This window comes from Ictidomys tridecemlineatus, chromosome 10, assembly GCF_052094955.1.
Source record: "Ictidomys tridecemlineatus isolate mIctTri1 chromosome 10, mIctTri1.hap1, whole genome shotgun sequence".
NCBI lineage: Eukaryota > Metazoa > Chordata > Mammalia > Rodentia > Sciuridae > Ictidomys > Ictidomys tridecemlineatus.
In genome coordinates this window covers 59,399,375-59,460,322 of record NC_135486.1, presented here as the reverse complement: position 1 = coordinate 59,460,322, position 60,948 = coordinate 59,399,375, and the positions used below count along the sequence as shown (strand labels likewise).

The window sequence follows — 60,948 nt, the reverse complement described above, 5'->3', positions numbered from 1 at the left end:
CCTGTGTCCTGCAGCAGGGCCCCAGGGGAGGTGGCCTTCCTGGTCTCCTGATCTGAAAGCTACTGGGACTACACTTCAGTGTTTCAGCCAAGCTGTGCCCCATATCTGGGCAGACAGTAGTTACCTGACCACCAGCCACCATGCCTGCTCAATGCTAGGCAGGGAGCAGACCGGCTCCCCCACCTCCCCTCCCTGCAGGACAAAGGGCAATAGGTATAGCTCCTTGTCTAAGCTCAGGACATATCCAGTGCACACAGGCTCACAGATCCCTGAAGCTTCCAGGTGGAAGGCAAAGGAATCTTGGCTTGACAGCAGCCTAGAGGGTGGGGAGCACCAAGGGTTTGAGAGGCTGGCTTTGCCTCTCCAGAGTAAAGGAGGCCTAGGAACTGCTGAAGACCTTCCAGGTGGGCTGTGCCCAGGGCCGATATGCTCACAGAGGCGAATAAGGCAGAGGAACAGGCCATTTTGGGGCACCTACTGTGTACTGAGCAAGGTCAGGGGAGCATGGCTCCTGCCTCGAAGGGCTCCTGCATTCTGGAGAAGCTGGAGTGGGCTGCATCCGCTGCCCACAACTCTCCTGCCAGATTTGAGGGCCCAGTGCCTCTGGCTGGCACCCACAGGACTGCAGGATGGAGGTGAGCAGTCCTGTGGATGGGGAGAGCAGATCAAGTCTAACAACTATGCAGGCTTGAGGGCCCCCAGATGTAGGACCTTGGGGTTGTAGCAGGGTCCACTCATGCTCTGAATTAGCCCTTGACACTGCCACTGAGTTTTAAAATGGGCCTGATTCTTTCTCCTCCTCTCCCCCTGCTCCTCCCTAACCTCTCCCTCCCTAATCACAGGATGACCTTTCCCCCCATGCAGGCAGAGCACACACACACCACAGGAATGGGGTAATCCAGACTCTGGGGGTGGCAGCAGAAGACCTCCCAAATTAACAGGTGAATTACAGCTGCAACAGAGACCACATGGAGGGTGGCCTTTGAGCAACCTCTTTAACAGCCCCCTGTTCTTGCTGACGGGCAGAGAAGCACAGCCTCTGGGACAGGAGCCCCCTGTGTACACCTCCTTTCCCTTTTTCTCAAAACCGCATTCTCCTTACTGGATTGGCATCTGGACAAGGACTGAGCTTTCAGCAACAGGGTGTCCATTTGCTCCCCTGAGCTTTCACTTCCTTGTGAATAAAAAGAGAACACTGTTTGTTCCAGCGTGTGGGCTCATCACGGGGTGGCTGCCATTGTCATGCAAGCAGCGAGGCCAAAGCCACTCTGGCTCTCCCCCCACCCCAGTGCCTTCAGAGACGGGGCCAAGCCTGGAGGCGGGGCCAAGCCTGGAGGCGCTGCCCCGCCCAGGGGGGGTGGTCTTTCCCAGGCCTGTGAAGAGGAGAACAGCTCTCGGTCCTTTGCAAGTCAGGCTCTGCTCGCTGCTTGGAAGAGGAAGGCTGCTTGGAAGTATGGAGGACAGAACAGTGGCCCTCAGGGATGTCCCCCGGTAGTCCTGGGACGTGACCTTCTGTGCCAAGGGACTCTCTGGGTGTGGCTGAGGATGGACTTCCCAGATGGGAGCTTATTCTGCAGCCTGCCTTCTGATTCGTGTGTATTATTAGTTCAGGGAGGGTGGGGTCCTAGTAAGGGAGGAGGAGGCTCAGAGTCGAGGGGGAATAGGGGAGCAGAGGTCAGAGTGATATCTTGGCAGGAGGGGCCATGAGCCCGGCAAACAGATGGCCTCTAAGGAACTGGCTTCTTCCCTGGAGCCTCCAGAAGGGACTAAACTGGTGGCCACTTGAGTCGAGACCCAATTCAGAGGTCTGACCCTGAGAGGTGTGGGCTGGTAAGCTTGGTGGTCAGCCACTAGTTGTGGTGATTTGTCACAGTACAAGGGCGCGAGTGGTGTCTCTTGTGGAAAAGGGCCTTTGGCCGACTTCTTCTTGATACTTTCTACAGGGCAACAGACCCTGCAGGGATGGGGTGTGATTTCCTTTGGGCCTATATTACAAATTTGTAATCCCACGGTAGTCAGGTGGATGCTGGTGCTGGGCACCCACCACCTCCCCTTCAGAATTGAAGGTCACCTGTACTGCGCTCTGACGAGGCAGCTGGCCAGCATCAGCCTTTACTATTTGGAGTGTCTCCCTTTCCTGAGTATGGATGACCACAGTGTCCTGCATGTGGACTCTCACGTGTTGCTTTTCCTGTCTGAGCGAGAGCATCTTCGGGAAAGGCTGCATTTGAGGGGCCCACAGCCCCAGAGTGTTCATGAGGGCACAGTCTGTGCACAGGCCCCCAAGCCTGTGGCTCCCTGTGTTCAAACCCTTCCAGGAGAGGCGGCTAGACCTAAGTGGGGTTGAGGAAGCCTCCAACACCTGCTGTGTTCAAGACTGAGCCCCAGATTTCTTCCTCCTCTTCTTTTTCTTTCTTTGGTACCAGGGATTGAATCCAGGGTGCTTAATCACAAGCCACATCCCTAGTCCTTTTTATTTTGCATTTTGAGACAGCGTCTTGCTAAGTTGCTCAGGACATTGCTAATTTGCTGCGACTGGCTTTGAACTTGTGATCCTCCTGCCTTAGCCTCCTGAACTGCTGGGATTATAAGCATGCACCACCACACCCAGCTACAGAGCCTGAATTGTGAGGCCCTCTGCTGACCTGGGACCTGGCAGCTGAGCAGGACAGCAGAGCTGGGCACCCTCCCAGTCCTACCACAGGAATGCTGACATCCACCCGGTCCCACCAGGTGGACCCTGATGCCCACCCAGTCCTGCCATGCAGATGCTGCTGTTTCCTCTCTAAAAACAGTAGCATTTTCTTCTCCATGAACTGGAGAAATGGCTGGAGCTATGTTCTGCATGTTTGGGAGCCAACCCTCTGGGGTTTGACCCCAGCCAGATGCCCTCACCCTAATCATGTCACCTCTCTGTGCCTGTTTTTCCTGCAGGAAGGAATAATGGCTTTACCCATAGGGCATTGCTATGAGGGTGACCAGAGATGTTTGCAAAGTGCTCAGAAGAGGCGGCTTGTCCTGCTGGGTGCCTGCCTGCCCCACTCTGGTACTGGCCTGGAACAGCATGCTGACTGGATCAGCTTCCATTCTCTTCGGTCCTTGGTGGATGGTCGAGTGAATTAACACAAAAATGTGAGGACGATTCAATGAGGGGAAGAACAGCATTCTTATCAAATGGTTCTGGGGAAGCTGGGCATCCCCTGCCAACACACAGAGCTGGAGTCCTCCTTCACCCATGCATACGGTCAGCGAAATGGGTCACAACATTAACACAGCCACCTAGCCACTGAGAGTGAGCCGTGGCCATAAACACAAGCAACAAAAGGAGGAAGAGACCAAGTGAACTTCATCAGAACTAAAACTTCTGTGCTGCAAAGGAGACCATCGAGAAAGTGAGAAGAGGGCCCTCAGGATGGGAGAAATGTTTGCAAATTGTATGTCTGGTAAGAGACTTGTATCCAGAGAAAGTGATTCTTCATTTCCAACATTAAAAACAAACTAATTAGCCGGGTGCATTGATGCACGCCTGTGATCTCAGCAGTTCTGGAGGCTGAGACAGGAGGATTGTGAGTTAAAAGCCAGCCTCAGCAAAAGCAAGGCCCAGCTGAGTTCAACCCCTGGCACCAAAAGAAAAAAAAAGAAAAAGAAAAAAAAAACTAATTAAAAAATGGTGCTCGGCACGGTGGTGCACACCTCAATCCAAGGCAGGAGTTCAAGGCCAGTCTCAGCAATTTAGCAAGGTGCTAAGCAACTTAGCTGTCTCTAAATGAATTATACAAAGGGCTTGGGACGTGGCTCAGTGGTTGCATGCCCCTGGAGTCAATCCCCCATACCAAAATAATATGAAATAAAAATAAATTAATCAATTTAAAATAAATATGGCCTGGGGATGTGGCTCAAGCAGTATCGGCTCACCTGGCATGCATGCAGCCCGGGTTCGATCCTCAGCACCACATATAAACAAAGATGTTGTGTCCGCCGAAAACTAATAAATAAATATTAAAAAACTAAAAAAAAAAAAAAAAAGAAATAAAATAAATAAACAATTAAAGGCCCAAGGATTTGTATGGACTTTTCTCTAAACAGGTGGTGGTGACATGGCTGGTGAGCACCTGAGACTAAACACCCAGTGCAAAAGGACTATGTGGGTGTGGAGAAGTGGAACCTGACATCACCACAGGAATCCTAGACACAGCGTCTAGACCCAGACAACAAAAGCAGCTGGATCCCAGGAAGCAGCTGATGGGGCCTCCAGTCATACCTCACCTCCTCCCCAGCTCTCTCTCTTTTAATGGGCATTTTTGCTTTGAGAGTGGGAGGAAGGCAGGAGGGCTGTGCCTCAGGCCTGGGTCTGTTCCAGGAAACAATGCCAGTAAACCCCCTGCCGTCAGAACTTCAAACTGGCCAGGTGCCCCTGGACTGTTCCCAAACACAGGTGAGTCCTCCTTGCTGTGGAGCCAATCAGGCCACTGCCAGGACCAAAAGGAAACAGGAAACGGTTAGGTATGCTGGCTGCATCTCTAATCCCAGCTTCTCTGGAGGCTAAGGCAGGAGAGTCGCAAGTTCAAAGCTGGCTTTAGCAACTTAGCGAGGCCCTGAGTAACTTAGTGAGACCATGTCTCAAAATAAAAAATAAGAAGGGCTGGGGATGTGGCTCAGTGGTTAAGCACTCCTGAGTTCAATCCAAGTAGATACCAAAAAAAAAAAAAAAAAAAAAAAGTTGCAGGTTGGCTGAAGGAGGAGGGTGGGATGGACAACTGTTGGGCCCTGAGAGCAGCCCCAGGTCTCCACTGGAGAGGCTGGTTCATGACTGTGTGTGTGTTTAGGGGGATAGAACCCTGGGCATTCTACTGCTGAGTCACAACCTTGGAACTTTTTATTTTGTTTTATTTTATTTATTTTTAAAGGTTACAACTAATTGAGGAAATACTTCCTTTTTTATTTTATTTTATTCTTTTAGTTGTTGATAGACCTTTATTTTATTTATTTATATGCGATTCTGAGAGTCGGACCCATTGCCTCACACAGACCAGACAAGTGCACTACCGTTGAGCCCCAGCCCCAGCCCCAATCCCAACTTTTTATTTTTTAATTTGAGACAGGGTCTTGTTAAATTGCTGAGGCTGGCCTCCAGCTTGTGATCCTCCTGCCTCAGCCTCTCAACTTCTTGGGATGACAGGCATGTACCACTGCCATCTGGTTGATTCTCAACTGTCTCAGTGCCCTTCAGAGGCCCACTCTCAGGCTCAGAGCCTTGTGCCTCTCTAATTCCCAGGCCACATCCTCTGCAGTGCACCAGGTCCTCATACCCATTTCTCTCCTCAACAACTGTGAGCAGATTACTTCTGTCTTTGACTAATATTTTTGTTTGACTCACTTAAGTCCCAATTTTCGGTTAGAATTTTCATTTATTGGAATAAACATGCCACAGCTGGGCACAGTGACATGCACCTGTAATCCCAGCGGCTCAAGAGTCTGAAACAGGAGGATCATGAGTTCAAAGCCAGCCTCAGCAAAAGTAAGGTGATAAGCAACTCAGTTTGACCCTGTATATAAATAAAATGCAAAATAGGCTGGGGATGTGGCTCAGTGGTCAAGTGCCACTGAGTTCAATCCCTGGTAACCTCCCCCACCACCAAAAAATTTAATAATAATCATGCCACAGATTTACTTAACTCAGGATTGAGGGGGCCAGTAAGCATACAGAGCTGTTTGTAGGATTGTGGTAGAATGTCGGGGAGACGCTCCTGGGTGCATGTGGGCTTCGCCCTGATATCTTCAGCTGGAAGTGCCTTGGATGTACCTGACTGCCGGGTTTCTGTTCTCACAACTAAAAGGCTCAGGGGTCACTCCAGTCAAACTGGGCTAACTGGGCTGCATGAAATAACCACACAAGAGACACAAATACCTTTTTCTTTGGGGTTGCTGTGACGGCTCCTCTGACCTTAAGGATCCGCAGGAAGAGAGAGAGCGAGATCAAGCGCTGACCCTTTTATTGAGGAGAAGCTAATCAAATGAGGCAAGGGGTCAGGTTTCAGGGGGCTGAGTCTATCTTCATGATGTCCACTGTCAGCAGGTTGACTGACACCTGGGTAGGCCACACCCAAGGGCACAGTAAGAGGAGGGGACACACACAAGGCACTTCTATGGAAGATTCTATCCTAAACAGGGCAAGGGGTTATATTACAAAGGAACAGGTGAGCATAACTTCACCCATGGGGCTGTAGCAAGACACACCCATTTCTGTGACTGAGCGCCTCAGCACCTAGTTGGGGAGTGTAACTCAGTCACCCGTAAGGTTGGCCTCCCACACCTGACCCTGAACATCCCGGCTCAGCAGTAGGCACCCTGCCCAGGGCCACTGTGCCTTGTGCTGGCAGCTGACCAGGAGCAGCTGCTCTCCAGTGCCCTAAGAGCTTCATACTGTACATGGCCAGTCTGGGAAAAGGTGAAAACTGAAAATTTAAAGTACTATTTCTACATGCATATTGCATTCATACTGGTGTAAAGTAAAAAACCCAAGACAAACCACTATAAATTAGAGGTTGAATGCTTCTAGAAACGTCTAGACACCAGTGAAGGGTGCAGTAGGTTGGGGCCCGTGTGCTTGATCTGGCCCTTGATGGCCCTCTGGGCTGGCCCCCACCCACTGCATTTCTGGTAGGTATGAAATGGCAAGCTTCTGCTGAAAACTTTGTAGTGGCTGTAGTTAGGTGCTGTCTGAGGAACAGGAGAAAGGCTATTACCTGGGGCCTGTGAGCAGCAGGGATGCGTATGCAGGCAGGCAGGCAGTGCTTGGTCCTGATTTCTGGAGTGGAGTCTGTAGCTTTTGGCAATTCTCAAAGTTGGGAACCACAGACCTTTCAGTGAGCCTGGAGGTTGAGGCCACGGTGGCCCATGTCCTGCCCTTGGCATGGCTATGCACACTGCAAGCTCTCACCACCCACTGTGCATGGACTCCAGTGCCCCCTGGGACCTGGCAGCCACCTGAGGCCAGGGATGGTGGGGACCTTGGTGCTGCCAGTCCATCCTCATCCTTACAGCCATGCTCACTGGGAAGAGATCCCACACTAGCTGTTCTGTGCAATGACGGGGTTCCAAAGCTGAATATTCCAAATTCACATTGGGGTAGACAACACCCCTCAGGGTTGCAGTCACGCCAGCTACAGGTGGGCAGGGGATGAGGCTCAGAGGCGGCTCCTTCCAACTTTGGCCTGTCCTCGTCCCAGCACCTACAGGATTCACAGACCGTATTGAAGAATGGGAACGCAAACTACTGATTCTTAGTTTTACTCATTCCTTGTTTTACTCATACCCCTTAGTTTTACTCATATCCCTCCTCAACTTAGGAAGAATTTAAATCTGTTTTGGAATTGATTTCCAATTAAAATGTCTAACGTGTTTGCCTCCAATGTGAGTTTCATATTACAAACTCCTGCAATTTTTTTAATATTTATTTTTTAGTTTTAGGTGGACACAATATCTTTATTTTATTTTTATGTGGTGCTGAGGATGGAACCCAATGTCCTGCGCATGCCAGGTGAGTGCGCTACCACTTGAGCCACATCTCCAGCCCTTCTGCAAGTTTCATTGAGTTAAAAATTGCAAATGCCAATCTTTTTTTTTTTTTTTAAGAGAGAGAGAGAGAGAGAAAGAGAGAAATTTTAATATTTATTTATTTTTTTAGTTTTCAGCGGACAACATCTTTGTTTGTATGTGGTGCTGAGGATCGAACCCGGGCCGCACGCATGCCAGGCGAGCGTGCTACCGCTTGAGCCACATCCCCAGCCCGCAAATGCCAATCTTTTATGTTCATTCTGGAGAGTTAACAGTTTTCAAGCAGTTAAAAAAATTATTTAAAACCTTCTAAAAATAGAAATAATACAAAAAATAGAATCATTAGGAGAGGAAATCAAGCAAGAAAAGGTAAGAGTAGAAGATAGAGCAGAGTTGTGCATACAAACAGGCCACACTCCGCCTTATACATTCTGCAGCCGAAGCAGAAGGAAAATAGTTTTCAGTGTCCACCAGTAAGAAAGAAAGTCAGTTTGTCAACAGAGGGCTGCATCCAGTGTTCCCTGAGAGCTTCACCATCTGGGCAGGTGTGGCTGGTCCTGGCTGGAGCACTTCCAGCCTCATGCATTGCAGGCAGGAAAGAAGGGTCAGTTGAACAGCTTGTGTTGCAGTTGAAGGTCTTCAACATTCATCTTCTTGGTTTCTCTAGTCCCAGGCGAGCTCCTTCCGGATCAGCTGTGGCTCCCTGGCAGATATGGACCAGGAATCCCCGAGAGCTCAGCACTCAGGTAGGCCTGCCTGGATGCAGACCCTCTGTTCAGGTCTGGCTTCTCTCTCTGCAGGCCCACAAAGGTGCTCCATGCTTGTGATTGTGCCCTCACTTGAGAACTGTGTTGGTCAGCCCCAACTAGGGGATAGGGGTTGTGGTGGTCCCAGCATGTGATTGCAGACCTCAGAGACTGCTGACTCCCTGGTTGGACCTGGGAGAATGATGATGCTGTCCGCAGAAACTGGGACAGCAGAAGGGCTGGGGTGCGGGGAGGAAGAGGTGGCTCTGACGCATGAGCAGGAGAGGTTGACGAGCTAAGCTGGAGAACCCATGGCCAGTGGGCTGGAAGGGTGGGGAGACCAGCAAGGGGCTGGACATTGAGCAGACTCCTGGTCCCAAGCAGGGATGGTGAGTGAAGAGAGGTGAGAGAGTTTAAAGAGGGGAACGTGCAGGAATTCCAGGGCGCTGGAAAGCCTACCACAGAGGAAGGGGTTGGGACAGTCCAGTGTGCTGAGAGAAAGCACTTATGGGCACATCACAGAGATCCATCTGGCTAAATCCAGCTGACCAGTGGCTCCCAGGTTCTCTGGAAGGGCTGAAGCAGCAGGCTTGGAGCTCTGAGAGGAAGTTCTGGCTCCAGGGGGCACCTCTGCTCTGAGGCTGCAGCACTTTGTACTTTGGTCTTTGTACTGCAGCTGCTGCTGTAGGGACTCAGCTGTGGTGTCCTCCTCTTACAGGGAGCTACTCCTGGCCCTGGCTGACCGGGATCCAGGCAAGGGCCAGGAGCTGCTGCGGAGCAGAGGTTGGATCTCAGCACTGCGCCCAGGCTGCAGGGGAGGCTGGGGAAATGTTCTAGCACCTACATGGGGGGAGGGTTCGTGAAGAGGGTGGAGTAGACAGGGGCTCCTGGGGATGTCTGTGTTGGGGGGACTGAAAGGAGAGACCGAGACAGGGACAGACATGCAGAGAGAAGCAGGGAGGTGTCTCTGGATGTAACAGCGGTTCACTTGATGCTTTGACTATATCTCTTGTGGCTTTGAAATTTACATGTGTTTTTTTTTTTTCTTTTCCCCAAACAACTTCTCCTCGATCTCTTCTCTGATCTTTGTTTCCTTGACCTCCTCCCTGATCTTCATTTCCCTGATCTTCATTTCCCTGATCTTTTCCCTAATCTCTCCTCTGTAATCTTATTTTCTCTGAATCACCTCTTTAAAAGCCCCCTGTTCCTGCTGATGGGCAGAAGCATAGCCTTTGGGACAGGAGTCCCCTCTGTTTCTCCTTTGCTAGCAAAGTAATAAACCTTTTTCCTTTTTCTCAAAACTGTGTCCTTGTTATTGGATCAGCGTTGGGGACAAGGATTGAACTTCTGGCAACGTGGAGGGACTCTGGGAGGGCTGATGGAGGGAGCAGAGTGGGAGGGACCAGGAGAGGTGGGAGCAGAGCTTGCCACATGGAGAAGAGCTTTCTGAGAAGGAGAGAAATGGGGGTGGAGGAAGCTCATGGACTGTGGCCTCACTGACTTAGGACAAGTCCTGCAGACAGGATGGGGTGATACCCAGGAGGAGAGGCAGTGCTGGAGGCATAGGGAGGAGGGCTCTTGGAGGTGGGAGCCTAGGATGGTGCATAGAGGGTGAACTCTCACTGCTCATGTCTGGCCCACTGTGGTCAGGCCTAGTCACCAGCAGTTTTCCCATTTTATTTTCTTTTTTTTTTCACAACTGGGGATTGAACCTGGGGTGCTCTATCACTGGGCTACATCCCCAGCCCTTTTTATTTTTGAGACCAGGTTTTACTAAATTGCTGAGGCTGGCTTCCAATTTGTGATTTTCCTGCATCGACCTTCCAAGTCACTGGGATTACAGGTGTGCGCCCCCATGACTGGCCAGCAGGTTTTCTTATGTTGAATCTATATGCCTGTGTAGCAAATATCAATTGTTTTTCTTTTCCTTAGGGAGTCCTGCTGAGAGCCATAGCCAAGTAGGAATGACGCATGGCAATTTCCTTGTCAGCCTACCCCATGTTGCTTAGAGGGAGGACTCTCCATTGTGGAAATGGGCTTGCCTTGGACCCAGGTCATTTGCAGTGACATTGCATGAAAGGTGACCTTGCTCAAGGACCAGGGCGGATCCGGGTTCAGGATGGATCTGGGTTTAGGGCGATCTGGGTTTAGGGTGGTTCCAGGTTTAAGGTGTATCCTGCTGGGAATAGGGCGTATCCTGTTGCCTCCAGGTGCCCACTCCTTGAGTTCCCGTTGAGTTCTTGAAGGATTCAGAGGGTATTTGGGATGCAGAGCCTGGTGGAGGTGTGGATTTTTCCCCAGAACATGAGTGTAGAGTGCCGGTGACAGTTTGGGAATAAAGAGTTGCTGTTTGAATCTACAAGGTGTGAGTGGCTCGTGATTTTGTGCCCAGCCAGACTGCGGCAGAGTCCAGCATCAGAACTTCCTTCCCAGGGTAGCCTCCCAGGCTGCTCTCATTGAAGTCTCTATTATGGTTTAGATGTGAGGAATCCCCCTAAAGCTCATATGTGAGGTAATGCAATAGGTTTAAAGGAGAAATGAGAGATTATGAGAGCCTTAACCCAATCAGTGAATTAGTCCCCTGATGGGATGAACTAAAGTGGTAGCTGAAGGTGGGTAGGGTGTGGCTGGAGGAGGTGGGACTCTGGGGGTGTGCCTTTGAGTTATATATTGTCTATCTGGAGTGTGGAGTTTCCCTATTTCCTGATCGTCATGTGAGCTGATTCCCTCCACCACACTCTTTCATCATTATGTTCAGCCTCACCTTGAGCCCTGAGGAATAGAACCTGCTGTCCATGGACTGAGACCTCTGAAGCCCTAAGCCCCTAAATAAACTCTTCCTCCTCTAGGATTGTTCTGGTCAGATCTTTCAGTCCCAGCAGTGAGAAAGCTGACTAAAACAATATCCCTCCCCCATGCTTGAGGGAGCAGATCTTCTTTCACCTGTTCTGCTGGGACCTGCTTTGAGTCTTTGGTGGGTGTCTGTCCATTTCCCACTGACTCCATGTCTTCTGTGAGCCCCTGAGGTCAGTTTTCTCTTGCTTACCCCAGTTCCCAGCCAGTGACATCTGCCTTACTTACAGCTGGTCATCTCTGCTCATGGGTCCTAATCTCACACATAGAACAGACTGAACTTCTTCCACACTGGTGCTTGTGCAGCGCTGCATGAGTGGGTTCTAGAGCACTTCACATCCCTCATAGAGGACACAATTTCATAGATAACTCTCAGATCACAGCAAATTTCTTTCTTTGCTTCCTTCTTTCTCTCCCCTGCTCCCTTCCTTCCCTCTCTCTCTTTTAAGGGGTACCAGGGATTGAAATCAGGGGCACTTGACCACTGAGCCATATCCCCATTCCTATTTCATGTTTTATTTAGAGACAGAGTCTCACTGTGTTGCTTAGTGCCTCTCTATTGCTGAGGCTGGCTTTGAACTCTCCATCCTCCTGCCTCAGCCTCCCGAGCCGCTGGGATTACAGGTGTGCGCCACTGTACCCAGCTAGATTTCTTAGTAGTTGTGTCCTGCTTAAGGTCAACTATATCCCAGGAGCCCTACCCCCAAGAACTATCAAATCCCATCTTTCTCATTCTTCTTAATTAAACACTAAGACAAATATATTGATGGATATTTGTCATTTGCATGCTGTCTTCTCTGTTCCATATGGGTCTCGTTGGACTGTCAGTTCTTGCCTTCCACCTTAGCACCATCTACAGGGATGGGCACATGGCCTGGGCATAGCTGACCTTTCCACTCAGGTACCTGCCACCACCTGAGCGTGGACTGGGTAACTTTCCTCTGTAAGTGGAAGTTCTCTTGCTGATGGTCCTTAGTTGAGACAACATCATTTGGGGCTGCAAGTGGCTCTTTCTCCATCTGTGGGAGGAAATCCATTTCTAGACTAAGAGGGAAGCCCTTAACAGGAAAGCAGAGTTCAAAGACAGAAGGAAGCCAAGTCCTAATGTTATTGAAACCCTGTATCTAACTACCTGAGCCAGTAGGTGACCTCCCAAGCTGGTATAAATTGTTTGTCACTTCTAATGGAAAGTCTTGATGTAATAACACCTTTAAAAGAACAAAAACAAAACATTTAATTATGGAAAATAGGGACAAATTTTACAAAATAAGATTATTTCTAATTCCATTTCTGAGTTATTAAAAAACTGGTATCATGGGGCTGGGGTTGTAGCCCAATAGTAGAGCACTTGCCTTGCACAAATGAGGAACTGGGTTCAATCCTCAGCACCACAAAAAAATAAATAAATAAAATAAAGATAATATTGTGTCTATCTATAGCTAAAACAATATTTAGAAAAAAACTGGTATCACACTAGGTGTGGGTGTGACTGTGTTGCAGACTGAACATGGCTGCTAGCTGGCTTAGCACGGGGCCTCTCTGCAGCCTGAGTTGGCATTCACAGCTTGAGTTTTAGCTAGCATCTTAGGATGGGGCAGCAGATGTCCCGGATCTTCTGAGGCCGCTCCAGCTGTCTGTACATGATCCAGGCAGCCTAGATTGTCTGCTCCACCTGCCATGCAGTGGCCACCTGAGTCTTTCCAGCACTAGTGGTGGGACTGCCCAGCTCACCCCAGAATCCCAACAAGTCTTAAGTCATAGTTGCTCTAACCACTAAGTTTTGCAGAGTTATACAGCGAAAGGTCAACTGTGTAACTGCATGTCACCATTTCTTCCTTGCTATTAAATATCTACTAAGGTTCTTTTGGTTGCCTAAGCATAAGGGGAATGAATTAGAATGTCCCAGAGATGTGTCAAGGGGCAGAAGGTGACATTACTAAGAGGAGAGGTGAACTTTGGTGGGGACTACAGAGCAGCAGATGGTGGGTTCCTTCTGGAAGCTGCACTGAACGTAGAACTTCAAGTTCTCAGGAGGAACAGTCAAACCATCTCATTGGGGCCAGTGTCCTCTCAGAGTCTTCAATCTGAGATGAGGGATGGGAGGGCACAGACACAAGGAAAACGCAGTGAAGCCAGGAAATCCCAGTGCGGGAGCTGGATCTGGGTGGCTCATACACAGACAGGCCTGCTTTTGCTTGTTAATTATGTTGCAATTTCCCAGAAGGTCTTTCCTTTCAAGGCTTTCTGCGCTACTGTATCGGGCCTCTTTCTATAAAAGCAGGAAAGAGGAGAGGGCCTTTGGAAACTCTAAGTTCTGCAGGGCAACATTTCTGCACACTGTAACCACAGGCAACGGGCTTCTGGGTGCAAATGCATTCCTGAGCGGGATGGTGTTGTTGTCTAAGTTGCTCAGGTTAACCTGGAACTTTTGATCTTCCTGCCTCAGTCTCCCCAGTCAATGAGATTACAAAGTATGCCATTGTGTGCCTAGCACTACGCGGCTTTTAATCAATTAATGAATACTGGTGTGTTAAAGATAAGAAGAGGCTTGTATTGAAAGAAAGGTTGAAAGTCAGAGCAACAGATACTGTGAACCAGGAGGAAGCAAGGTGACAGGCATGTAAATGGGCCGTTGAGCGTGGCGGCGGTAGTTTGGCCCGGGCTGACCGCTCCCCTCGGCGGACTAACTCTGGGTCTGGGCCTCCGAGGCAGCGCTGGGACGCAGAGTGCGGGCAGGTGGGCCTGGGCTGGCGGGCGGCGCCCACGGCGCTGGCGGGGGCCGGGTAGGAGCGCGGGGAGGCGTCTGCTCTAGGCTGGGGCGGCGCCTTGGCGTAGCAGCCGCGGGGCCGCCGATTGCCCGCCGTCGGCGACATCTTGTCAGGAAGCGAGGGACTACAGCCGCGCTTTAGCTGCTGCGCCACGCGCGCCACGGCAGCAAGAGGTAAGGCCGCTGGCCGCCCACACCTGCGCCTGGAGGGTGCTCGGCCCGCTCTCGCTCCGGCTCAACCCCGGCCTCCGCTTTCCGCCTGCGGAGCCGCCCCCGGTGACGGGCCGCTGGGTCCCCTCTTGGAAGCCCGAGTGGCCCCGCCCCCGCTCCTGGACCAGTAGGGCCACCCCCACCCCGCCCCGACTCCGCCCATCCCCCCGCGACCCGGAGGGCGGTGACGCCTCCCGGAGCCCCCGTCCCGACTCCGCCCAGCCCCCGCGACCCCGAGGGCGGCAACACCGCCCCCGCCCCGCCCCCGCCCCGTCCGGGCGGGGCTCCGGATTTGAAACGCGCGGCGGGCCGGCCCGGCCGGGGCGGCTTCTGTTGTGTGGGCCCCTTAAGCAGCGGCGCGGAGCGGGCCGGCGGCGGATCCCAGCACCATGTCACCGGGCAGCGGGTTGAAGAGCGAGTACATGAAGCGCTACCGGGAGCCGCGCTGGGACGAGTACGCGCCGTGCTACCGGGAGCTGCTGCGCTACCGCCTGGGCCGCCGGCTGCTGGAGCAGGCGCACGCGCCCTGGCTCTGGGACGCCTGGGGCCCGGACTGCGCCTCGGACGACTCGGCCTCGTCGGCAGCGTCGGGCCCCGCGCCCCGGTGCGCGCTTGCGGACCCCGAGGAGGCCTCGGAGGTCTCGGAGCCCGCGGAGGCCTCGGCGCGTGAGGAGCCCGAGCGGCCTGCTGGGGAGCGGGGCGCGGAGGCCGGGGACGAGCAGGACGCGGCGCAGCCAGGTACCGGGCCGAGGGGCGCGCGAGGGGCCGCGCCGGGGTGGGACGCTCGGCGTCGAGCTGCCTAGTATGTTTTTTGCAGCGTTTGGGGCGAAAGCTTCCTGTTTTGTTTTGTTTTCGGTGACGTGCGGTGAACCTGCCAACCTCCACGGAGTTTGGAGGGCGTTGGCTCCGCCTCCGCCCTTCCGCCCTGCATTTCCTTAATTAGATGGCTCTGGGTCAACCCAGCCTTGTGGCCTCTAAGCACAGGGGGACGAGGTCTCCTCGTCGGCGGCAGCTCCCTCGGCGAGCCCCTGACTCCGTCTGTTTCTTGCTGTCTCTCGCGACGGGAGGCGCTTTCATCACGCTCCCAAAGGTGCCCCGAGAGGTTAGGAGACCCGGACTATGCCTGGTCATAATGAGGCCCGTGCTTTCCAAACAAATTCTCCGACCTCTCCGCCAGGTCTCTAAGGAATGCGGTGCGCTTGGGTGCTCTCTGGTACTGCCCACGCGTGACAGTGCTGCCCCGTGCCTGCCGCCGTGCGCAGGCGGCGGCTCGCTTTGGCCACCGCATAGGCCCTGGCCCTGCCGCTGCCGGGTGCAGAGCCTTCGGTGTGCGCTGGAGTCCTGGGGGGTGCTGGTACCCAGCGCAGAGGTAAAGCCTTCGCACAGCTGGGTGACTCGAGCTCCTGCAGCACTGACCAGGCGCCACCCCGAGGTCTCCAGGTTTTAAGGAGGATCTAGTGAGAAAAATAAACACTGAGAAATTTAGTCACTGTTCTAGGAATATGTACTTTCAAAACAACTGTAAGACGTCTGAGAAATTCCACTCAGTCCCATTACTTTGCTCAGCTCCTCTCAGTTCATCCAAGCAGAGCTACCTTCCTGGTATCATGTCACGTGAATCCCAGCCATTCCTGGTGCTCAGGGCTCATTACTGGAATTTAGAGTAACAGAAGATGTGTGTAGGGGGGAATGGATGTCCCAGTGATGCCTTCTAAGGTGAGGTACATGCAGTATCAGTGCTGTCCAGTGGACTTATGGTGTGGTTGTGTGCCTGTGTTTGCCTGCCCAGGAGTGCCCTGTCTTCAGGATCACTGTGGTTGCCTTGGGAGATCCTGACTCCTGGAGGTTCTGAAATTCTTGGTTAAAACGTGTGGTTTTGCATCTGGGAGGAGGGGGATGCCTTCTACATTCAGGATGGGCTGTTGCCGGCTCTTTGGCTTCGCAATTCCTTGCCAGAGTTGTTCTCCATTCCTGCGTTGGGAAGATTAGAAATGTCTTCAGTGAGTACTTTTACGCGCTAGAGTGATGGCCAGACTACGCTTGGAGTGCTGCAAAGCACAAACATCTCCCTGAAGCCATTCAGGTACACAGGATCTGCAGCTCTGCATGGCTATTACAGAAATACAGCCATCCCCAGCCTCACACACCCCAGCTTCCTGGTGGCTGACTGCTTACCACTCTGGCTTTCCTTTGGTCTTGTCTCTTTTCCAGACAGGGTCTCCTTATGCTGTCTAGGCTGTTTTTAAACTCTTGGGTCCCAGGCGTTGTGCCTCAGCCTCCTGAGTAGCTGGAGCTACAGGCATGTACCACTGTACCCAGCTGTGTATTCTCTCTCTCTCTCTCTCTCTCTCTCTCTCTCTCTCTCTCAGGGCCTTGTGCATGCGAGGCAAGCACTCTGCTAACTGAGTTGTGTGCCTAGCCACCTAGCTGTGTGTTTATGGACAGATCTTTTTTTTTTTTTTTTTTCAAGGTTTAATGTGGCCTCTTGACTTTCACTCTTCTCAGTGCTGCTTTCAGCTGTACACATAGAGAGTAGCCTCCTCCTTCCCAACAGCCATGGGCTTCTGCTGGTCTCACTGGTGGTGACCGTGATGTTGGGCCTGTGGAAATGGTTGCCCAGGCTGCTTCTTGGGCTCCTTTTTCTTTCTTTCAAGTGGAGCTTCATCTGAGCCACTGTCCTGCTCTTCCTTCTTCCCTTGGGGCCTCTGACCGCCTTCTGTCTGGCCTGCCTGGCTGCCTCTGGGTCCTCTGGCCGGTGGCCGTCACCTCAGGCTCTTCCTGGCCTTCCTTGCTCCGGCTCTTCCTGGCCTTCCTTGAGAGGCAGCCACTGCAGTTTGGCTGTCATGCTTTTTTCTTGGTTTACCCCTCACTGTCTGGGGAAGGGTAAGGGAGGTGAGTGTTGGGGTCTGTGTCCGAGATGGCTTTATCCCACCCTCACTGGTGAGACTTGGCTTGTCTGGCATTCTAGGTGAGTCAGGGTCTCCAGGAAGTCAGAAGGTGTTTCTCCATTGCCCTGTGATTGCTGACTCCCCGGCCTCCTGGCTGAGGTCCTTGGCCTCTGAAAGGGACCCCGTCTATTCTTGTCCATTGAGCTGGGCACCTGAAGGGCTGTTACAGTGACATGCATGTTTTTCCATTCCTGGAAGTTTTCTTGAAGTATTTTGTCGTTTCTGTACATATTTGTTTTTCCCTGTCTTTCTTGTTGCTTCATCTTGCAGTGCTGGGGATGCAGTTCTGGGCCTTGCATGTTAGGCAAGTGCTCTACCACTAAGCGGCACATACAGCTCATTCTTTCCTTTCTAGTTTTTTAAAACTGATACATATAACAAAAATTGTACAGCTATATATAGTGTTCCATGTGACATTTCCATTCACATATACACATGTAAGGTTTAAATCAGGTTAAGCATATCTAGCTTATCAAACATTGATCATTTCTTTATGATGAAAACACTCAGAATCCTTCCCTCTGTTTTTTTAAATACACAGTACTTGTTGTCCCCTGGAGTCACCTGACCATGCAGTAGGCTCCAGAACTCCTTGTTCCCATGCAATGTAACTTAGTGCCTATTGTTCAGCTTCTCTGTCCTCCCTGCAGCTGCTCTCCCAGCCCCTGGTCTACTCAGCTCCTCTGAAATCAGCTTTTTAGATTTCACCTATGAGAGGGCTCAGGCAGCCTTTATCTTTCTGTACCACCTCCAGTTCCACCCATGCTGTTGCACGTGACAGGAGTCGTCCCTTGCCTTGACTGAGCAACGCTGCTTCATGAGTGTGCATCATATTCTCTTCAGCTGTTCCTCTGTCGGGACACAGGTTGTTCCTGTTTCTTGGCATCCCAGATGCAGACGTCTCTTGGATATGCTGGCTTCTCTTCCCTTGGATGTGCATCCATGAGTGACATTGCTGGATCGTATGGTAGTTCTATTTCTAATTTTTGGAGGCACTTCCACACTGTCTTCCAGAATGGCTGCGCTAATGTACATCCCTACTGGCAGCAGGCAGGGATTCCCTTCTCTGCATCCTTGCTGACTCTAGTTCCCTCTTGTCTTTTTATATTAGCATTCTTACTGGAGTGAGGAGGCATTGTGGTTTTGGTTTGCATTTTCTGATGGCTAGTGACGTTGAGCTCTTTTTTTTTTTAATGTCTTCTTTTGAGAAATGTTTGTTTAGGTCTGTTGCCCATTTTTAAATTGGATTATATGTGGGTTTTTGCTATTCAGTTTTGGAGTTCTTATATATTCTGGATATGAATCTCAGATATAGTTTGTGTTTTCCTTTCTGTATTCCTTGACTAGATGTTAGTCTTTGTGAATTTATCCTCCACTTGTAAAATTTTACTTTCCTACTTTTCATCTTTCTTTCTGTTCTGTTTTCTGGGTAACATTCAGCTGTATCTTCCAACTCTTACTGCATTTTTCATTTGTGGGTCCTATTTTTTTTTAACTTAAGATTCAGTGAATCATTTTCTGGGCCTGCCTGCCTCCCAGCCTGTCTCTCTCTTACCCCCACCCCTTCCCCGCCTCCCTCCCTTTCTTTTTTTCTCCCTCCCTGCCTCCCTTCCTGCCCTCCCTCCCAGCCTCCCTGCCTCCTTCCCTCCCTGCCTGCCTCCCAGCCTGCCTCCCTCCCTTTCTCCCAGCCTCCCTCCCTCCCTCTCTATCTCCCTTTCTGCCTCCCAGCCTCCTAGCCTCTCTCCCTTCCTGCCCTGCCTCCCAGCCTCTCTCTCTCCCTCCCAGCCTCCTTCCCTCCCTCTGCCCTTCCCACTCTTTTTATTCCTTTCTGAAAATAAAGTCTCTGGTTTTTATTGGGGCACATATTGTCTTATCTTGCTGAAGACATTACTAGATTCTGTGTGCTTTCTTCTCTGTGCTGCATTAGCATAGTCCATTTCCCCATCCTCTGTTTTTGTTTTGGCTTGTAATACTGAATTGCATGGTTAGAAGCTTTTTTTCAAGTGTGTGGTGATTCTCAGGTCCTTATTTTGCTTAAGAGATGGGTCAGGAAGGCTCTTTGGAAGTTCCCTGCATGTATATGGGAGGTGGGAGTGCTGAGTGTGGGACCCCTAGAGCAACTAGACTGTCTCCAGTTTCTTATTTATTGAACCCAGAAGTTACCACTGAGCCACATCCCTGGTCCTGTTTTTATCTTATTTTGAGACAGGGCCCAACATGCCTGCCTCTGCCTCCTGAGTGGCTGGGATGACAGGCGTGTGCCACCTTGACTGGCTTACACTGAATCGATTTTTTAGCAAGAGGGTAGGTGATGTGATTTTAAAGTGTGTTTGAAATAAGAAAAGCCGTCCTGCCCGCCTCCTGCCCTGCTCACCCAGCTCTTCCTGGCTCCCTTGCAGCTTCATCCCCTCCCCGTTTAGACTTCCTTGGTGGCTTTGGTTTTAGACTTTGTAAACATTCAAATTTCATAGGGTGAAGTCTGGCTCCTGGTTGGACTCTGCCTCCCTCACTCCTTTTGGAGGAGGATGTTCTAGGATCCCATGGGGAGCTTGTGCCTGCCTCTTATCTGGTTGGGGCCTTTCAGCGGGGGAGTTCAGTTCAGTGATGTTTCTGACTGGTTTTGTGTGTGTGGTACTGAGTATTGAACCCAGGGGTGCTCTCCCACTGAGCTATAGCCCAGCCTCCCCACCCTGTTGTGTTTTTAGATAGGGTCTCCCTAAGTTGCCCAGGCTGGCCTCAAACTTGCAATCCTCCTGCCGCAGCCTCTCAGTCATTGGGATCACAGGCACGTGCCATCATTTCTGGTCCTAGTACTGGTCCTGCTCTATTTGTTTTTGGTTGTTGTTTGTTTGTTAGTTTTTCTATAATTCTTGGCTGAATGGCATATTTCCTGGATCAAACCTATAACATTTTTCTTTTAAAATTGGAATTTTTGGTTTGTTTTCTGGGAGAACTCCTAAATTTTATCTTCCAAGCTCTGTATTAAAATTTTCCATTGTACCATTCCAATTTTAAAATCTAAGAGATAAGAGATCACTGTTTAGGTCCTAAGTGTTTTAATGTTTTTCTTCCACTTTTTGAATCTTGTCTCCCCCTTGTCTTGGGGGCAGCTCAAGTGCTTGCTCTGCCCCTCTGCTCATATGAGGTATGCCCAGAACCTGTTTCCCAAGAGATGGATCCTGTAGTCAGATGAGGACCCAGGTGTTCCTTCCTCCAGGGCACTGGGAACACTGTCATTATTCCCCTGGGATCTCTTAAATGACCTTCCCCAGATGGCGAGTGCCCCTTGCCTCAGGGGAATAAGCCTGGAGGAGGGTTCCCGGTCTCTGCCCTCCTCACTGAGAGGCTTTCTTCTAACTCTGTTTTCTGGAAGGTGTCACCCATGACTTTCCCTGTATGTGGGTGGACCTGGGAGTCGGAGCCTGAGCCCAGATCTCAGGCCTCTGTGCTTCCTGCCATCCAGCAACCCACATGTCTCCCTGGTAGAAGGGAAACAACCAGTTCTGTAGCTGGATTGCTCTGAGCCAGAGTGGCTTAGACTAGGCTCCTTATAGTGCTGAGGTTTCTGTGGCCTCAGTCCCTCACCGCCCCCATCTTGGGATGCCTTCTTTGACTTCAGCCTCTGCCTAGCTGGAGCCGCTGGTTCCACCCAGTGCGGGACCTCTCCCTGAGCTGGCCCTCCTGGCCACCTGTGCTGGCCTCCCAGGGCAGTGCCGAGACGAGCTGGCAGAGGCTCTGCTGCCCTTTGTGATCCACCAGACAGCACCTCTCTGACCTTTTCAGGCCCCAGGAGTTACACAAGTCTGCTTAGGCCCAATGGGAAGGTGCAGGCATAGCCCTTGCATTCTCAGAGCTGCTTGTGGGGCTGGGTGCTGACTGGTCGGTGCTGGACCTTTGGCGGGACAGCCTTCTCAGGACCTGCTGTCTCCTGGCTCTTGTCCTGGGTGTCTGTTCCTCAGGCAGTTGGGATGGCTCAGCCAGGTTGTGTCCTCGGCCCCTTTCCCACTGGTTCTGCTGGCAGCTTGTGCTGAGGTCCTCACTTCCCTTATCCTTTGCCTTTTTGCTTTTGACTTGTCCTCGACCTCCCTCCCCCATTGGGCTGGTCAGGGAGAGGCTACTTGCACATGTTTTCAGTGCTCATTTGACTTGGACCCCCCCCTTGATTTATTTGCATTTTTTCTTTCTTTCTCTCCGTTGGGCTACCATGGTTTGTGAATTCTTTTAGTTTTTCCCCAAACTAGTCCATGGCTCTGTGGGTTCTCTTCTTGCGGCTCCTATTACTTGGCAGTCTCTGCTCCTTGCTGCCATTTCCTTCCGGCTTGTTCTGCTCATTCTTATTTGTGAGGTGGGTGCTCGGATGCTTTCCCTGCCTTTCTTTCTTGATGTGATCGTTTTAAAGTTGTACATTTCCTGATTATGGCTTCAGCTACATCCTGCATTTTTGTCATGCTGTATTTTGACTCAGTTAAACACATTTTCTAATTTAGATATGATTCTTAAAAATAGTCACAAAAATTGATGAAGTTTTACACGTATGTATAGAACACAGGCAAGGAAATATATTTATCTTAAAAAAACTTATATTACAGAAACCTACTACAGACATGCTAAGTGAGGGCACTATTTTTTATTTTGAGACAGGATCTAGCCAAGTTGAACTGATGTCCCTCCCGCCTCAGCCTCCTGAGTAGCTGGGATTATAGGTGTGACCATCACACCTGGCTAATGAGGACACTTGGGGAAAATTCCCAATAAGATCAGAAAAAGAAAAGGGTGTCTTTTGTCCCTGTTGCTTTAGAACTTTTATTTCTGTGTGTGGTAGGACAGGCAGAACATGCAATTCCCCATCCTTCAGGGTGCCCGGCTCCTGACTGAACACCTTCTGGGTTTCTGTGGCCACAGTGTGCCATGGTTACTTAGGAGTGTTCTTATGTATAAAAATGGGAGAGATTTTTTTTTAAAGTTTTTTAAAGTCAAGCTTAATTACCTTGTGGTTTAATAATACATTGTATATAATTTCAGTTTTGTAGATGTATGAAGATTTGACTTATGTCTCTGGATGGCTAAAGTCCTGCACGTGTCCACATTGTCCTGATGAGAACACATGTGCTGCCACTGTTGGGCCTGCACACTGCACCTAGTGGGTCGGATTCATTAATTTCGGTCAAATGGTTTTAAACAGACTGTTCAGTAAGACTTCTGTGATGAGGGAGCATGTCCCTTGCTGACTAATACGTTACTGACACTTAAACTGTTACCAGTGTAACTGAGGAATGGAATCTCATTTTATTTACTTTAAACAGGTGCTGAGTAGCCCTCTGTGGTTAGCAACTAAGCACTGCACAGCACTGTTATAAATCGAGGCAGAATTTGTTTGAACGTCCATCAGTTGCCTGTATAGAGGTGTAGCTGGTGGGGAATGTTGTTTTTGTTTGTCTGAAATGTCTTTATTTTAAACTTTTTTCTTTAAAATAGGATTTTATTTTATTTCACACATGTGAGGCAAGCACTCTACCACTGAGTCACAACCCCAGCCCTTCAAATAGGATTTAAAAAACACATATGTAATTATCCTGTACCAGGCACTATTTTAAGAGTTTTTAACTATTAAAATTACAGTGATAAGTTCTTATTTTTCCATCTTTGCCTTCTGCTACAGATGATCCCCTGCTGTGTCTTCCTGTCTAGGTGCAGAGGGCAAAGACGTAGTTATTTCGTGGTCGGTAGATGGTGGTTCCAGAATCTCAGGCTCTTCCAGCTGGCCAGCCTTCTCTGCCTTCTGTGTGTGCCTGTTGTCCTTGATGCACTGGGAGTTGAGTTGAAGGCATTTGTAGGGCTTCTTCGGGGCTGAGGTCTGCAGAGCACGATTGGTCTTGTGCTGGGTATCTGTGGACAGGGTTCTCCTGGGATCATATATTTTGGCCATTTTATGTCCTTGGGGTGGGGGGTGTTGGCCAGGGCCACCCTGGCTGCTCACCAGGATGGTGGCACCTGCCTTGCTGGATCCTGGGCCTGCCCTGCTCTGCCACCCCTCATCCTTCACATGGGGACAGCCAGACCGCCTAGCATGGCCCCTGCTCTTCCCTTCACACCATCTCCCTGTGACATGTGGCACCCTTTATGGCTCTTTCCTTTCTGAAACTCCTTCTTTAGCTTCCCTTCTGGTGGTCTTTTTCAACTTTTCAGCTGTCCTTCCTTTGTCCTGCTCTTGAACTCCCTTTCTCTGCCTGCTCATTAGATAGCTGCACCCCAAGGCCTGGATCTGCCCTTCTCCTCACTTCTTGGTGACCCAGGCCACGCCAGAGCTCCCACTCACCACACTCATATCCATCGCCATTGTCTCTCCTGCGCTCAGGCTGGGGTCCAGCAGGCTGTTTCTGCTGCTAGGCACCCCTTCTCATCCTTGGGTGGTCCTCGCAGGGTGGCGTGACCACCTGCCCAGAACACCTGGCTTGGTGTACCCCACTGAGCTGGGTCACAGGGCCCAGGTGAGTCAGCATCTGTCAGCTTGGGGGCCTGCTCTGATCCCTGCTGGCTGACCACCCTGGGGCCACCCTGGGTTGCTTGCCACTTTTCCTGGCTCGCCCTCTGCTCTTAGCTGACCTAACGTGTTTGTGCTACATGCCTCATTCCTAAAGTGTAGGTAAGACCACACTATTCCTCAGCTTGAAATTCCTCAGTGATTCTCCATTTGCAGGATAAAATTAAAACTCCTGAGTTTTGCATGGAGAGTCTGTATTCCTCCGCTGCCTGCGGCCTCCTCCCTAGGTTCTCTGTGGACTTAGCATGTTGAAGTGCCTGTCATCCCTCTTCCCAGTTCCCTGGTGCCCTTTCCTGTGCTGTGTCTCCTGGCACTCCGCTCCTGTTCTCTGCCTGGCTAGCTCTAGCTTGTCTTCTATTCCAGGTCACTCTTGCTTCTGGGGGCAGGCTTCTGGGGTGAGCTGGGTCCCATGAGGAAGAAGGGGTACTCATTAGCATGTCAGGTCCCACCCACCCCGCGCCCTCCTAGATCCTGAGGTGCCCCTTCCCAGTGAGCGCATTTGGGCTGCTATCAGGTGGAGCCTGGTGTCCCACCTCCTCCCTGCACTCCACTGCGGGGCTTGAAGAGACAGGCACACCCTGGGCCCCAGGATGGGACATGCGTCACCTGCCCCTCAGGGTTTGTAAGGAGTAGGGCCAGTGGTGGCGCCAGTCAGCACATGCCGGAGTGGCAGGTGGCCCGCAGATGTTTTCATTGGACTGCTGTGCCTGGACTGCCCACACAGGGTCCACTCTGCCCCAAGAGAATAAAGAAGGAGGTCACAGTGCAGTCTGGACTGTGAGGGGATCAGGCCCCCATGGCAGGCTTACGGCTGGCACTGAGAGGCAAGTTCTGTGGCTTGCCTGGAGGGAGGAGACCACTAATGCCTGGACCCAGGATTACCTTGAGGCAGGAGGCAAACAGGCAGAGCCTTTTATTATGAAGGAGGGATTTACAAAAAATAATGGTAAAATCCTAAAAGGTAACTAGGAGAAATCAGAGCTGTTTTGAAGGTGTCTGCACTTTTTTGGGGGGGGGTGGGTACCAGGGATTGAACTTAGAGACACTCAACCACTGAGCCACATACCCAGTCCTATTTTGTATTTTATTTAGAGACAGGGTCTCACTGAGTTACTTAACGCCTTTCTTTTGTTGAGGCTGGCTTTGTATTCGAGATCCTCCAGCCTCAGCCTCCCGAGCAGCTTAGTCTGGGCAGCCACATCCACCATTTCCTAGTTCTGCTGCAGAATTTAGGGCTGTGTAGACCTCAGAGCTGACCCCAGCTGTTGGGGAGCCCCTCAGAGCAGTTTACATGGTTTGCTGTTCATACTGGGAATACAGAGCTGTCACCCAGGTGAGGAGCCATGAAGACTGCTTCCTATTGGGACAGGGGCCTTCATGTTGGGGTGGCCAGCCAGTTCCTAAGAGCAGGTGAGCAGCATTTCCATGACCATGAATATTAAAAAGAAATAGCCAGTAATCCCAGCTTCTTAGGAGACAAGGCAGAGAATTTCAATTGAAGGCCAGCCTGAGCAATTTAGGACCCTGTCTCAAAATAAAACAAAGGTGGGGTGCATCTCAGTGGTAGAGTGCTAGCCTAGCATATGCAAGGTCCTGGTTCAGACCCCAGTACTACAAAAGAGATGCAATCCTGCAGCTCTAGTAATTAAAAACCAACATTCTGTGGCTGTCCAAGTTGACTGTCAGCCTCCCTGAGGCAGTGCCTTCGGGGCCTGGAGTGGGTGGAAGAGGCCCATGCCCCGGCACTCCACCTGTCAGGGCCAGGGGATGCCACACCACAGAAGGCAGGGCCCGCTTGCTCTGGAATAGGACGGTTCAGTGTGGGACATTTGTTGTTTTAAAATGGGATAAAGGTCCTATGTAGATGTCTCTGCTTTTGTGCTAGTGAAACTTGGGAGTTGAGCCCTTGGTTAAAGTGTCGCTGGCTTGAAGAAATATGATGCTGCAACCCAAACAGTAACTGCACCAGTAAGCATGGTTCAAGGTATTTTTCTCTTGTTTTGTCCCTTTTCTCAAAGCACTGCCAGTGAAAGATGTAGAAGAAAAATCCGAACAACAAACCAGAGTGAAGGAGACGGACAGGTTACCTGCTGGTGTCAAACCCCGACAGCAACCAAGTGCCTTATTTGCTAGAGGAAGTAGGAAAGCGGTCAGAAGCCCCCAAAGATCGTCCAGTAAAATAAAAGAAAACAAGCACCCATTTGCTCTTTACGGCTGGGGAGAGAGACAGACAGACACCGGAAGCCAGAAGACCCACAACGTCTGTGCCTCTGCCTCGGTGCATGAGGTGCGGGCCTGCCTTTCTGTTCTCCCCTGGAAACCACTGGGATGCACTGGGCCTGCAAGGTCCTGGGGTGGGGTGGAGGTCAGGGAAGCCCAGAATCAGGGATGGTTACCAGCAGGAGGCTCTGGATGTCGCTACTCGGGCAGTAAGGGTTTGTGCTGGGTGTTGGCTGGCACCTGAGGGGTTTACTGACACACACCAGGGGAGAGTGGGACTGGCTGTGTGGCTATAGAGCAGAGAGGAGTGCAGCAGGACTGGTCTTGCTGCTACCCTTGTGAAGGCTGTTCTCTTTGGCTTCAACAAGCTGGTGTCCAGGGCTGCTTGGTGGCCTGCTTCCCAGATGTCTTCCAGGCCCCTCTCCTTCTTGTCCAGGAGGGATGCATTTTCTCCCAGGGGCTCTGGTCCTCCAGTGAGGCCCTGTCTGAGCTCTGTCAGGACCTGAAGCATCTCATGGTGAGTCCCTTGGCAGCACTGATGCTGTGACAGCTGGAGCAGGGTGGCTCAGGAGAGGGACAGGAGCTGCCTGCTGGTGGCCATTCCACATGGCTTCCCTGAACTCTGAGCCCAGCAGATGCTGGCATTGGGAATGAAATTTGAGGCCACTGGGCTGTTTTTCCAAGGACCTCAGTCCCTGGGGCTGATTTTAACAGGCTTTGCCGTTGAAGGGTGACGCCTGGTGAAAGCCCTGGGCGTTTCCAGGTGCTGGTTTAGAAGGTGGGCCCCTCCCAGCAGGTGCAGAGCTGACCCTGCTGCTCCCCAGATCTACTCAGGGTTTAGTCTTCTGTTGCCCAGCATCGTGTCACAGGCGTCTGGTGTTCGTGTTCCTGGGGGAACTCAGGTGTGCAGAAGGCCCGTTGGCAGGCGTTCTTGACGATGAGCGCAGAGCGAACTCACTTCTGTGTTTCTCCTCCCTAGATTCACGAGTCGGCGCTACGTGCCAGGAGCAGAAGGCAGGAGGAGAAGAGGAAGCTGGCTGCTCAGCGGCAGCGTGCGCACTCGGTGGAGGTGCAGAGAGGCAGGACAGCGAGGGCCCCCTCTGCAGAGAGCCCCTGGGTGACGGAGTACATGCGCTGCTTCTCAGCAAGGGCCTAGAGCTCCCCAGGGGCCAGTCTGTCTGTGATCTGGACCTGGCCGAGACCTGGACCACGCAGGGCCTCTCGGAGAACAGCCAAAGGCTGTCCTGTTGTGAATCTCATCACCTACGTCAGCAGTAGGGCAGAAAGCTGAAGCCATAGACACTTGGTTACCTGTGAAGATGAGCCCCAGGCCCCTGGTATTCTTGTTAGAGTTGTGTCTGAGCATCTTACCTTTGAGGTACTGACACCAGATGCCTTTAAACAACTATGGGGCTTCCATCCCCCTCTGGGTGGCACAGGTGGGATGTGTCACTCACCCTAGGGGCCTCCAACTCACACTTATGAGTCCCCTGTCCTGCACGAGATTTGTGTTTACTGACACATGTGGTTTCCTTTGTGAGAGAATACCCAGCAAGTATCACTCCCTGTGACCTCAGGCCCAGTTCTCCCCAGGATCTAACGTCCATCTCTGGTGAAGCAGGGTGCTCGTGTTTGAGCTCACACCAACCTTCACATGGGTTGTGTGTTCAAGGATTGGGCTGGCGAGGCCTGGCTTCTCTGGATGGTCTCCTGGGCGCTCCCTCAGCAGTTTAATAGCCACACACATTCCAGGAGAGACAGCGCGGTCACTGTGTCTAGGTGTGATGCAGTTGTTGTGAGCCAGTTCACCTGTCTTTAACTATAGCATTTCTCTTCAGAACACATAAGGTACAGCCAGCCACAGTTACAGGCTGTGGACTCTAGCCTCTTCTGCAGCAGCTGGCAGGACATGTAGAACGTATGCCCTGGAATCACATGGAATGAACTGAGACACTCTCAGAGACACTGCCCTCCTGCCTTCTCCACTCTTCCTTCTACAGAACTTGGTCTTGGCGGTGTGTGGTGTTCCTGCTTCAGGTTGAACCGACCCTGTTTGGTTCCTGGCCAACAGATCTTACCTGTACCTTACAGGAGCTTGGGGGCCTGAGCGCATGCAGCTGTGTCTCAGCAGGGCTGGTCCTTTTGTGCATTTGCCTCTAGGGTGGAAAACGGTCTTCACACTCATTTCTCAGGTGCTGGTGGGTCTCCCTGCTGACGAGGCGTGTCCAGGAAGGATGAGGGCAGGTACTCTAGGAGAACGAGCAGGTCCTGCAGCTTAGCCCCTGCGGGTCGGGTGTGAGTGGAAAGTTGGTGTTGGTCTTGAGGCTTGGTATGCCTGGGTTTTCACTCAGGATCTCTCAAGTCTGCTGGCTCTTAGCACACAGACTGGTCTCACTTCACATAAATTCACCATCTTGTCACTGTGTTGAGCCGTGAAAGTGCCTCTTAGAGCCTCCTGAGTGCTGTGGTCCTGAGGTGAGTCCTATATGGAGAGTGTGCCTTGTCGTGGAGGAGTGTGCTTACCAAGAAGAAGTTCTACATGGTGTCTGACATCCTGGCTATGAGTTCCAGTGAACTTTGGATTAACCAGCCACACATCTTCAAACACTGTGGGAACCTGTGGGTCATAGGACCCTGGCATGTGACGGTGTGGCTCAGATGGTTTCACCCACTGGCTGAGCATCATGTTGCATCTGACTGTTGAAAAGTCAGCCGGGCATGGCACCTGGCACCTCACTCCTCCAGCCTGTGTCTCCCGGATATCTAGGAAACACTTGTCTGTGTGCTTTCTGTCTCCAGGCAGAAGGGAGCCTGGAAGGCAGATCAGCAAGTCCCCCTTCTTTATAAGTGAAGATGGATGGACAAGGTAGTTAAGGGACTTCTGATGAGCATGAACAACCAATGGCTGAGTGTAGTAGCTGTGGTCCCTCCTGTCTGAGCCCTCGATGGTCGAGATCCTCCTCTTCCCTTTTTTTTCCTCAAGGGCACAGTTACCTTTTGAGCCTATGAATTTGTAAAAGTTGTGACAATGTGACATTCCTACTTCTTTTACTGGGAACAGATGTGGTGCTGATCATGTTCCTAATTCTTAGGACATGTTGCAAGACAGGGAGATAATGTAAAGCTGCCTTCAGGTTGGAAAAGTAGAACTGGTTGAGAATCCAGTGTTATTTAAATGCTACATAAAGTCTTTTAAAATTTTGGCTTTAAGTTCGTATTAAAACAATTTGCCATAAACCAACTTGTTTTTTGTTTTTTTTTTTTTTTACTTTTATACTGAAGCTAGTCATTGAATATTGGAGCAATAACATCCAGCCCTCTGCTGGACCAACACATCCTTGGGCATCTGACTGCCCTGCCCTGATTGGAGCTGTCTGGCTCCTGGTGGTGCCCTGTTGGTGCACCTGACCCAGTTCCTGAGCATCTTTGTGTAGCTCCAGTGATGACTGGGTCATGCTCTGGGGGAGGTCAGCACATACCCACCCCAGAGACCAGTGGTCAGTACCTCCAGTGTCAAGCAAGTCCCAGGCCTGAGTTCATGGGATAGAGCTTGTGAGGCTGCAGGGAAGAATGCCAGCCTGGGCTGTCAGCTAGCGGAAGCTGTGACTGCTAAATCTGCAGTTAGGAACAGCCTTGGCAATGGTACCTTAGCTGTAACTGTGGAGTTGGAGATCGGGGCACTTAAGACACCTAAAAATGTCAGCAGTGAAGGGGAGGGTGGAGCACACTAGAGCGGTTTCCTGGTGGCTGACACTTCAGTGTGGAGTAGCAACACTGGACTGCTGCCGATGGCCTGACCACAGAGTAGTTTGGCTTTCAAAGGCTAATACCTGACCATAGAAAGTCCTCGCTCTGGAGTCTGGTCAGTGAGCATGAAAAATGGCCCTGAAAATATGACCTGGTCAAGCAGAAGTTTTGCACCGGGGGTGGGTTTTGTGTGCTAGAGTGACTAGTTACCAGGAGTGAGTATGCCCAACACCTGGCCTGCAACCAGGGTAGTGCTGGCCCAACCTTGCCCCTTCAAGAGCCTTCTCTTGGGATGCAGGTGCTGGGTGCTCTCCTCGCATCTTTCCCCTTAGCATGGCTGGTCTGAGAGCCCTTGTGTTGGCAAGCACTGGGTTCACTTCAGACTTCTGCAGATCACAGGCAGCCCTGGACTGCGGCCCGGGCAGCGAGGACTTGTCTTTCCTAAGAAATGTGGTTTCAGCTCACATTTCATATAGCATTTATCTGAGCCTTCTTGTTTCTGAGCAGTTTTGGTTGGTGCGCTTGTGGCTGGAAGAGCAAGCACTGTGCTGGTGCCTGCATCCTCCATGGATGTCCAGCAGATGCACTGGGGTCCAGGAGAGCTGTGTGCTGAACACAGGCTCGGTCGCCCTGGTGTCTGGAAGTCAAGAAAGTGTCAGTGCCGCAGAGTGCCCACGATGTGGGGTGGGAATGGGACTCCCTGCAGAGCTCTAGACACAGCTCCGTCTTGGGGGAGCCAGGTGGCCTGTGCGAGCTCGGCCTGGGAGCCCTCTGCAGGTGCATGCACATGCTGTGACTTTGCACTAATATGTGTTATTGCTATACACACCCTGCAGTGTTTTCCACTTTTGTCTTTTAGCAAAGTCTCTGGTTCCAGATGAGATGGGCAAGCACGTTTTGTGTCACTGCACATAGCTGTGGAACACTGACCAGGTACATCTCAAGTCAGGGAGGACAGCCTGAAGAGCCACCTTCCCCTGGTGTTCCACCCTGAGCTTACATAGCCTTATTCTCCTGTCCTCCTGACCTGAGCTCCTCATGGCCAAGCACAGAAGGAGCATGATGTGCAGACCCAACAGCTGCCACTCAGAGGCAGGAGATGGACATCTGCAGCTTATAGAGTGGGGACGGCCCCCTTTTTGTTTGGTTCTTCATTTTTCATGCTGAAGATCCTAGGAGACACTGTTTGGCAGCAGGAGCCTGAAGAAGTCATGGGGTTGGGGAGACCCAATATCTCTCCTCATTGGAGCTGAGGCACCACCAGCCTGAGGCTGGGTGGAATGGCTCTCTTCCCTATTGAGGGGCAACCCAGGTCCAGCAGTGGGCAGTTCTAGGCTGCAGGATCAGGAAAGGAACAAGCCAGTGCTGAGGAGAGAGGCAAGGAGAGCTGGGGAAGGACTCTGCTTTTTTTTTTTTTTTTTGTAGCACTAGGGAGGGTGGAGGTTCCAGGGTGCTCTACCAGAGCTACATCTCCAGCCCTTCAGTTTTAATTTCGATTCAGGGTCTCACTATGTCACCCAGGTTGGCCTTGAACTTGAGGTCCTGTTGCCTCAGCCTCCAGAGTCAGTGGGATTATAGGTGTGCAGCCCCTCACCCTGTTCTCAGAGTTACTTAGGAGCTCCTGGGCCGCTGGCCCACTCACCTTGTGCACAACACTCATCTGTGGAGCTGACCCTAAGCAGCAAGCCAAAGATGGCTAGGAACTGAGCCCATGGCAACCTCTTCCCAGGCCAGATCCGCCCAGGTGGGTCCACATCCTACTATCAGGCATGGGAATTGACAATAGGGAAGCAGATTGGAACTTGGGGTCTGAACTTCACCATATCAAAAACATCGAATTAAACAGGATACAAATCAGCCACCAAAGAGGGATTCTCACCACTACCACTCCCCTCCATGCCCACTGTGTGCTTCCACCAGCCTCTAGAAACCCTCTAGAGGAGCTCCTCTGTCCCTCCTTTGGCCCCCAGTGGGGGCCAGATGGCAGCTCTAAGCGCTTCTGTGGCATCCCTTGCCTGTGGCTTGGCAGCATGTCTATGTCTGCAGTCCCCCACCTTCCCATTTCCTGGGCCTTTCCTTTTTGTAGTGTGGGGACAACCCAGGGCACCTTGTCCCTGAGCGACACCCTCCTCTGTTTTTTGAGACAGGATCTGGCTAGTTGCTGAGGCCACAGGCTGTGTCACTGCACCAAGCAGTTAGTTATTTACTTTTATGTGGCTCTCAGGATGAGCTTGTCAAATTCTGTTTCAAAATTCCATTTAGAAGTGTTATTAACCTTCACTGAATTGACAGAGAGACACTAGCCCTGCTTAGATGCCATCAGTGCAGGTAGACAAACAGCAGAGCCAAATGTGTCCTCCATCATAAAATACAGGCCTCAAAGTACAGTCCAGACCACAGAGACAAGCTGAATGAGATCCACCTCATGTCCCCGTGCTGATAAATCCAGCAGCTGTGCCTGGCTGAGGGGACAGGCTGGTCCTGGGGCCCTGCTGGGGCATGGCTGCCCAGGGCCAGGGGACAGCCCTCCAGGAACCACCAACCACATGCTGGGATGGCCCCAGGACTTCAAAAGAGAAAACCAACTGTAATGGCAAGATGAGAAAAAGACATCACCTTCTTTGTCTTCCAAGTTTCCAATGGCAAGGGACTTCTTAAGATGGAAACGAACCATTTTCCAGAGAAGTCTGGAATGCCTCCAATGTTTCCAACTAACATAGCATATGAAGCAGGTGAAGTTGGAAGGGTAAATTGGAGTCCTGTAGACAGCTATGTGACTGAGCAGCTTGCTCTGCTGCTTTATCCCCACAGGTGGATATCGAAGATCTCCATGATGAAACATGGAGGAAGACCAGTGCGCCAAAAGGAGAACCAAAGCTTCCCTGACCGTCTCTTTGTGCCCTCTGGCGCCTTGGGCCCAGGTTGTCAAGTCCAGTGTTCTTGATAAAGTCCCCAGAAATTCTAAGATAGATCAGGAAAGAGTTGCCTGACAACTGGCATACAATCATTAAAAGCTCACAGGCAACTCGAGGCCCCTCTAACTGTTCCCCCTCCAAAAAAGAAAAGCCCAGAGATGCTGAACGTGAGCTCCCACCCAGCCGACCCAGCGCACCCATCATTCCTGTCTGAGTTCACCACTGACCTGCTGGGCACTGGGTTCTTCCCCTGGGGGTCTTCTAGAAGCCACAGCCATGTCTCCAGCTGTGACATCCTGCTCTCACAAGAGAGCCAGGCTGCAGAAGGACTGTGACCACCAGTGTAAGCGATGCTATAGCCTTGCTCTTGCAAGACTGGAAACTGCCAATCCAGAATCTACATGCGCTTCCTTGAAGATGTGGTGACCAGGCGTCCTCCAGGGCAGGAGCCTCAGGAAGGGCACTGGGTCTGCTCCCCAGCAGACCCCTCCTCTGCCACTGCTTTAAGGATTGCAAACAGCCCAGCGTTTGTCCTAAACCCTGTTGTGAATGCGACAGGCTCCTCCCCTCCCATGAAGAGCTGACCCTGAGGGCAGTGGATGACACCATTCCAGTGTGAGACACTGGAGCATGGTCCAGTTTGAGAATTTACTTCAGAATCATTTTTCAAAGTAAAATGTTCAAGGAATTGAGGGAAAAAACCCAAAATATCTAAAACAGATACATACTGATTTTTTAGTCAAATAACTTCCCAGAGTTTGTGTCTCTGTGCTTATTTATTGATTAAAAGAGAATAAGCACTGGGAAGCTTCTAAATTAAAGTTAAATTTCTGGTCCATAGTTAAAAAGTCCCAGTGGAAAGGCACATATGGTAAGAATGCTTCTTATTTTTGCACCAGGGACTGAACTTGGGTGCTCTACCACTGAGCCATATCCCTTGCACTTTTTATTTTTTACTGAGATGAGTTCTTGGCCTTAAACTGTGATCCTCCTGCCTCAGCCTCCTGGGTAGCAGGATCAGAGGTATGTATACCATACCCAGTGTGAAGAATGTTTTTTTAACCTCTCTGACTTAAATAATACCTATTTCAACCTTAGAGAAAGGTCTTTATCTATTTTTTGCATTGGCATTTTTAAGAATGAGGACAGTCTCGGTGACATAATAGGTGTCCCCGCCTCACACTTGCCAGGCCTTGCTGGATCAACTCCAGGCCAGCCTGGTAACCACAGCATGCATCAAGCCACCAGCAAAGATTCAGAAGGCTTTCTTAATAAGTATGACCCTTATGACATGAACTAGAGTCTGTGGGTCTCCAGAAAAGGAACACAACATGCAGGTGGGAGGGGGCATATCCATGGCCCATTGACGCGGGTGGCCAAGCAGGAGGGCAAAAGTTCAAGGTGAACTTCAGTAACTTACCAGACCCTGTCTCAATAAAAATAAGGGCTGGGGATAAGGCTCAGTGATGGAGTGCCCTGGGTTCGGTCCTCAGTATTGCTAAATAGGCAAATACAATAATTAAAAGTAAATAGCTGGGCGCAGTGGAGCACACCTGTAATCCCAGTGACTTGGGTGGCTGAGGCAGGAGGATCACAATTTCAAAGCCAGTTTAGCAACTTAGCAAGGCCCTAAGCAACTCAGTGAGACCCTGTCTTAAATAAAATATAAAAAAGGGCTGGGGATGTGGCTTAGTGGTCGAGTGCCCCTGAGTTCAATCTCTGGTACCAAAATTAAAAAAAAAAAAAAAAAAGTAAACAATGAGGATGAGGCTGGGCATGTTGGTGCACATCTGTAATCCCAGCTACTTGGGAGGCTGAGGCAGGAGGATTTAAAGTTTGAGCCTGGGAAAACTGTCTCAAAATAAGAAAGGCTGGGATGTGGCTCAGTGGTGGAAGACCTCAGGCTTCAGTATAAAAGAAGTAAAAAAACAAAACACAACACAACACAAAAGATTTGAAGTAGAGGCAGGGTGCCCTGAGGCTGGACTCTAGTGGTCTTCCTGCTAGGAAGGGGCAGCAGGGAGAGCCGGTAGGTTTTGTCTGCTGGGTGGGACACAGACCCTGGCCTGGCCTCAGGGAGGAGCCCTGAAGCCCATGGAGCAGGACAGTGCCAGTTCACCAAACACCAATTTTTTATTTCATTTCGGGTCTCTGGTGAAGGGCGACTGCTCCAGCATCTCCATCCAGTGTGGGGCATGTATGGTGGAGTGTGGTAAGTACGGGTGAATAAGTGGGACCCCGGCTGCAGGTGCCAGGGCCCTTGCATGTTGGTCACAAGTACACCAACACGAATCTCTGTGCCTGTGGTTAATGAAATACCCAACTGCATTTAGAGCACCATTCCTATCCTATCACACCCCAGGAACATGCTGGGGAGACGGACGGGGTCACACAGCACAGTGTGTGTGCTCTCGGGTGGGGAGGGGGAAAAGGAACAGGAAAGTCACATGCGCGTACACATCGGCCGGTGTCGTCCCTCACATCAGGTTTATTACGTGGCTCCTGGGCTGCCTCTGCCAGCTGGAGTAGCGTCCCCATAAGATCCACTTCTGCTCAGAGAAGAGGTGGAAAAGCTGCAGATTCTCCAAGCTTCAGCCACTGTCCCAACACCACGCAGATACCTGAAAAACAGAGCCATTGGGAACATACACACCTACAAACTCAGAAATACACCTGCTGGGTGCTGGAGGAGCTGGGCACACTTCCTCTTGACCAACATTATGTGTACTTGGCAGAGCTGACCGTGGCAGTGGCCAGAGAGGAAGCTTTGAAGTCGGTGGCAACACGCTGCTTTATGAGCAGGCCTTGGGCTGGAGCCACAGGTGCCACATGGAGATGTGAGAAACCAAGGAGCGCCCTGGCAGGCACCAGGGTGGGTGGGCTTCGGCCACTCCCGTCCCCATGTGCCCTGCCTCTGAAGGGCCTGGGAGCTCCTGAGCCTGGACTCTGGCTAACGCGGTGCCTCCTTTCCTACTGAAGCTCCGTGGCCCTCCTGCTGCAGGCGGCAGGTGGATCGGGGATCAGGGATCGGGCACACCCACCTGGTAACGGCTCTAACAGCCACACTCCTGCACGCTCACAGCCTGTGTGCGGCGTGGGGACCGGAGCTGTCTCAGGGCGGCGTCTCCATACTGGATGCCTGAGCCCATCCTTTCTGGGTCCAGCTCACCTATGGGATAAGCACATCTCTTTAAAAAGGATTGTTATTATTCCATGATCCCCAAACAAATTATGTGAAAAAAGTGTGGAACACCATGAACATTTGCCCCCTTTCCAGGAAAGAGGAAAAACGTGTATGTTAGCACGCACATGCATTAACCACCTCTAGGACACAGAGGACTGGGAACAAAGTGGCTGCCCCGTGTCCCCATGACAGGGAACAGCAGAGGTGGTGTGGAAGGCCCCTTCTGCTTGTACTCTTGTACCACCTTAATTTGGAATTTCATGGATATATTATGTATGCAAAATAAAGTCAATTTAAAACTGAATTTTTAAGATGCCACTGTCTACTTTTAAACTGGCAAAAACCCAACTCAGATAATATAACACCCCAGGACACAGCATAGTGAAGCACCTACTGACAGGGGGTGCCACAGCCCCTGCCTAACCAGCACTTTGCACGAGACTGGAATCACACTCTTGGTGCTTTCAGACCAGTGTGCAAGAGCTCATGAATAGCAGGTACTGGCATGACCAAACCTCCAAAATAGGCTGGTACCACAGATCTCAGTGATCACGTGGATCAGTGCATCTGACACACCTGTCCCTGTGTGTGCATGATGTGCATGTGGAGCAGGGCAGCTCACATGTGTGTCTCTGTGCATGCGTGATGTTCACTTGGAGCAGTGCAGCTCACTTGTGTCCCTGTGTGTGCATGATGTGCAAGATGATGTACATGGAGAAGTGTAGCTCACATGTGTGTTCCTGTGTGTGCATGATATGTGCATGGTGATGTACATGGAGCAGTGCAGCTCACTCATGTGTCCCTGTGTGTACACAATGTGCATGGTGATGTACATGGGACAGTGCAGCTCACACCTGTGTCCCTATCCAACGTCTGCACCTCCACCTGGGCTGAGGAGATGGCTTAGGCTGGGCTTTCCACTGTCCCCATCTCATGTCTGTTCCTCCACTTGGCTGAGGAGATGACTGGGCTGGGGTCCCTTGCTCCACACTTTGGCCATGGACTAAACCTGTGCTGCCATTGCTCAGTTTTGTTTGGGTCTCCTGATACTGAAGAGAAGATCCCACCTCTGAGGTCCCCCTGCCCAAGGGGCACTGACATATTCTTGGTGACACCGTCCTACCACTAGCCCACTGGTGCTGTTACCACCATGTCTGGGCTCATCTCCCTTCCTTGCTTCCATGTCCTGGCTCGAGCTTGCCAATTGTCCTGTGCTTGGATGGTCCCTGAGTGCCATCTCTCTTCTCGTTGCCCTCCCTGGAGCCCCTGTCTGATCACCTCAGTCACCCTGATGGCACCCTGCCTGACATCCCATAGAGCTTCTCCTCCTGGGTGGATGTCAGTCTCAGAACAGCTCCAGCCCTGTTCTAGCAGCTCAAGACATGGGCAGGGTCAGGGCTCCTGTGGCACTCTGGGTGGCTGCTGTGCAGCCAGGCTGGAATCCCCGAGTTTCGAGAGGCAGCTCCTGGCCTCACAAGGATTGCAGGCCAGTCCTACCTCCTAGCTTCTCTGCCCCTGCCTCCCTCCTTCATGTCCCTGGGCTGACTGCTGCCCTATAGCTGCAGATGCCCCACTCGGCACCTACTTGGAAGCCTGCCTGGGTGACCTCAGCCTCCTTCCTACTGCCTTGGCATCATCTGGTGACAGTAAGAACCCAGTCTGACAGAGGACAGTGCTGGCACTTTGTCCCTGCCTGCATTGGGTCTGGAGTGACTACACAAGTGTCTGCTGTTCCCACAGCATCCTGTAGCCCTGACTCCATGAGAGAAGGAGTAAGCTGTTGAAGAGACCTTGGAGATGCTGCCCTGGGGTCAGGCAGGTCCACCACCCTTAGGCCTGGGGCTTGTATCTCAGCCATGGGCCCTTTGGACCCTCAGTGGGGATTTTAAGTCAGGAGGTACAGAGAATCTGCCCTGCCCAGTCACCATGCAAGAAGGGGACCCTGCAGAGCCAGCAGGAAGAGCAAGTAGCAGGACTATGCCTACCAAGGGCACTTTACCTGACTCGATCCTGTTGAGTATTTTTCGTGCACACTGCACAAATGCCTCTTCTACGTTCTCCCCAGTCAGTGCACTTGTCTCCAGGAACATCAGCTCTGAAAGTGATGTCAAACAAGACACGGTGTGTTTAGACGGTGATCACACTTGTCAATCTCTAACAGGCTGCTTAGTGTTCTCAGAATGGCAGGAAGGCCCGATTCATGACCTACAGCCATCTATTTCTGAAAAAATAAAATCAGTATATGTCAACGTGCTTTAAAAAAATGTTAACAGGATTAGTAAGACCCCATCTCAAAAAAAAAAAAAAAAAGATTTGGGGGCTTCTGGGGATGTGATCAAGCTGTAGAAGTCTTGCCCAGCACGTGCAAGGCCCTTGGTCTAATCCCCAGCTCCACAGAAGACCCCCAAACACATAAACACAAAATCAAAATTGAAAAATGTTGGAGGTATCTAACGTTTTTCAAACATTAGCTATTGTCTTGGCTGGCCCTGATCCGTTGGGGAGATGGATGAACCTGTAAACAGGCTCTCTGTGCCAATGACCATCAGGAAGGAGGCAGGAACGGGCCCTACCCCCAGTGCACGGGAAGCCTCAATGTCCTTCTCCAAATAAACTGTCTCACCAGGAACAGGACTTGTAAGTATCTGCCAGCCAGGGGACTACACTGCGAGTGGCCACAATGTGCACTGTGGCTCCCATCCCCAGAGCTACCCAGGGCCCAGCGGGAGGCGTGTTCCTGCCCCTGAGGTGAAGGCCCCCTCTGCTTCCTCCAGGCACAGGATACTGAGCTGTGACCCCTGAGCAGCTCCTTCGCTATGGCTTACGTGCGTCTCTGATGTTTACTTTCTTAGCAAAAAACCCGCAGAGCTGTAGGAACACTGTTTGGGGCCTAGAGACCAATCAAACCTGACTTTAGGATATTCTAGTTGTTGATTGGCACTCACAGTTCAAGTTACCTAAAACGTCCACATTTGCTCCATCCTGTTACCCATGAGCAGCCACCCATGCTATGTGGTGGTCTTGTATGTCCTATCTGGCAGTTCAGAGGTGTCAAAGCCATATGTACCAAGTGGCTCTGATGGTCTACAGGAAGCACAGCCACTTGGCCAGAAGCAGGTCTGAGGCTTCCTTTCCATGCACAAGGACACAATTTAGAGTGCTGACTCTGAGCCCAGGGCGGAAGAGACCTTGCAAAGTGTTACAGGTGTTTCCATCAGCTTGGTGGCTCTGGGGGTCCTAGGCTCTGGGGCAGGGTGCACTGTGTGACCACACTGAACTCACACCCTAGTGGCAGTTCTGCCTTCCCAAACACAGCCTAACTTCGACCCTCCTGCAGAGCACCAGCACAGCACCCATGTCCACACCGAGAGCCACGAGGGGGAAGAGACTTGCCATTCTCTTGCGCGAACCTGGAGGCCTCTAGGAAGGTGACTTCCCGGTCAGTGTCCAGGTCCTTCTTGTTCCCGCAGAGGAGGATCACGATGCTCTGACTCGCCAGCATTCTGGCATCTGTTAACCAATTAGTAAGCGCATTGTAGGTTTCTCGGCTGCGTGACACAAGATTGTGAAAATGATACATGTATTTTATAAGACCAGCAATCTTTCCAGCCGCTCATCCTACTCCACTGCTCGGCAACATGTCAGGTAAGGGCCTTAGGGTCCCCTGGGGAACCTGAACGCACCCAAGCCACCAGGGCTCAGGAGGAGGAGCCCTGACTCTTTAGGAGCACAAAGGATACAAGAGCCTGGTGCCTGACTGCTGGGCAGCTGGGCACCTCTCCATTAACTGTCCTGCCTGTGCTGCACTCTGCTCATGGGAGTCCAGCAGATGGATTCTGCTAGAGACTGTGTGGGGACAACTGCTACCTCCTGCTCTGCCCTTAGGAGCCCTAGGTGCAAGCACCACCCCACAGTCCCTGCAGGCAGGCCGTGGCCAGGCTGTCCATTCAGGGCCCACTCAGACCCGCTTTCTCCCCTCCGACAGCTAAGGGCAGGTGCACCTGCAGCCTGATGCCCTCATGCCTCAGGCCAGAGAGGGGCAGCCACGTGACACCCCGTCCCTGGACAGGTTCCTACCCAGAAAGGACTCTTGCAGGTGGCCTCTGTACCCCGTGTCTGAGCCAGGCCTGAATCCTGGGATCAGCGTCGTGCATGGGATTTCCGCAAGGACAGGAGCACTCTATATGTTGTGCTGTCTGATGCCACAGTCACACCAGCACTTGAAATGTGGCTAGTGCAACTGAGAACTGAATTTTTAATCTTTGTCTCAATGGAATTGCCACATGTGTCCAAGGGTTACCCTGTTTGTGCTCAGTAAACCGATCCAATCCTCCGACAGCCTCGTGAGGACCATGTGGTCCCCATCACACGCACCCACAGGCAAGGAACCCAGGCAGCTAAGTCTTGGCCTGTGAGGTCACACACAGAGCAGCTGGTCCAGGACACAAGCAGCCTGAGCCAGAGCTGTGTCCCTACCTCCCTGGATCACTTTTGATAATGCTCATAGAGAGCTCCGTGGGTCTGCAGGAGAGCATCCGGCACCAGGGGCTTCATTTACAAAAGCCTCCCAATGTTTCTCAAAGACCTCCAAGACCCCACAAGGCACCTGCCCTAGGCATCTGGCCAAGGCCAGCCCCGGGGACACAGGGCACCAATGCCTGGCTCAGGGGGGCTGGCATTACCTGGTGATGTCATAGACGAGGAGCGCACCAGCCGCACCTCTGTAATAGCTCCTTGTCACAGACCTGAAAGGACAACAGCAGCTCTAACTCAACCACCAAGACCCTCCACTGCCCAGCACCACCTCCCCAGACCCCCAGGCTTGCTTTGTGAACCCCAAAAGAGACAGGCCTGGTGTCAAAGAGCACGACTCTGGAGGTGTGAACACATGTGTCATCCTCCGGGAATCATGTCATGGAATCAATGGGAGGATGTCAGGCTGGGATGGGCAGGGTGTCTTCCCCAGAGCGGCACAGCTGCGTGCATGGCAGGGGGCAGGGTGTCTGCCCCCTCAGGGGTAGTGAAGCCTGGGCAGCAGCCTCTCCCAGTCTGGGTCCAGTTACCTCCTCTGATCTAATCTCCTGGGACTTGATTTCCCTTTTTACAGTTGGTTAAGTGGTTAAAGGACATAGCCGTGAGTGGGCACTCCTCTGGCCACAGAAGAATGATCACAAACTCCCAGGCTTGTGAGTCTCAGGGTTTCTTTCTTCTGGTATTTGCTGCTTATTTCTATAAAGTGCCTCTGAAGTGGTTTGTGCTTGGGGCTGGTGCTTCCTGCTGCAGTAGTCTCATGCTGGGCGGCAGCACATGCCGACCACCTGGGCCTTCCTCAGGTTGGGGTCCCTGGGCTTTGTCCAGGGGAGGTGGCCTCTACCCCTCCTCACATCTTCTGGCCACCATCTTGCTCCTGCACTGACCTGCTAGTTGGGCTGTGTGAGGGTTTTAGGTTGGAAACTTTCCCCTCTGAGTTCTGAAGGCATCTCCGCCCTGCCCTGGTGCTGGGGAAGGGACCTCTGACTGCACAGCCAGCTTTCACCTTCATCTCACTGGGTCCTCAGCACCTTGGAGCTCCCAGTGCTGCTCTTGGCTCAGTGCGGCTCTGACTTCTGAGCCTTCCACCTCTCCTCTTGGCTCTGGGAAGTTCCCTTCTCAGTCTGACCTGCTCTGGACCTCCTCACCATCCCCTGCGGTGGAGTGGGCCAGCGACCTGGACTGTGGTCTCTCTGCTGCCGCTCTGGCTCTCTCCTGGACCCCTGAGCAGTCTGCCCTCGTCCTTCACTGAGGCTGGCCTGTCTCTGCCCTACCCCTGCTGCCTCACTGTCTGGGAGGCTGGCCACTCAGGGACACTTCCCGAGAGCACTCTTCACATGTGTTCAGCACTCTTTGTTCTTATTTCTGGGGACTTCCCCTTCTCTCAGAAAGTCCCAGCTGATGTTCTTGGTTTGGGCTCTTTGACCATCGGTACTGTGTTCAATGGTCGTTTCTTCTGTCGGATCATTTCTGTTAGGAGCCAGGAATGGAGAGGGCTGGGGAAAACTTGCCAGCCTCACTCTGATCCCTGGAGGGTCTGGGGCTGCTGAACCAGGAAACCAGTGCCGGGCCTCGACACCCCTCGAGCCTGTCCATTTTCCTGCAGTCACTCTTTCTTGGCCTGGTACTGGCACAGCTGGCTGCCAGTAGTCATCGGGGAAACAGGGGGAGGCCAGGGCTCTCCTGCAGTGGGCCTGCCTGCCAGGCAGAGCCTCAGACCCTCACCCTAGAGGCTACACCTCTCCAGGCTCTGGAAGCTGGTGTCCCCAAGCCTGGCCTTCTCTGGGACTCCTAGGAGGGGCCCCCACAAAGAGGAACGGCCCCTCTCCTACCTGCTTGAGAAGCACTCCTGGTCATTCATGTCCTGGGAGATCTGGGGTGGAGGCTATATCAGGTGGGACCACTGTTCAGCCAGGGTATCCAGGAGTGGTGATGGCGGGGACACTGTGGTATTTCTGAATATTACTAACGCACAGTATGTACCAATCTTAATGAAAAGCTAAAGGTTTATAGTGGAGTGAGTTTTATTTCCCAAATCTCAACACTGAGTGTGTGCTCTGACCTGGTGTACCTGTAGGAACCCAACCAAGCGTGGCCCAAGTCCTGCACCCAGGTTCTTGACAGCCCGCTGAGCACCCACCCTGCAGGCATCTAGCCACAACCTTGGGCCTGCATGCCTAACAGAGTGGAGCCCCAAGTAGCTTTTCAAAACCCCACCTAGGAAGGGAACAACGGGTGGATGCGCCCTGGCTCTGCAGAGATTCCCATCTAAACACAGTTCCAGCCATGACCTGCGGCAGTGAGCTGGCTGAGTTAGAGGCTCCTTGACCTCTGGGCTCTAGCTTCTTCAGGGGGAGCTTCCAGAGGTGGAGCTGGAGGCAGTGCGGGGGAGGATGTGGGGCGGGAGCCTGTACATGGAGAGAACATGATCATTTCACCCAAGTTTCCGAGACTTTATTAAATCAGAGGAAAAGCTACCTGAATCGTTCTTGTCCCGCTGTGTCCCATATCTGTAACTTGACGTATTTACCACCAACATTTATTATTTTTGAGCCAAATTCCACTCCTATTGTATGATTTGAGTCATCTTTGACTGAAAAGGAGAAGCAAGAACAAAGCATTTCATTTTAGACCTTTAGGGAAAGAGGTCAACCCATCTGGGCAGCGACACTGAGGTTAGGGGCTGCCGGGAGCCAAGTCACCTCCGGCCCTATTCACCTCATGGCTTTAGGTGAAATGCACACCACCCTGTTCTCAAAGGCCCTAGAGCTTCCTCTCCAAGCCCTTTAAAGCTTGCACCTCTGAGTACAAAGGCACCCTCTCCCGACCATGGCCCGGGATGTTACTTACATTTTTTTTCAATAAACTGATGAAGTAAGCAAGATTTCCCAGTCCCCGCATTTCCTATCACCAGGAACTTAAATAAAAAATCTGCAAGACAGAGGGAGACTGTGAAAAGCATCTTGAAAGTGGAGGCCATGAGCTTATTCCTAGACTGCCATGCTCGCTGAGGTCCTGCCTTTTAACGGGACAGAGGACAGAGCAGGGGTGCTGGAAGGTGGTACATGCTGGCTGGCCTTGGCCCCGGCACCATCCATGCCTCCTGGTGCCCTCAGGACTCTGCCCATCAGTGCACTCTGAACCACTTCTTTTGAAGTCTGAAGTTGAGAACCATCCCTTTGTTGAGGATCTTTTCTCCTGCTCAGCCTGGGAATGGCACTGCACCGACCCCCTCTCCAGCTCTGCATGTCTGCACTGACCCTGGCCTGTCCTGCCTCCTGCATCCTGTCTCCTCCCCAGGTGGGGGCCAAGTACTCCCTGACCCTGGCTGCCCCTTCCCCAATTAGGCTAAGAGCTGCTGGCACTGGCCTGGCCCTGCCACCTGTGTTCAGGGACAGTGCTATTAGCAATTCACTAACAAGGCCACTGACAGGGGTAAAGGATAGCAGGCAACCCCGTCATTACTGCTGTACTCCTAGGCATCGAACCCAGGCAAACCAAGGTGGGTTTACAGACCTGGCAGGTGGACGTTTCATCCTTAAAGCCTCAACTGGGAACAGCCAGGCAGTCTGCAAGGGGCGCTAGGTTGCACTTGGACTCCCAGCCCAGGCCTGGCAGGTCCCCAGGGACTGCAGAGCCAGGAGTCACAACCATGAGCATCCATTCCTAATAGTCTTGAAATAACAAGATACAGCAACAGAGCAGGGTAGAGGCTGCCAGGGCGGGTGGGACAGGAAGGCAAGAGGAGCTGGCCTCCTGGGGGTAAGGGTCCTGCCAGCCACGAGGCTGCCATGGCCCTGAAAGGTGTTCTCTCTGGGGAAATCCCTGTGGAGGGGCCCAAGACCCTGTGAGCCTCCTTAGAAGTGTGAGCCTGCAGAGGCCTTGGCATGGGAAGCACATCAGCAGACAGAGTGGGTGCCACTCTCAGGCTCCTGGCCTGAGTGGGAGCAGCAGTAGGATTTTTTGGAAGAGCGTGGCCCCAGAGGAGCGGAGGCACAGCCAGGCTGTCCTCAGTCCCCACCTGCCTTAGACACAGGCGTTTGGTCACATGGGTGAGCCTCCAATATCCACCTCTAGGGGCTGTGGCTGTAGCTCAGCCGCAGAACACTTTCCTCACACATGTGAGGCACTGGGTTTGATCCACAGCACTGCATAAAAATAAATAAAAGATATTGTGTCCATCTGTAACTAAAAAAATAAAAAAAAAAAAAAGAAAAAAGAATCCACATCTAGTGAGGCATTGTGGTTAGCGCCCAGTGATCTGGACCCATGGGTCACTCTGGATAGACACGTGCTGCAGGCGGCAGGTGGCCAGCTGCCCCGGGAGCCCTGCTTTCTCTCCTGGGTGCTCAGCAGCTCAGAGAGCTCAGTAACTGAAGGGAACCCAGGTGGCACGATGGCTAGGGAGGGCTCTTACAGTCCATCCATTCTAACAGAGGCCGTGTGTTTATGAGAACTGAGGGCTCAAAACCCAAACGCAGAATCCCTCGCATGACCCACGGTCTTCAGATTTACCTGCAGAGGGCTTCCTCAGAACAGGTGGCGCTGGAAGGCAGGGAAAGACCATGCCCTGAAACACACTTGAAGCAGACGCCCTGCCATGCAAGGTGAACGTCCACACGAGAAATGCAAAACCATGGGCAAGACAGGCACAGGCAGAGGTCAGCCATCCTGGGCGGACACACAGGTCGGGCCTGAGGAGAGCACAGGCCAAGGGGTGGATGCAGGCAGAGGCACAGGTGATGTCCCTCCAAGGCCCCTCCACCACTTCCCAGGCCAGGCAGATGGGGCATGTGCATGGGAAGGCCAGACATGGTCCTGAGTCCTCAGGAAAATCAAGTTGCAGTGGACGAGATGGCTCCGCCTTCCTAGCTGCTCTCTTAGGTGAGGTCAGAGGGAGGCAAGGGGCAGAGCCCATGCACCTACTAGGCGCTTGGCCTCTGGGGCATGGGGTCAGGGCTGACAGGACACAGGACACACGCAGAGAGAGGGCAACTCACTACCCAAATAGGAGCCTGCAGCTATCCAACTGAAGCCAGGCAGGCTTGGAGGGGAAGTGTCCCCGAAGGCTCCTGTGTTAATGCAGGAGTGCTCAGAGGTGAAATGATCAGGTCTTGGTAGCTGTGACCTAATCAGTGGATTGATCCACCTCATGGATTAATAATTTGAGAGGACTACTGTACCTAGTGGTCCCTGTAGGTAGGTCTCTAGGGGTGCCTTGGGGACTATCCTTGTCCCCTGGCTCTCCTCCTCCTTCTGCTTTCTGGCCATCATGAGCTGCACATCGTCCTCTATCATGCCCTTCAGCCAGATGCTCTGCCTTACCTGGACCCAAAGTGATGGAGTCGCTGTCTATGGACTGAGACCTCTGAAGCTCTGAGCTCAAAATGAATATTTCCTCCTCTGAGTTGTTCTGGTTGGGTATTTTGATCACAGTGATGCAGAGCTGAGTGACAGCCACATAGAGTGGATGCAATGAGAATAGGACAGAAGGTGCCCAGGGAGCAGCCAGGGGAGAGGAGGTAGAAGAGAAGGTGACTGGAGGTGACCTGGAGGAACCAAGAGATGCTGACCAGCTCTCTGCACAGACACTGCAGGCACCAGCTCAGTCAGAGGTTGGGGACAGAGAGGGGTGTATGGCAGCCAACCTTGCTGAATGAGCACTGGCCCAAGGTCATCAGGAGACAGCAGTGGAAGAGCTGGCTGGGTGCATAACATGGAGGACACTTGCTTCAGAACAGAGTTTGGTATCCGCTGCAGGAAGGCTGGCTCTGGAGAGGCCGGGAGCTGTGTGGGGATCCTGGAGAGGGCACCAGAGGCAGCGGGTTCCCATGGTGCTGGGCACTGTGCCCAGGTGGCATGGTGCAGAGTGGAATCGGGGCATCTGTCGATTCCAACTTGTAGCAGAGAACCCAGAGATGCTGGGTTCTTGGGCCTGTGACTCTGCTGACCTGTTCACTGGGACCATGGGCACCAGGGATGGTGCAGAAGCAAGAGGCTCAGCAGTGAGCCCAGTTGCCCAGCATGGAAATGGCCATCTCTCATTGCTGCCTGCTGATGCAGTAATATCTTTAAATACAACCCCCTGGCTACGTGGAAAACCACCCAGAAGAGAAGGTGGAGGCCCGAGAACAGTCACCCTCAGGCAGGAGCACTGGATTTGTGGGAGGATCAGCGGCCAGCATTCTGTGAAGTGTGGGAGGAGTCTCACGATGCTTTGTGGAGTGCCCCAAGCAGAGCCACAGAGAGTGGAGAACTAAGGTCCACACTGGAGACTGTAGCTGGGCTCTTCGCAGTGTCAGGACCTGGCGAAGGTGGACACATCTTCTTCTAGGTGCCCGTCTTGTGTGCTGGCAACAACCTCTGCAGGCAGAGCTGGTGCCTGGCCAGGGTCCCACCTCTTCAAGCTGTTGGGATGACCTTCGGGTTCTCAAGTGAGCTCTGGATGCAGGTGCATACAGAGCATGTGCATCCTCACAGTGGCCAGAGCGAGCTCTGCCAATGTCACAGCATCATCATTCCAGAGGCCATTGGGTCTGTGACAGTACCCTGGTGCATGTCCAAGGCTTGCTTTACCTTGGGTCCTGCCCCCACCTCTAGACTGCCCTGAATTCAGTGATGAATTTTAGCTCAGTTTGAGATATCCAGGGACCTCTGTACCATGCACTACAGCAAGAATGGGTCAGGATCACACTCGTAGTCTCTCCTCACCTGTGGTGCAGTGGGGCTCACCTCCCCTCAGTGTGAGGGTGAGCTCCCCAGTGCAGTCCCTCAATGCAGGCTAGGTGAGGCCACCCCTCAGCTCCGGTGCATCAATGCTCCTTAAGGGAAGGCCCTGGCATGGTGGTGGAGATGGGACCTGAGAGCTGAGGCCATTCAACAGATAGGGACTGTTCGCAGGGAACCAGCTGCGTCACTAAGATGGCGTACGCCAGGAGAAAAAGGGATGGCCACTTTCCTTTTTGTTGGTTTTAGGGATTGAACTCAGGGGCACTCAACCACTGAGCCACATCCTCAGCCCTATTTTGCATTTTATTTAGAGTCAGGGTCTCTCTGAGTGGCTTAGTGCCTCATGATTGCTGAGGTTGGCTTTGAACTCTGGATTCTCAGGTCTCAGCCTCCCGAGCTGCTGGGATTACAGGTGTGCCCACCATGTTGGGCCACCCCATGTATGTTGAGTTGGGTTTTCTGCCACTTGCAGAGTAATAATCCATCATCTGCTAAGTAGAAAACCTTAATCATAATATTTTTGCCTGGGCTTAGAGTGAGAGGATTCATTCAACAAGACCTTCATGAATAGCATGAGGCTGGGGATCCCACCCAGGACCCAGGGCACAGCAAGGTGTGTCCATCCTGGGGATCCAGGCCAGGTCTGGGCTCTGATAGTCCTGCAGGGCTGGACTCTTGTGGCCTGTCTTTGATTGCCATGCCTATGGCTGACCAGCTTCCACATGGCCAGCAGGCTTTCTCTTCAGGGGCGGAGTCTGGCCCAACAGCTCTGAGTCCAGGGCAACTGTGCTTTGGGGCATTGAGCTGGTTGTAGGCTTGATTCTAAGGGGGACTGGGTCTCTTTGTTTTCAAACTCTGGGAGGTGCTCTGGCTCCAGGAGGATGCCCCAGTCCCAAGGGGTGCCCATCTCCAGCTCCAAGATGCCCCAGCCCCAAGAGGTGCCCGGTCTCTAGCAGGATGCCCCAGCCCTGAGGGGTGCCCTGTATCCAGCAGGATGCTCCAGCCCTGAGGGGTACCCTGTATCCAGCAGGATGCTCCAGCCCTGAGATGTGCCCCAACTGCAGGAGGATACCCTAACTTGGCTTCCACAAGGGACACAAGGACATCATGCCGTCAATGCAGCTCTTCTATTTATTCTGGCCTTTTGTTTCATACGCTGTAACCTCTCAGGCAGAAGCAAATGGAGCCCCTTCAGCATCCTCTGAAGGCTGGCAGTGCTCAGGACTGTTCAAATCACCAGGACAGAAGTCCCTGGAGCCTCTCCAGCTTCCTCCCAGGCTTGCAGTCTCGTCCTAAAAGACCTGCTCTGCTCACCAGCCAAGTGGACTGAGCCTCAACACAGGCCTGAGGGTCGTGCAGGCACAGGGCTCGTGCTCACTGCACCAGCACTTCCCCAAAGCCTGGAGCAGGCAGGCAAGAGAGCAGGAAGGAGTGCTGTCACTGACTGAAGGCACACAGAGCTTCCCCGTCCTTGTCTTAGGGTCCCAGTTGCTTTGCTGCCTGATTCAAAATTCACATTTGAAAAGAAAAGGATCTGCCTCCCTCTAAAGTGTATCCTCTCACTCACGGTTCACCAGCACTTCACTGATGACATCCTGTCTTCTGAACACTGCTCTTCCTTCTCAGAACATCAGAAATGCTGCGCAGCAGCAGGTTGGTCCTTCTGTCCACCACTGTCATCCTGTGCTTGGTGGCCAAAGCCCTTTCCACAGACCCACCTTCAGGCCAGGAGTGAGTTTCAGAGGAAGGAGAGCAGCAGGCATGGTGTCCCTGTGGCTCTTGTCCAGTGCTGTGTGCTGGCCTTCAGACTCGCCTCTGCTGTCCCCCCACAAGGGAGGGTGCTCGCACACCGTGCTAGCCCTTGGCCCTCACTGACCATGGACAGGGAGCAACTGCGGCTATCGAAGGTGGCCAGGCGCAGGGTGTGTAGGAGAGCTGTGTGTTCACACGGCTTGCCTCAACCACACCTGGGCTTTGTCCCCATGGAAAGCTGTTGAGAGTGGGGGCCTTCAGGAGGGGACAGGTCTTGGGATTGCCCCTCGAGGCTGGGTTGGTGCTGCTCTCTGGGATGGAGCCTCCTCACAGGACTGGGTCAAAGCTGGTGTGCAGGACTGGACTAGCCAGAGCAGGTGTTAGGAGCCAGGCCTCCCTCCTATCTGGCCTTCCCATGTGCCCAGGTGCTCTCCTTCCCACTACCAGTGCCGCGCACTGGAACATCTCAGCCTCCAGGACTCCTTAAAAAAAAAAAAACTCTGGAAAACTGCATTGTTTATGGTACTGGGGATTGGACCCAGGGGTGCTTTACCACTGAGTGAAGTCCCCCAGCTTTTCTAAGTTTTACTTTGAGAGAGGGTCTTGCTGAGTTGCTGAGGTTGGCTTAGAACTTGTGATTGTTCTGCCTCAGCCTCTTGAGTAGCTGGGATCACAGGTGTGCACCATCATGCCTGCCTGGCAAAAATAGACCTCTTCTTCTTCTTCTTTTTTTTAATTACCCATTCCTGGGGATTTGGTTATAGCCACAGAACATGGACCAAGATGAGTACCTTAGGACTGAGGAGTCAAAGGCTTTCTGCAAACTCTCACTGCAGACCTCCTGGCAGAGGGTTAGTCCATCACATCAGTCTGACTCATCTCCACAGGAAGGTTTAAGAGAAGAGATCCAGACACACGAGCCTTCTTCTCATCCAAAGAAATACTCAGAGCAGCTGGGCATATTAGCGCATGCCTGTAATCCCACCATTTGGGAGGCTGAGACAGGAGGATCACGAGTTCAAAGTCAGCCTCAGCAAAAAAAGTGATGTGCTAAGTAACTCAGTGAGACCCTGTCTCTAAGTAAAATACAAAATAGGGCTGGGATATGGTTCAGTGGTGGAGTGCCCCTGAGTCCAATCCCCTGTACTTCCCCCTCAAAAAAAAAAAAAAAAAAAAGAAGAAAGAAAGAAAGAAATAGATAGAGTAAAGATCACCAAAGAAGAGTAATTTTTTTTTTTTTTTTGCTTGCTGGGTGCTGGAGATGGAACCCAAGTCCACGTGTAGCCTATGTTCCACTAGCAAGCTGATGCACCCCTATAATATTCAACCTTGGATGATTCTATACCACGTGGCCCAAAGAGGAAAATGGTTCTAACAACCAAAGATGCCATCATTCGTAGTACAAGCAGGTTCACCCTCATGCCTACAGGAAACCATTCTCCAAGGAGCTCAAAGAGCTTTGGGGATGTCTCTTATTCCAAGCACAATGATCTCCCTGTGATGCCATGGCTCAAGAAGAGCCCCAAATAAATTTTATCAAGCCCATTCCTAGTCCACCTGACCAGAAACCCCCAGCCCCGGGGAGCTCCTGTGACCCGTGAGTAGGGCCAGCAGAGGTGCTGGAGAGTGGGCCTGAGGAAGTGGGCGGCAGCTCAGGGCAGTCCCTACACTTGCCCACGGTGCTGCCAGGAGAACTCCAGGAAGCCTTGTTTTCTCCATTTCCAGTTGAATAAACTGCTCTGAATTAACTTTCCATTGCAGTTTCAGGGGTAGGGGTGACTTGAGTTATAGTAAAGCGCATCCAGGAAGACTCAGCAGTCAGCTGGTTTTCAGTGAAGGAGAAAAGCAAAAGCACTTTCCAATCATGAATTTATTCAACCTGAAGAAATGCCCTTGTTTTTCCTGCTTCCTTTGTTGACACACTTATGTGTCCTGACATCTATGCAGCTAAGACAGTGGTGATCCAGGTGACACCTAGTGCAGGTTACCTGGCACCTTCTTGGAGCCAGACGGCTCTGAACCTGCCACTTCTCTTTCTTGGGGTGCCCTCCTCACTCCATCTTGTCTTATCAAGTCTGGGCTTTGCCAAGAGCAGGGTTTGATGGCCAAAGCCAATGGGTTTGCTTCCCAGGCTGGTCAAAACAAGCTGTCCATCAGGTGGCTTCGAACCATAGGAGGTGCTGTCTTATAGTTCTGGGGGCAGGGAGTCTCACATCGAGGCAGGGCAGTTGAGCTCCCTCTGAGGGTGCCAGGGAAGGGCTTTCCTTGCCTCTTCTACATCTGGCTGCTGGCCGACATTGGCTCCTTGGCTTGTGGCCGTCACTCAATCTCAGCCTCTACCAGCACGTCACGTCCTTTTTGTGTGAGTCTGCATCCTTACCTTATAAGGACAGCAGTCCCTGCATTAGTCCACCCTACTCCGTATGACCTCATCTTAACTCTGTCTGCAAATATCCTGTGTTTTTCTCTTTCTCCTTGCTGTGACCAAAGACCTGACAACAGCAAACAGGAGGAAAAGTTTATCTGGCTCACGTTAATAGACTCACTCGTGTAAATTGCTGGCTCCTTGTTCTGAGGCAGAATCTCATGGTGGAAGGGTGTGGAAGAGGAAGGCAGCTCAGGACATGGCCATCAAGAAGCAGAGAGCTCTGCTCATCAGACAAAATATAAACCCCAAAGGCATAGGCCCAAGGATGGCCTCTTCCAGCCACACCCTACCTGTCCACAGTTACTACCCAGTTAATCCACTCCAGTGGATTAATGCACTGATCAGGTTAAGACTCTTAAAACCCAATCACTTCCCCTCTTAGCTTTCTTGCATTGTCCCACACCTGAGCTTTTGGGGGACACTTCCTAACAGCTTGCTTTCAATTAAGGTCACACTCACAGACTCTGGGGTTCAGGACCTAGACATGACTTTGGGACATGATCCAACCTGCAACGTCCCACAAGGACACAGATTTGACAGCAAATGTCCAGTGATTCTCTTGATCACTCGGTAAATACACGATGTTGTTTTCAGAGGGAAGCACAAAATGAAAACTCTAAGAAAATAATATGATAAAAACGAGCCCAGGACCAGCAACTCACATGGTCCTCTCTCACAAACAGCCCTCCTACAGGGCACATCTGCTCACCGGCAGTCTGTTAGGGTCCTCTATTCCTGAGTTTCCATCACACTGTCTGGCACCTCCGCCACATGTCCTGAACAACATGTTTAGCTCCGTGCTGAACATCACTGCTGGTTTCAGGAATTCCTCGGAGACAGGGTGCAAGCCCCAGGCCTCAGGTTGCTGGGGCACAGGTCCTTGGGGCGGCCCAGAAACACTCCACAGGGCCTTCAGAGTGTGGACTTTATATCTGAGAGAACCTTGTTTCAGGTTAGTGGTACTTGGACTGAGTATCTCTATTCCCCTCTGTTTGACACTTTGATTCTGTGTCATGATATTACATAACCTAGAGCACTGTCCACATGGCTAGGGGCCTCTGAGCTAGCACATGTGGCCGCCACCATCCCTGGCAGGTGCAGTAATAGCCTGAACATGCTAATGAAGAAGTGGCGGAACTGGCCCCTTGGCAGCATATCCCAAGTGGCTCTCCCCTCTTAGTCACAGGCCATCGAGCTTCCAAAGCCCCCTTACACAGGAGAGGATGGGCCCAGAGTACAAGGAACTCAAAGGCCAGGCAGACATTCCTTCAGCAAGAGGCAAGCGTTCGAGAGGAAGGGACATGAGGCTTTACTTCAGGGAACAGTGTCATGCAGACACAGCCATATCTGCAGGGCCAGGAGAGGCCTTGGTTCAGGGTGACCTTAGGTTGGCAACTTCAACCACCATGCCAGCTTTCTTTTAGTTTCCTTTAATTCCTCCACTGGAGAGAGGATTAAATCCAGGGGGAGTGACAAGTAACATCCATTTGGAGGGGCCATGGAATCACCCTAACGGCCTTGTCTCTCACTGAGCCCACTGGCCCCTTGGTCCTCCCATGCCCAGCATGCCCAGCATGCCCAGCACACTGCAGCACTTCCTGTGAGAAGATCTTTCCCCACTGATTCATGACAACCCCCCGCCCCCTGCCGCCCCAAGCCCTTTTCCTGGGCTACCCGCCCCTCCCAGCGCTCCTGACCAGGAAGCTGGGTGTGGCTAGGGAGCAAGAAGCTCAGAGGAGCACAAGTGAGATGGCATGCGAAAGTTCTCTGCGTGGACAGGTCTGACTGGCTCTCTGCAGAACCACACGGCAGGAGCCACCTGGGGGGTACCCACCGCTGACAACACAGTCCTAAAGAAGCCAGTGGCTGCAGGATTCTCTCAGCTTCTAGGGACAGATGTCAGGCCCCATTCACAGGAGCAGGGCAGTGCCAGTTGCTGGCAGAGGACCAGGTGCCCTGTGAGCCCTAGTGTGACACCCTTCCAGCTTCCCACCCTCTCAAAGTCCAAGCCCTCCTTAGGCCCTCTGCCCCTCACCCTCCCAAACTATTGTGCTCAGATATATGCAGGTCTGGGCTGAGGTCCTGTGCTGCCTGGGCTCTGGCTGTAGGGCTGACACCTCCCTGGCCCTGACCCTCTGGGTCAGTGCTCTTTGCCATATAATTGCACGGATTACATTCTTCAGAACTCTTGCCTGGCTTTAAGTTATGTATCCGTCAGTGTCCAGCTGGACATCTTCCCCACTAGACTGCACACTGTGAGACCTAGCAGGTGTCTGTGGTGTTTGTTTCTGCAGTGTCCAGAGCCCTGACAACATGGTCCTGAGGAAGTCTGCAGCTGCAGGATTCTCTAAGCTCGATCCCTCCTCCACACACCTCTGTGGAGGGCAGGAGACATCTGCCAGGGTGGGAGCAAACACACCAGGCCTAAGGTCCATATTTGCACACCCAGAGCCTCTGGGTGACTATCAGCTGTCACATCTGAAAGAGTGATCAGGGGTTGGCAGACTGGTCTCCACTCTGACACAAGGTTCAAGTCCTTTATTGAACCTAGTGGGTGGGAGCAACTTAGTATATAAATTGAAAAAGCTTTGATTTATCAAAAAAGAAAAAAAATTGCTTAGCACATTTGCTTAGGGGAAACAAAGATTAAACAGACTGGGCTCTGCTTCCAAAGTACTCATGGTCATCAAAAGGAGACGTGTTATAAATAGCTAGAGAGCAACCAAGAAAGGGCTGAGAGAGGGAGATGGATGAAGCCAGAGGTCACAGGAGAAAGATGGGTTAATCACTGCTCCCTCACTATAATCCTGCTGCAAAGAAGCAAAGGAGAGAACTCCCAACCAGGAACAGGGATCTGCCCGGTCAGAGGACACCCAGAAACAGGTGCGGCCCTGAGCCTGCGGCCCTCACTGAGCACCAGCGGTGGAAATCAAATCTGGTTCCCACACCCTGCGCTGAATTAAATTCTGTAAGGAAAACCTAAGGGTGGCAGAGGGGCGCACGCAGGAAACCCGAGCCAGCTATCATCAGCCATAGGCACTCCCAGACCGAGCAGGGCACCCTGACACCGGCTGGCTCTGCTACCCACAGATCCTGGCATCGCAAGATCCGGACCTGGCCCAGCCTCCTGCCTGTTCCGTGGCCACCGTTCAAGAACCGAGACCCGCCTGGCTGGATACCCGGACACCCCGCGAGCCTGCTCTCCCGCCCCGCGGAAGGCCCTACCATAGGTCTCGGACATGGCGGTCTGCGACATCCTGGCCTCTCTCGCAGCTCAGCCGGGGTCTGTCCGGGTTCAGAGAGAAAACGAGGCGGGGACCGAGCAGCGGGGCCGGGCGGGTGCCTACAGCTAGCGCCGGCCACCGCGCTGCGGCCCAGCCGGTCGGCTCCGCGCATGCGCACGGCTGCCCCGCGGAGGAGCCAGGGAGCTGGGCGGAGGATGGAGGGTGTGCTGCGCGGTTGGGGCTGCGGCCCGAGCACGTGCGCACCCAGCTGGTGTCTGCGGCAAGGCCTGCTGCAGAGCCTGAGGTCGGCTGGGGGGACTCGCGCGGAGGCCGTGAGGTCCAGAAGAGGAGCACGGGCACCTGAACTGGGCGGTCCTTGTGCAGATGGCGCGGCAGCACAGGATGTGGTCAGCCTCTCCCTTAAGTGGTAGTTGGACACTGCGGAAGCAGGATTACCCGCGGGAAGCCGAGCTCTTGGCCTGAACGTGCAGGCCTCTGGGCACCATGACGTGCAGGCCAAGAGTTCCCAAAAGAACCGACCCTGAGTACCTGTCTGGGGAACGGCGGCGTTCAGGCGAGGCACCACTTGGCCCTCAGGTGCAGGTGCGATTCAAGGTTAGGACTCCAGGAAAAACAACAACAGCAACACACACGGGCGCGCGCGTGCGCGCGCGCGCACACACACACACACACACACACACACACACACACCCCAGTTCAGAATTTCCGTTCTGTGGAAACGTGGAGAGACCCGGCCTAGTCCATGGCGCCCGTAGCATCCCGGCGGCTGTCTTGGTAAGGGCAGCACACATCTGCCTCCTCGGTTTGGCTCTGTCCTCCTGGGAAACTGAACACAGACCTTCTGTCTCCCCAGCATTGTAGGGCTCTACATTTCGCCTTGCTTCCAAATCCCGGAGGGGCAAGCCTTTTGATCTGGAGTATTCTGTGTATGCTTCTTCTCTGTGGCCCAGACACTCTGCTGTTTTCTGCTGGGCTTCATTTAGGCTCCTAAGCAGAACAGTCTGCTTCTGATTAAGGCTTTTCAGAGGACAGTCATCCCCGGAGGAGGGAAGAAGCCAGTGCCCCTGAGGACTGTTCCCTTCCTTAGGTATGAATTTCCTCCCTGCTAGAGACTGCCTGGGTCAGGAAGAAGTCACTGGGTCAGTGATAGTTCTTGATGATGTCAGAAACTGGACCCAGAGGCCAGGGAAACCTATGCATATAGTAGCAGTGACAATTATAATTCCAAAGCTGCCAGCAGTGTTCTGGACTGTGGGGATGGCCTTCAAAGGCCTTTGGAAAGACTGGGGAACACCCTCCTCCAGGGAAAACCTTGTGCTCACAGGGTAAAGTCAGATCAGAACTGGAAAAGGAGAGGGTGGCAGCTGGGATCTGAGGGAGCCTTCCCCCCCGCCCCCCAAGCCCTGTGAAGGTCTTTATGGCTGGGTGATGGGCTGGGAGGAAGTGATTCTCCTAGGTATTGCTGGAGATTCCCAGCTGCTGTTGATGCTGTGAAAGGAACGGTCAAGGTAGTGTGTGTCTTTCTCTAGCGATGCCTCCTTTTTCTTCAGAGGTTTGTAGCAGAGTTAACGTGTATGTCCCAAAGCCTCGGCACACCTGATGAAGGGAAGGTGGAGGAAGGGTCCCTTCTGAGCAGACTGGTCCCTGGTTCTCCCCAGACCTGGTCTGTCACCTCTGCCACATTCTAATTATTAGAGTGACTATGTCCCATCACACCAAGCCAGCAGGAGAGGAAGGTTCAACTCTTGGAGGGCGGTATCCTGAAGGTTTGAGGATCTCTGGGAATGTCCTCTCTCTGGGTAGGGCTTTGCTTGTCTAACACTGGAGGGAATCTCAAGCTCCTGGAGGGTCTGTCCTGGGATCCTGATGCCCTTCCACCTAACTCAGGGTCTGTGGCCATACTCTTGGTGTGCAGATTTGATCAATTCACACTGAAGCCAGAGGATCCTCAGCTCCTGGGTCCAGCATCACATTCAAACTGGGACAAAGGAACCACTCCAGAGAGTATGATGACCCACATGGTTCTGCAGGTAAACCTGAAGCCAGAGCAGAGGAAGGGGCCAGACCGCCTACTCCAAGGCCACTCCTAGTCCCTGCCTGTCCCTGTCTGTCTCTCTCTTTGTCCTCTGCCCCTGCCCCTCTCTATCTATGTGTTTCTCTTTCTATGCCTCTCTCTCTGTCTTTTCCTGTGCCTGTCTGTCTCTCTCCTTCTCTCTGGGCATTTGCAGCTATGCTACATTGTCCCCTCCTCTTTTGATTCTGAGCTTTTTCTCTTTCCCTTTCTAACTTCCCACCCCAGAGGTTATTAGAGAATCAGATGAACAGTTACTTGTTCTATTGAGACAAACAAAAGAAACAAAGCTTCTTTGTTTTGCAGATAGACTTCAGCTTAAACAAAATGTGCACCAGACTCCATAATAGAAACATTTTCTTAAATGTAACTAACCTTCCTGATCCTGAAACCAATACTTTGTTGCAGAGAATCTGGATTTTTAATAGAGAGCACAAAGGAGAAAATCAAGACTGTGTTATTCCATGCCCAGGGATAACAGGTGGACACTGGGGTATGTCCCCTTCATCTTTGCACACACATGTGCACACACATTCCCTCTTGGTTTTTGTGTGTGCATTATTTAATAGTCTACTTATTTCATGTTAGCTTTCTGTGGTCAACATTCTCCAGGCTAGCATTTTTTCTGTGGTTTATTTTTAATGATTGTGTATTTAAAATTTTTACTACATGAATATCTCAATTTATTTAATCTATTATTATTGGTCATTTAGGATCCATGAAAGGCTTTGCCACTAACAGAAGCATGGTACTGGACATTCTTGATCCACACCCATGCTGTCCTTGGCATGTACTCCTGGATTGAGGGAGTCCATGTTGACCTTCAGAAAGATTGTGCTCATTTCCAGCTTTCTGAGCAACAAAGGTACTGCTTCTCCACACAGGTAGCCATGGCCAACATCATTTTTTCCTGCTGTCAATGTTTAATTATATTCTGTTGGGATCAGAAAGCGTGTCCCGTATGAGGTAAATGTGTTCTAAGGCCAGTGTGGTGTGCCTTGGGAACAGCACGGCTCTGCCGAGGTCGGCGTGTCCTGGCTCAGCCTCTTGAAACCCTCGTGTTCTTTCTACTTTCTGCACTCATCTGTTAATCACCAAAGAAGAGAGGCTGGCTTTCAGCTTGTGTCCCTTCCTACCAGCTTCTCTGTTCTATGATTAGGGCCATATAGATTCTGGTCCTGGCTGGGTGTGTGGATCGCAGTCCTAACCCCTGATTCTGGTCCTGATTGGGCCTGTGGGTCCTAGTGTATCTCTGTCCTTCCTGTGTCAAGGACAGACTCACATAGGAAGTGGTAAGTCGCTGACTTAAGATATTAACGCTATCTCCACCTAGAACAGCCGGAGAACTCCACCTCTCCCTCCACATGCAGGACAGGCACAGAGAGAGGCCTGGTGCATACAACTTGCTATCTGGTGGGTCTGGCAGCCCTGTGCTCCCCTCCAACTTCGGGAGAAGACACCAAGCTTTCTTTCCCTGGCCCATTGCTTTATAGAGTCTTGCTCCAGTTTTGGGCCACCTGTTTCCATTTCCTTAATAATCCCTGTTGCTTCTGCTTTTTGTGCCCTTGGCCACAGCTGCTATGGGAGATGGCTGACCCTGGAGTTCCTGAACAGTCAGGCTCTCTGGTGTGATCGTTTTTAATTTTTCTCAGAGGCTGTAGACTTCAAAGGCTTGGTTTCATGTGCAAAGATGAGGTAGAAATCATGGACACTCAGATGCTGGGCAGCTAGGAACTCCCTCTGACCTTGCAGGTTTTACGTGGTGGAGTTGTTTGAAGAGCTTTGGTCTCGAGGCGCCCAGTTCTTACTCTCTTCCTGGCAGCAGGTGTGTGCTGAGAAGCCCAGCATAAGTCCAGGTCGAGGGTCCTATTGCCTATGGTCTTTCTCTAGTCCTGTGATTGTTTTCCACTGGGAAGTTTCTAAGCTGGTGAAAGCCTGAGACTCTTCTGACTGGGCAGAGGGCCAAGAGCAGCAGGAACTGGGAGTGTGTTCAGGGCAGCTGGGGGTCAGGCTGTGGGGTGAGCGACCGTGAGGACAAGAGCAACACCAAGGGCCTGCAGAGTGTCCTGGGGCAGGACAGCCACCATGATTGACAGTTCTTAAATTATGAATTATCAGTGGGACCCCAGCAAGCTCCTCTCAAGGTTTTCGAGGCCTTCCTTCCTGCTCTGCTGCCAGGTGGGGAGGAGGGATCCTGGAGTGGTGTTTCTCCAGGTGGCCTGCCTAGCAGGTTCAGCACTGGGACTTTCTGCAGCTTCAGGCTTCCTCCTGCAGAGCTGCACAGTTGACATTGGCGGTGGTGGTAAAGAGAGAGCTTTTAACTGAATTCTGTGGAGTGAGGTAAAAACAATGGAACTCAGTCTGCACAGGAACAGGAACTCCTTGTTCCTGCTGCTACCCTTTGTGCTTTGTTGGTCCAGTGTCCCAGGTAGGTTGTGCTCCAGCCCAGTCAAAGCTGAACTCTGCCATTGCCTGATGCTGGGCACCCAGGGTTGGGCATCCTGAGGCTGGTCACCCTGAGGCTGGTTACTCTGAGGCTGGTCACCCTGAGGCTGGGAACCCTGAGGCTGGTCACCTTGAGGCTAAATACCCTGAGGCTGGGCACCCTGAGGCTGGGCACCCTGAGGCTGAACACCCTGAGGCTGGGCACCCTGAGGCTGGGCACCCTGAGGCTGAATACCCTGAAGCTGGTCACCCTGAGGCTGGGCACCCTGAAATTGGGCATCCAGAGGCTGGGCACCCTGAGGCTGAACACTCTGAAGTTGGGCACCCTGAGGTTGGTCACCCTGAAGCTGAACACCCTGAGGCTGGTCACCCTGAGGCTGGTCACCCTGAGGCTGGGAACCCTGAGGCTGGTCACTTTGAGGCTGAATACCCTGAGGCTGAATACCCTGAGGCTGAATACCCTGAGGCTGAATACCCTGAGGCTGGGCACCCTAAGGCTGGCCACCCTGAGACTGGACACCCTGAGGCTGGGCACCCCGAGGCTGGTCACCCTGAGGCCCAACACCCTGATGCTGGGCACCCTGAGGCTGGTAAACCTGAGGCTGATCACCCTGAGGCTGGGCATCCTGAGGCTGGACACCCTGAGGCTGGGCATCCTGAGGCTGGGTATCCTGTAGCTGGTCACCCTGAGGCTGGGCACCCTGAAATTGGGTATCCTGTAGCTGGTCACCCTGAGGCTGGGCACCCTGAAATTGGGCATCCAGAGGCTGGTCACCCTGAGGCTAAACACCCTGAAGTTGGGCACCCTGAGGCTGGGCACCCTGAGGCTGGTCACCCTGAGGCTGAATACCCTGAGGCTGGTCACCCTGAGACTGGTCACCCTGAGGGGGGGCATCCTGAGGCTGGGCACCCTGAGGCTGGGCACCCTGAGGCTGGGCACCCCGAGGCTGGTCACTCTGAGGCCCAACACCCTGATGCTGGACACCCTGAGGCTGGGCATCCTGAGGCTGGGCATCCTGAGGCTGGGCACCCTGAGGCTGGTCACCTTGAGGCTGAATACCCTGAGGCTGGGCACCCTGAGGCTGGTCACCCTGAGGCTGGGCACCCTGAGGCTGGTCACCCTGACGCTGGGCACCCTGAGGCTGAATGCTCTGAGGCTGGTCACCCTGAGGCTGGTCACCCTGAGACTGGTCACCCTGAGGCTGAACACCCTGAGGCTGGGCACTCTGAGGCCCAACACCCTGATGTTGGGCACCCTGAGGCTGGTAACCCTGAGGCTGATCACCCTGAGGCTGGGCACCCTGAGGCTGGGCACCCTGAGGCTGAATACACTGAGGCTGGGCACCCTGAGACTGGTCACCCTGAGGCTGGGCATCCTGAGGCTGGGCACCCTGAGGCTGGGCACCCTGAGGCTGGGCACCCCGAGGCTGGTCACTCTGAGGCCCAACACCCTGATGCTGGACACCCTGAGGCTGGGCATCCTGAGGCTGGGCATCCTGAGGCTGGGCACCCTGAGGCTGGTCACCTTGAGGCTGAATACCCTGAGGCTGGGCACCCTGAGGCTGGTCACCCTGAGGCTGGGCACCCTGAGGCTGGTCACCCTGACGCTGGGCACCCTGAGGCTGAATGCTCTGAGGCTGGTCACCCTGAGGCTGGTCACCCTGAGACTGGTCACCCTGAGGCTGAACACCCTGAGGCTGGGCACTCTGAGGCCCAACACCCTGATGTTGGGCACCCTGAGGCTGGTAACCCTGAGGCTGATCACCCTGAGGCTAGGCACCCTGAGGCTGAATACACTGAGGCTGGGCACCCTGAGTCTGGTCACCCAGAAGCTGGTCACCCTGAGGCCGGACACCCTGAGGCTGGTCACTCTGAGGCTGGGCACCCTGAGGCTGAACACCCTGAGGCTGGGCACCCTGAGGCTGGGCACTCTGAGGCTGGTAACCCTGAGGCTGATCATCCTGAGGCTGGGCACCCTGAGGCTGAATACACTGAGGCTGGGCACCCTGAGGCTGGTCACCCTGAGGCTGGTCACCCTGAGGCTGGGCACCCTGAGGCTG

At 52.6% G+C, this 60,948-nt stretch overlaps 2 protein-coding genes and 1 non-coding gene across 14 annotated transcripts; 2 read left to right on the top strand and 1 right to left on the bottom strand.

Annotated features, from left to right (window-relative positions):
- The first annotated feature begins 1,368 nt into the window (after nt 1-1,368).
- LOC101962256 (uncharacterized Ccsap) lies at nt 1,369-9,604 on the top strand. 3 transcript variants are annotated; one of them, XR_013426603.1, is made up of 5 exons: nt 1,369-1,592; nt 2,935-3,443; nt 4,087-4,435; nt 7,465-7,540; nt 8,225-9,604. It is a non-coding gene; the product is annotated as an uncharacterized Ccsap (transcript). The 3 variants fall into 3 exon arrangements; XR_013426604.1 differs by having other exon boundaries at nt 4,087-7,540; nt 8,225-8,303; nt 9,501-9,604; XR_013426602.1 differs by having other exon boundaries at nt 4,087-7,540.
- A 4,356-nt stretch (nt 9,605-13,960) lies between these two features.
- Ccsap (centriole, cilia and spindle associated protein) lies at nt 13,961-29,079 on the top strand. 2 transcript variants are annotated; one of them, XM_078023015.1, is made up of 4 exons: nt 13,961-14,097; nt 14,485-14,871; nt 25,641-25,909; nt 26,822-29,079. In XM_078023015.1, the coding sequence occupies exons 2-4, from the start codon at nt 14,523-14,525 to the stop codon at nt 26,996-26,998; spliced, it is 795 nt and encodes a 264-aa protein (XP_077879141.1). In that variant the 5' UTR covers nt 13,961-14,097; nt 14,485-14,522; the 3' UTR covers nt 26,999-29,079. The 2 variants fall into 2 exon arrangements, with proteins under 2 accessions (XP_077879141.1, XP_040134603.1); XM_040278669.2 differs by lacking the exons at nt 13,961-14,097; nt 14,485-14,871 and adding an exon at nt 16,896-18,048.
- Nucleotides 29,080-34,972: 5,893 nt separating this feature from the next.
- On the bottom strand, nt 34,973-54,759 carry Rab4a (RAB4A, member RAS oncogene family). 9 transcript variants are annotated; one of them, XM_013356347.4, is made up of 9 exons: nt 54,353-54,759; nt 44,734-44,912; nt 43,069-43,149; nt 42,697-42,811; nt 40,371-40,433; nt 39,082-39,236; nt 37,688-37,783; nt 35,546-35,673; nt 34,973-35,125 (listed from the first exon to the last, which is right to left on the bottom strand). In XM_013356347.4, the coding sequence occupies exons 2-8, from the start codon at nt 44,783-44,785 to the stop codon at nt 35,558-35,560; spliced, it is 678 nt and encodes a 225-aa protein (XP_013211801.3). In that variant the 5' UTR covers nt 44,786-44,912; nt 54,353-54,759; the 3' UTR covers nt 34,973-35,125; nt 35,546-35,557. The 9 variants fall into 9 exon arrangements, with proteins under 9 accessions (XP_013211801.3, XP_040132937.2, XP_005320447.1 ...); XM_040277003.2 differs by lacking the exon at nt 44,734-44,912 and adding an exon at nt 45,867-46,018 and having other exon boundaries at nt 54,353-54,436; XM_005320390.5 differs by lacking the exon at nt 44,734-44,912 and having other exon boundaries at nt 54,353-54,517.
- Between the last annotated feature and the right edge of the window lie 6,189 nt (nt 54,760-60,948).

Bases quoted from the DNA above. Each gene is read 5' to 3' on its own strand.
- Ccsap (XM_078023015.1), top strand. From the start codon at position 14,523: ATGTCACCGGGCAGCGGGTTGAAGAGCGAGTACATGAAGCGCTACCGG. The intron at 14,872-25,640 runs GTACCGGGCCGA...CTTTTCTCAAAG, and splicing joins GCAGGACGCGGCGCAGCCAG to CACTGCCAGTGAAAGATGTA. The intron at 25,910-26,821 runs GTGCGGGCCTGC...TCTCCTCCCTAG, and splicing joins CCTCTGCCTCGGTGCATGAG to ATTCACGAGTCGGCGCTACG.
- Rab4a (XM_040277003.2), bottom strand. From the start codon at position 45,936: ATGTTATGCACCCAGCCAGCTCTTCCACTGCTGTCTCCTGATGACCTT. The intron at 37,784-39,081 runs GCAAGTCTCTTC...CATCACTTTCAG, and splicing joins CAGGTTCGCGCAAGAGAATG to AGCTGATGTTCCTGGAGACA. The intron at 35,674-37,687 runs GTAAAGTGCCCT...CTTATCCCATAG, and splicing joins ACTCAACAGGATCGAGTCAG to GTGAGCTGGACCCAGAAAGG.